The sequence below is a fragment of the Mauremys reevesii genome, linkage group 1 (assembly GCF_016161935.1).
Source record: "Mauremys reevesii isolate NIE-2019 linkage group 1, ASM1616193v1, whole genome shotgun sequence".
NCBI lineage: Eukaryota > Metazoa > Chordata > Testudines > Geoemydidae > Mauremys > Mauremys reevesii.
Genome location: NC_052623.1, coordinates 280,682,884 through 280,754,972, shown reverse-complemented (window position 1 = coordinate 280,754,972; position 72,089 = coordinate 280,682,884). Strand labels below are relative to the sequence as shown.

General features: G+C 43.5%; 1 long non-coding RNA gene across 1 annotated transcript; it reads right to left on the bottom strand.

Moving 5' to 3' along the window:
* Positions 1 to 62,805: 62,805 nt before the first annotated feature.
* LOC120387606 lies at positions 62,806 to 71,270 on the bottom strand. The gene is made up of 4 exons (XR_005590255.1): positions 70,610 to 71,270; positions 67,484 to 67,591; positions 65,580 to 65,772; positions 62,806 to 64,792 (listed from the first exon to the last, which is right to left on the bottom strand). It is a non-coding gene; the product is annotated as an uncharacterized LOC120387606 (long non-coding RNA).
* Positions 71,271 to 72,089: the final 819 nt, after the last annotated feature.

The window sequence follows — 72,089 nt, the reverse complement described above, 5'->3', positions numbered from 1 at the left end:
AACTCTTCAAAAACTCTTATGTGACAGATTTATTATTATTATTAATGGTAAATTGGGTAACTAAGTTTTTATCTTTTTTTATATTATGCTTACATTGATGTTGTACAGCTCCAGTTTAACTAGAAATTTAATATCCTGTGAAGATTCAGAGTATCTCAAGTTTTTCTATTAGAGCATATTATTTTTACTTTGAGCAACATTTTTTTTAAATAAGTGGATTTGATCATTGTGTTGTTAATTGTATCCAGGAGACAGCAGTTGTCTCCTTCTCCTGATAACAAAGGAATGGCAGAATATTGTCATTTCTGTTATTTTTCTGTTTTGTTTTTCCCTCTTCTTCCAATTCCATTTGTGTAGCAGGACCCCGTTATGTGATGTCTTCTCTGTCTTGAAAGTTTTTGGTTAAAAATGCCCATAAAGAAAAATGTTTAGAAAGGAAAACTCGTGAACAGAAATTGTTTTATAGGGCCAATATAGATTATTGGAAAAGGCTCAATGGGTTTTGGATCAGGTTCATAATCCTCTAGCACATAAATGAAATAAACTGGGAAGTGATGAAGCTTTACAGAACAGGTTTTGCTAGATCATTCTGATATTCACTGTCAGAAGTACCAGCCCATTGGAACATGAAGGAACAGCCCTGAGGTTCTATTCACACCCATGGTTTTTAGAGGATGCCACCCTTTCCAGTTATTAATTATGCAGTTTCATACAAGAAGCTGATTAAGAGCCAGACTGTGATATTTAGCAACAGGCCTAAATTGGGAGCTGTGCTATCACGGGGGCAGCTCCAGGACAGATTGTGCCTTAGGAGGGCCAATCCTTTTTCTGGTTTTTGAATACACCGAGAACATGTTTCAAACTCCACAGTGTAGATGGTATTTTAAGCCTTGTCTACACTACAAATGCTTTGCTGGTATAGTTAAACTGGCAGAACCCAAGTGTAAACACAGCTTATGCCACCAGAAGGAATATTTCTGTCAGCATAATACAACCTCCCTGAACGACATTAGTTATGGTCAACAGAAGCACTTTGTCAGCATAGCTACGTCAGCTATGGGGTATCCAACACAGTTATGTCAACAAAGCTTTGTAGCATAGAGCTGGTCTACATGATACACAAGTAACTGCAATATTTATAGTTGGCCAGCTGTGCTCATTTCTAACCCTAGGGTATGTCTACACTACGAAATTAGGTCGAATTTATAGAAGTCAACTTTTTAGAAATCAATTTTATACAGTCGATTGTGTGTCCCCCCACTTAAGACAATTAAGACCATTAACTCGATGGAGTACGTCCAGAGTACCAAGGCTAGCGCCGACTTTCGGAGCATTGCACTGTGGGTAGCTATACCACAGTTCCCGCAGTCTCCACCGCCCATTGGAATTCTGGGTTGAGCTCCCAATGCCTAATGGGGCAAAAACTTTGTCACAGGTGGTTCTGGGTACATGTCTTCAACACCCCTCCCCCCATGAAAGCAACGGGAGACAATCGTTTTGCGCCTTTTTTCGGGGTCCCATCAACTGGACCCACTCAGCCCGCTGCCTGCCTGGATGATCGTAACCCCAGGCAGGCAGTGGGCTGACCGGGTTGGCAGATGGAGCCCCAGACTGGCAGCGGGATGAGCGGCTCAGCTCGCTGCCAGTCTGAGTGGCTCAGCTCTGCCAGCTCCTGCCAGCTGGGGTGCCACTCAGCCAGCAGACCTCGGTGAGGTCGATCATGGGTGCCTGGACAGACATGGCTATCCTCCTCTTAGAGCACCGAATGGGAGTGACTGCAGGTCATTCTCTTCTTTAAGTTTCATCTTACAGAGATTCCGTCCTGCCTGGAATATCATGCGAGCTGGAGGCTTCTGTCTCAAGCTGCTCTCCCAGCCAGCAGCATAGTGCGGTCACTCCCACCCCAGCCTGCCCCTTGCTCCCATGGCTCATGAAGCCTGGACAGTAGCAAGGAGCAGTTCAACTTGTGGAATGGCAAATCCAGAACGAAGGATTGCACTCTATGGGCCATGTTAAGATTATTTCGGAGTCCTAGATAGCATTAGTCCCTATAAAAGGCTTCATGAAATTTTTCCCCCACCCCTAACCAGAGCAGCTGAAAGGATAAGGGGCTATAACTTAGAGAGAGCTTTCATATTATTTAACTCATAATTGATATAATTCAAAGTAAAATTTCACAGCACAGTCTGTTCTAAGACTAAAAATGCAGGAGGGGAGTCAGAAAAAGGAACAGTGACCTGTTTCCAAACCAGGGATGTTTTGTGTGTTAGGTGAACGTGATAACCACTACACTATGGGGCCTCTCTTTTTTTGCCACACACTTTGCCAAATGCACAGGAATGTTTTCTCTAGCTACAAAAGCTACCTAATGCAATGTCTATATCTAAGGCCTTCCTGCTCACAAAGTGGTCATGCCCCCGCCCAAGGCTGACACAGCAACCTGGCTTGAGTAGTATCGCTAGCGAGGAATGATACTTTTGCAGTTAAGCAAACACAGCAATTCTTTCCTGGCCTCTGCCACTGAATGCCTCCATGCATTACACTGTGCCCTGTCAGTGTGGGAGGACTGCATGAGCTCAGAAAACATGTCATTGCGAGTGTGTTTTTTTCGCTTTCTAATCTGCGATAACCTCAGGGATGGAGATGATAGGGGGAACGTAGACACATTCTGGGAGGACTGCATGTTGCTGAGTGCTGCTGAGTTTGCCACGCTGGCCAAACAGGAAATGAAATTCAAAAGTTCCCGGGGCTTTTCCTGTGTACCTGGCTAGTGCATCTGAGTTCAAAGTACTGTCCAGAGCGGTCACAATGGAGCACTCTGGGATAGCTCCTGGAGGCCAATACCGTCAAATTGTGTCCACATTACCCCAAATTTGACCTGGCGATGTCGATTTCAGAGCTAATCCCCTTGTTGGGGGAGGAGTACAGAAGTCAATTTTAAGAGCCCTTTAAGTTGAAAAAAAAACAGCTTCGTTGTGTGGACGGGTGCAGGGTTAAATCAATGTAATGCTCCTAAATTCGACCTAAACTCATAGTGTAGACCAGGCCCTAGTTTTCTAAATAAGTAGAAAAATAAGAAATAAGTAGCTAAACCATCTTATATTTCACATACAAAACTAACCCAGGCCTGTAACTTGTATATTATAAACAGAGTGTTTCCATTTTCCTTTACATGGTTGTTTCATTTGCTCTTTATGAACCCAGTTGAGCAAAGCACTTAAGCATGTGAGCAGTCTGATTAAAGTCAGTAGGTCTACTCCTGTGCTTACAAATGCTTTTTGGAACAAGGTTTATGGATCCACTCTAGACAGCTATGGGAAACAAATACTGTTGCTTCATGTGAAGTAAGTAGAATTATACTATATCATGAAACCACATCCCTCAGGCTTTCAGCATTCTTTTAAATTAACAATGCCTTATAATTATAAAAACCACCTGTGAGAGCTTGCTGATGCTGCATAGTTAAGGCCCAAAGTTTAATATGTCTCATAAGAAATTATCTGAAAAAGCCTCTGGGTTTTCTTTAGTCTGTCAGGAACATGCCATCACTTCCACCCCCGAACAAGCACATATTTTTTTCCTCCTTTGCTATATATAGTTTTTTTCTTGGTTTGCTCAGCTGGTAACACAAAGCTATGTACCTCCCAAAGCAAATGGACAAGCCATGTACATGAGCATGTCCAAGCATTTAAAGGAACTGCATACAAAAAAGGCCAGATCACCATGTACACCAGAGCACCTGGGAGGCTGGGGCCACAGGTGCTGATGAGGGGCAGGGGACTGTGATGAGGATATGGGGGAGAGGGCTGGGGAATGGAGCCAAAGTGGGGGAGGGAGAGGGGACCTAGGTGTAGTATGAGAAGTTGGAGAAGTGTTGTGGAGGTGGAGTTAGTGTGAGAAGACAGTGACTGGGGCAAGGGCAGGCTGGAGGAGCTAGAGGCAGACGGGACTGAAGCCAACTCACAAGTTGAAAGAGAAGTTATTATTCCTGAGTCTCAACATTCTTCTGCTGCTAAACTGTGAAACCCACTGGAAAAATGTTCGCCTCATCTCCCACTAGTGGCTAGCCCACATAGAGGACAACAACCTATTACTATTAGATAGTCTGTTAGCCCAAGTGACAAAGCTTTGTGCAGTGGATCTAAAGCTTCTAACACTGCTGCCGACCTCTGTGGGAGTCAGTATTGTTCCATATGAAGGAATTTATGGGTTTTTTCCCCCCGTTTGACTTTTCAAAAAGCTAGGAAATCTCTCTCTCTCTCTCTCTCTCACACACACACACACACACACGTATTAAAAGAAAGTTAAGGTTGCAAACTCAAGTACTCAAAGGTTAGTCCCATATAATCTTAATTCAACCCCCTTGTGAGTATGCATTATAATATAGTTTGTAATCACATAATCATACTATTTTTTCCCACAGGCCCCACCTTATTCAGTGCACAGGATAGACAATATTCAGGGATGAATCAGGATTGTCTAGTCAGTAAGGCTGTAAACCCTCATCTTGTTTATTTCGGGTGTGGGAAGATATATAGTGAATGAGGCAGAGAAAAGGTAACCTGATGGTCAAGACAGTTGAATGTTGTTCTGAAGAACTGGATTCTATCCCTCCTTCTACCACATAATTCCTATATGATGCAGGCAAAATAAATACTCAATCCAAACTTTTCACAGGTGGTCACTAATTGTGTGAATCTCATTTTCTGGGTGCACAACTAGAGACCCTGGAGTCCAATTTGCAGAAGAGTTTGTGACCCAGGGACCTCCTGATGCCAACAGGCAGAGGGCACAGGGGTACATAAGGGGTATAGCAATCCCATGGATCTAAATATACACACTAGTCCAACAAAGAATGTCATGTAAGGTCTCTAATGAAAGCCTGCATCACACTGGACATCATAACTTATTGTGAGATGTATGTACAGAAAATGTGAAGATTACACACACACACACACACACACACACACACACACACACACACAATGTTCTCCAGGTGTATGAATTAAGACAGGTAATCTTAATGTATGTAATCCACATATTCCTGGCAAGCAGAGGGGAAGAATCGCTTCTTTTATTCTGCCTGGTCATATGCATATTGAGTATTGTATTGTTCACAATGACTGCCCATTTACAGTCAGAGTGAAATGCTAACTGATAGATTATGGGGGCTAGAAGAAAAAAACAGGAAGAGCAGAGGTTAAAACTGCTGGGAAAATGACTTGGGGTCAGCTATCTCGGGGATATGGGAAATGCCTTGTGAGTTAAGTTTAGGTTCTAGAAAGCACATTATGATTTTGTTTTATATGTAGCCATTTGTTTCCAATATTCTTACTTTCTGTCACTTGAATATCTGTTCTTTGATACACATATTCTTGTTTTCACTATATATACACACCTCCAAGTGTTGTGCATTAAGCAGAGCAGTGATCATGAGCTGAAGCTTACAACTTGCAGTATACTATTCTCTGGGGAATAGCACATCTAAGAGTTCTGTGAATTTTCAGTGGACCTGGGGGCTGGGCACTCCAGAGGCACAGCTGGAGGATTCAGGGGTTGGTATATGCCTGTCGCTAACCAGTACAGAGCAAGCAAGGCCTTTGGAGGCCTGGAAGTGCATGTGTTGCCAGAGGCTGGTGGCTTCAGGGAGCTGGTCAACAGGAGGGACAGACAAAACTTATGGGTATTCCAAGGAAGCATCACAGTTCTCTGAAAAATCATACTATAAGCATCTCAAATTGGGCACCCCAAATTCGTGGGTTGTCAAGGTTCCTCCCCTACTCTGAACTTTAGGGTACAGATGTGGGGACCTGCATAAACACTTCTAAGCTTAACTACCAGCTTAGATCTGGGTTGGCTGCCACCATCCAGATTCCTCAGTGTCTGGAACACCCTCTTTCCCCCCAAAACCTTCCCCTCCCTGGGTAGCCTTGAGAGGCTTTTTCACCAAGTTCCTGGTGAACACCGATCCAACCCCTTGGATCTTAACACAAGGAGAATTTAACCATCCCCCCTCCTTTCCCCCACCAATTCTTGGTGAGTACAGATCCAACCCCCTTGGATATTAAAACAAGGAAAAATCAATCAGGTTCTTAAAAAGAAAGCTTTTAATTAAAGAAAGGAAGGTAAAAATCATCTCTGTAAAGTCAGGATGGAAAATACTTTACAGGGTAATCAGATTCATATAGCCCAGAGGAACCCCCTCTAGCCTTAGGTTCAAAGTTACAGCAAACAGAGGTAAAATCCTCTCAGCAAAAAGGAACATTTACAAGTTAAGAAAACAAAAATAAGACTAACATGCCTTGCCTGGCTGTTACTTACAAGTTTGAAATATGAGAGACTGGTTCAGAAAGATTTGGAGAGCCTGGATTGATGTCTGGTCCCTGTTAGTCCCAAGAGCAAACAACCCCCAAAACAAAGAGCACAAACAAAAGACTTCCCCCACCAAGATTTGAAAGTATCTTGTCCCCTTAATGGTCCTTTGGGTCAGGTGTCAGCCAGGTTACCTGAGCTTCTTAATCCTTTACAGGTAAAAGGATTTTGGTGTCTCTGGCCATGAGGGATTTTATAGTATTGTACACAGTAGAGCTGTTCCCTTCCCTTTATAGTTATGACATGGGTACATTTGACATTAATGTTTTGTGTCCCAGATGTGAAGGGCAGGGAACATCATCATCTCACATCAGGAGCGCTTTGAAGATGAATTAATGCCAGTGAAGCATTCAATGCTATAGTCACAAAAAAGTGCTATAGTAGCACAAAAAAGCCCATGAGGAAATTAAGAATTCTGTCTCCAGAGGAGTGTTTGGATAGTGTGTAGCAAATAAGGTTTGCTGAATGATCAGGATAATACAAAATATTGAATCAGTTAAGTGAGCACTGTCCATTCTGTGCACTGAATGAGGCAGAAATCTTATGGAAAAAAAAGATAGCGTGTGGAACGATGCATATGGATAAGGGGCGCAAATTAATATTGCGACTGAAACCTTAAATCTGGTGCTTACTAATTTATGAGTGCTTGATTTTGCAGTGTTATACTTTTCGTAGTTCCTTGTATGTAATTTATTTATAAAACGTATTGGGAGAAGAATACAAAAAGGTCTGATAGTAGTAAAGAGAGAATTTACTGACTCAAAAAGGAGGGACCATTTATTTAGGGAAGGCCACTAGAAATTGTTAAATGCCTTAGCAGAATTATGTTCTTTCATACATATATGGGATTTATTTTAAATGCACATTGCATTCCATTGATCTGCACAGCATAGCAGTTCTTTACAATATAAAAGAATGGCAGAAAAAATATTGTAAAGATAAATCATCCCTGTCTTAGATAAGTGTCCTGACACACATTTATGTTTGCCTCTGGCAGGAATTCTTGTTCTGTTTCTGGGATTATTAAAAAAAAGCAACTCCATTTTCCTCTTAATACTTTATTCTTCCAAAATATTGAAGAGACCACAGTTCCAACAGCTAAGCAAGTAATGGCTTTGTGAACCAATTCTGTAGAGATGTAAAACCACAAGGGTTTCAGAAAGCTGTATCAAAAGATGCAAACTTGGATGCTACCATAATATAAACATTCATATTATCTGGCATACATGTAGAGTAAGAATTCAGGAGAGCTTAAAGATGGCTAATGAGGGACTGAAAGTCTCTAAATTAAAGGAAAGGGGAGTGGTTCCTGAAAGAGATGCAGCAATGGTTAAAATATGAAATTTTCGGTCCTATCAAGCAACCTGGGATGAATGACAGAGAATGAAAATCTAGGACAGTAAAATTCAGGATAGCACTTTTGGCAACCTTTATTGTGTACATCAAGTACACCAATACAAAGGTGCTCAGTGTTTGTGGATTTTGAAGCTACACAAATGAATGTGTTTTCAAAAGCTGAGGTGTTGTGAGTTTCTAAACACCTTTGGACTTTTTGTTGTTGTTGTTGTTTTAACTGCAACACGGTTTGCAAGAGTTCAGATTTTTAATGCCCTTGCCCAAGCATCTGCAAAAACAAATTCTTGCAAAAGCAAGGCAAGATGTGAATCTGCATCATTCATAAATTATCCAACACACAGTCTGAGCCTTGGTCTGTCAATAAGATAAACTTCTCAGAAGAACAACACAGCATTGACTGGAATTCAGTAAATATTCCCAAAGAAAAAGCAAATAGAAATGGGAGTTTCAAGAACATGCATAATCCTCAACACTTATTAATTCTTCCATATGCGATCATTTTATTTTCAGTATCAGACCAAAGAAGAAAGTATTGGGCATTATGCAAAACTGTAAAAGTTACATGGTGAGACTGATATTCTTCTGTTCCCATGGATTTCCCTGTGGATTGATTAAAAACATAAAACCTGGTTCTTCTTTTACTTACATTGAAGTAAATCAGGAGTAATTCCATTTGAATCAATGCAATTATACCAGCATAAAACTAGAGGAAGATCAGAATTAGGCCCCCTATTTTTCCTAAAGCTTTTGTTCATGCACTCTAAGTAACAAAACCCTTTTTTCACATTCAAAGTCTGAATCAGTGGAAGACTCTAGAAGAATTTCCCCCTCTTAAAATATTTGGGGGGAGACGGTTGGGAGAGGTCCAGGTGCTCTCCACGCCAAATTTATACATTGGGAGTGAGAACAACAGGATAACAACAGATATAGCCGGAGGGGGACGGTTAGGTGTAAGGAAGAGGGGGGGGACGGATACTAGATCAACAGGTCATACTGGTAGTACTGTGTCCCTACCAAGTTGGGTGAAAAGGGTGAGAGGAGCCAAACAGCAAAAATTAGGATGTTTGTTCACCAATGCGAGACGCTTAGGTAACAAAATGGAGGAACTGGAGCTCCTGGTCCGGGAATTGAAACCGGATATCGTAGGAATAACCGAAACATGGTGGAATGGTAGCCATGACTGGAGTACAGGTATGGAAGGGTATGTGCTGTTTAGGAAAGACCGATGCAAAGGTAAAGGTGGGGGAGTAGCATTGTATGTCAATAATGAGGTGAAATGTAACGAAATAACTAGCAATGCAATGGATAATACGGAGTCTGTTTGGGCAATGGTCACATTGGGGAAGAAAACTACTAGAGCCTCCCCTGGGATAGTGATTGGGGTGTGCTATAGACCGCCGGGATCTAGCTTGGAGACAGATAGAGAGCTCTTTAATGTTTTTAAGGAGGTAAATACTAATAGGAACTGTTTGATCATGGGGGATTTTAACTTCCCGGATATAGATTGGGAAACAAATGCTATTAATAATAATAGGGCTCAGCTTTTCCTAGACGTGATAGCTGATGAATTCCTTCATCAAGTAGTTGCTGAACCGACAAGGGGGGATGCCATTTTAGATCTGATTTTGGTGAGTAACGAGGACCTTGTTGAGGAAATAGTTGTAGGGGACAACCTTGGCTTGAGTGATCATGAGCTAATTCGTTTCAAAATAAATGGGAGGATAATCAAAATTGCATCTGAGACTAAGGTATACAATTTCAAAAGGGCTAACTTTATTAAATTAAGGCGACTAGTTAGGGAAGTGGATTGGACTAACATATTTAGGGATCTAAAGACAGATGATGCCTGGGGATACTTCAGGTTGAAGTTGCAGGAGTTGTCAGAGGCATGTATCCCGAGAAAGGGAAAATGGCTCGTAGGTAGCAGTTTTAGACCGAGCTGGATGAGCAAGCGTCTTAGAGGGGTGATTAAGAAAAAACAGAAAGCTTACAAGGAGTGGAAAATGGAGATCAGCAAAGAGGATCAGCAAAGAAACCTACCTTATTGAGGTCAGAGGTGTAGGGAAGCAGTGAGAAAGGCAAAGTGGGAGAGGACGGTGAGCGGAGGGATTAAAATAGCAAGCAAAGGTTTTTTAGCCATATATAGAGGAAAAAAAAGAAGAAGTAGTGGGACCGCTTAAAACTTTAAACGGAGTGGAGATGAGGGATTATCTTGGAATGGCACAATATCTGAACAAATATATTGCCTCGGTCTTTAATGAGGCTAATGAAGGGCTAAGGAATAGTGATAGAGGGACTGATGGGAATGAAGATATAGGGGTAGACATTACAGTATCTGAGGTAGAAGCCAAACTTGAACAGCTAAACGGAAGTAAATCAGGGGGCCCAGATAATCTTCATCCTAGAATATTAAGGCCCGTTAGCAATGATTTTTAAAAAATCTAAACTCGGGGTTGTACCGTTTGACTGGAGATTAGCTAATATAGTTCCTATATTCAAGAAGGGAAAAGTGACCCGGGTAACTACAGGCCTGTTAGTTTAACATCTGTAGTATGCAAAGTCATGGAAAAATTTTAAAGGAGAGAGTGGTTACGGAGCTTGAGGCCGATGGCAACTGGGACAAATTACAGCATGGATTTACGAAAGGTAGATCGTGCCAAACCAACCTGATCTCCTTCTTTGAAAGTAACAGATTTTTAGATAAGGGAAATGTGGTGGATCTAATATATCTTGATTTCAGTAAGGCGTTTGATACGTACCATACGAGGAATTACTGGTTAAATTGGAAAAGATGGGGATCAAAATGAAAATCCAGAGGTGGATAAGGAGCTGGTTAAAGGGAGACTGCAGAGGGTTGTATTGAAGGGAAAACTCGGGTTGTGGGGGGTTACCAGTGGAGTTCCTCAAGGTTGGTTTTGGGTCCAATTTTATTCAATCTATTTATCGCTGACCTGGGAACCAAGAGTAGGAGTGGGCTGATAAAGTTTGGATGACACCAAGTTGGGAGGTTGCAAAAATGAAAAGGATCGGGATATCCTTCAGGGAGATTTGGATGACCTTGTAAACTGGAGTATTAGTAACAGGATGAAATTCAATGGTGAGAAGTGTAAGGTTATGCATTTAGGGATGACTAACAAGAACTTTAGTTATAAACTGGGGACGCACCAGTTGGAAGTAACGGAGGAGGAGAAGGACCTAGGAGTCCTGGTTGATCGTAGGATGACTATGAGTAGGCAATGTGATGTGGCCATTAAAAAGCTAATGCGGTCTTGGGATGCATTAGGCGAGGTATTTCTAGTAGGGATAAGGAGGTGCTAGTCCCGTTATATAAGGCGTTGGTAAGACCTCATTTGGAGTATTGTGTGCAGTTTTGGTCTCCCATGTTTAAGAAGGATGAATTCAAACTGGAACGGGTACAAAGAAGGGCCACTAGAATGATCCGAGGAATGGAAAGCCTGTCGTATGAAAGGAGACTTGAGGAGCTCGGTTTGTTTTCCTTAACCAAAAGAAGGATAAGAGGAGATATGATTGCACTCTTTAAATATATCAGAGGGATAAATACCAGGGAAGGAGAGGAATTATTTCAGCTCAGTGCTAATGTGGACACGAGGACAAACAGATATAAATTGTCAGTCAGGAAATTTAGGCTTGAAATTAGACGAAGGTTTCTAACCATCAGAGGAGTGCAATTCTGGAACAGCCTACCGAAGGAAACAGTGGGGGCGAAGAACCTCCATGACTTTAAGATTAAGCTAGATAAGTTTATGGAGGAGATGGTATGATAGGATAACGGGCTTAGTCAATAGGTCAATTAAGTGCCACACTGGTAATTAGTACAATGGGTCAATGATAGGATATTGTTAGCCTTTTTCCAGAGGGTATGGCTGAAGAGTCTTGCCCGCATGCTCGGGGTTCAGCTGACCGCCATATTTGGGGTCGGGAAGGAATTTTCCTCCAGGGTAGATTGGCAGTGGCCCTGGAGGTTTTTCGCCTTCCTCCGAAGCATGGGGCAGGGGTCGCTTGCTTAAGGAGTGGGTGGATCGGCTTATGTGGCCTGCATCTTGTAGGAGGTCAGACTAGATGATCATAATGGTCCCTTCTGATCTTGAATTCTGTGATTCTATGATTCTATGATTTGTAGCACAGAGCAGAAGGGAGCAAAAACCCATAGTTTCTCCTCTGGAGAGCAAGAAGAAAAAACCCTCACTCTTTGGGTGTCTCATATCTTCACCTGGTGGCAAAATCATTTTCTGTATAATAAACAATCCCTTTCTATCTGTAAGTTCTGATACTAGTTTTCCCCTAGCTGTATTTCTTCATTTTTTGGTAATGAGTTGGGATCCCCCACCCCATTTCCTGGCGGGGGGGAAGTCTGTTTTCAGTAGAGGTAGTTATCTTTCCTGAAAAGTTCAAAAAAGTCCTCCAAGGTATACTGAAGGCCACAGTCCTATAACTGGCAGGGGGTAGCATATGTATGGACAAAATATACTAATAGATCTTTTCCAGGTTTAATTTCTAGTGGTGCTCCTATGGTTAATATGGAAATGACAATCCACTTCTAAGCTACCTCTGCCTGGCTTTGACTCTTCTCTAGATTCAGCCTGAACATATTTTATTTAGTCATCTTTAATCTCTGCAGAACTGTCCTCCATTGAGCATGATGTTAAATGAGCGAAGCAACAAAGATAGTAGTATGGCATTGGATTTGGCCTCTAGGTGCTGTTACAATATATGATAGATTATAAAGATTTACACCAATGTAACTGAGCAAGTTCTGGCCCAAAACATATGCTGCTCCTACTCCTATGAAATGTGGAAGGGAGGGGGGGAAATCATATTTATGCTTAAGGTGACTTGTCATTTTAAAATTAAGTATGGGTAGCTCAGTATGTTAAAAAAATGTGATCTTTTATCCCTCTCCTTCAGCTGATACAAAGATTGTGCTAAAAATTCATTTCAAGTTAAATAAAGTTCATTTTTTGGAAAATATAGGTTTAATGGAAATGTGTTCTTACTAACCCTACCCCAGAATACAAGGTGTTACATCTTGTGAGACCATACTAGTAAGTAGAGTGGGTATTATTTGTTACTGCATAAGTTGTTCAAAAGGTTCTCATGTATTCCCACAGCATGAAGGGTTTATTAAAGACTGCAATCAGAACACTTTGCAGCTTAAGCACTTTTATCCTTTAGCCTTAAAACTTCCATTTAAGTTTTTATTTGCTACAACCCCAAAGAGCCTGCAATGTCAGTGCCTGAAGAAATGAGGTTTCGGAGGTGATTATAGTATTATTCAGAACAAGAGCTGTTATGATCTGGAAGACAGATGCTAATAGTGAGTCAAATAAAGGTACATATTTGGCACTTGCAAGCTATCAAAGTGCCTTTCTTTTAGTCTCTGGCAAAGCAACATGCAGTGTACTACAAAATCAAAAATGTATAGCTCATACATATGAATATAGGATAGATATACATTTTAGCAAAACTACAAAGCACCATGTTTTCATTTAGGTAATTAAAAAAGTGCAGCACACAAAAATCTGAGACCTACTCTAGCACATGAGGCTGGTCAATGTAGAGCTTGAAGCTAGGCGCATAGTTACTGGGACTTCACGTGCAACTCTGTTGCCATGGCTGCCAATACTTAGTAACACACCACCCCCCCATATTTGTCGTGAGAAGGATCTGTCATGCGGCAGCCCAAGATACATGAGAACAGCGATCTGCCTTTGTATGCAGACCTCTTCAACCACCCACCAGCTTGCCTGGTTTCTAGACACTTTTTATGGTCATTTATGCCACAACAGGACATGACAGTGGAACGTGCTGACCACTCATTGTGCCAAACAATGACAGTTGTTAATCACTTTCTTGTCACTGACCCAACCATCTATCCACCAGGTTTTGATCTGCCAAGGCACCTGTGGTCATCTCTGAACCATTTTCAAACAGGACAGGGCAACTATGCAGTAATCTCTTTAAATGGTTTTTTTCTAATGAGCCCCGATGCAGCTACCATCAACTTCAGACTATGTTGCATATCCTGGATGAGTGCCCACTGACTTATTTTGATGGTGGGCTACTGGCTCTCTGCCTGGCTGATGAGCATGCCATCAAATGGGTGGGGATATTGTGCCTATGCTGAGAGAGATTATAAAAGTTTAATAATATGACCATAATCTAAAAATATTTTACATAGAGTCTAGACGACTTTCTAAATGTGTTGTATAGTGGTCAACCCAAAGCTTTAACTTTTCCTAAATACTAATAACAGCACTATTTTTTAAAAAAATTGGTTCATTTTGCATTCCTTTGGCATTAATCAGTATGAAATATATCTACTCTATTTTAAGCCCAGATCCATTGACCCTGGGTATTAGGAGAAGAAGTAAGTTATGGGTAGGCCATTCTCATTTATAGTGAGTCTGAATACATGTTTTTATTCCAAGAACCTGCACAAGGTCTAAATTACCTGAGGAAAAAAATTCTGCCCTCTCGTATTGGTATACTTGGTACACGGGAGACAATACAGGGAGCCCCTTTCCATGTTCAAGCACATATACAGGAGCAGAGCAAAACAGGGATCATCTTGCACATCAACAGTAATACAGGGTCTGCAAGCCAAATTATGCCCTCGGACACCTGTGTAAATCTATCGGTTTTGGATTATGTTTTCCTTGACACCTATGCATAACATGTTTAAATCCGATGGGTTTACATGGGTGTCATTGAGGGCAGAATTTGAAAACAATGGATTTGCAAAGGTGTGATTGAGGACCTAATCGGTCTTGTAGAAACTTTATTGCTGGTGATGATGCACAAGATAGAAGAACCCAGTTTGGCTGCAAGAACCAAGAGTGAATTTGCTGGGTATGAACTTAGATAAAAAGCATTGTGTTTCTTGCAAACTGAGCAAATTTGATAAAGAAAAAACTGAGATGGGGAATATGGAACCCCTCAATACCACTTAAAAAAAAAAGACATCCACAACCCACCCACCACAGAGCAAAAATGCATTTTAACTTTAGCTGGCATTACCAGCTGCTATAAAAAACAGCGATGTTCATGATCAAATATTTTCCCCAACCTACGCTAATTTTAAGTGCCTAGCTGATGAATTGTTAGGACATGCAGTACTAACAAATAAGAAAAATAAGTAAAATATTCATGTTCTGAGCTGCTTCATTTTCAGAATATCAGCACAAAAAAGAATACATTAAAAGAACTCAAAAAAAGTCAGGAAATGCCAGAATTAAGGTTCTCCATGCAACTTTAATTCAACTCCCTTGTGTGTATGCATTATGATAGAGGTAAGTGAAGATCCTGTTTCAGTTATATATGAGTATTTCCCTGGTCAGTTAACTTGAGCTGCAAATACTGCAAAACGAGTAATATCTATTTGGCTTTTAAAAAGAATTTGTTTTAACTACATTTACATTTCCTTTGTTTGCACTTTTCACAATTTTCTAGGCAAGTTCTCTTGCACAAATGTTCTACAAAATGCAAGATTTTATGAAAATATTGCAGAATATTAAATTATTACTCAATTGTTCACATGAAAAACCCAATTCTAAAAGTCAAACTCATTCAGTCAAGGAACAGAAAAATATTATGTGATCTACATGTACAATAAAAACAGCTTGTCTTTCAAATACTCAAAGAACTCCTCTTTAACAAGCTACAGCCCCAGAATTACTTGCATAAATTTAGTGAATGTCAAATATGAGTTAATTCTCATCTGTTCAGAAAATTTGCAATCAGTTAAAGTGAAGCTCATTGAATATGTTATTTTAACTATTCACCCATCTCTACACTTAATCAACAGTCTTCCTGAAAATTATAACATATGTACTTTCTAAATTATTCCTTAAATAAGTATCCATGTATAGATGTACAGCATATCATTATGCCATTGGGGGAAAAATCCCACCCTCAGTTCCTAGGGAGTTCCACAGCTTCCTCTGCATTCCTGAGTAGCCCCTCCATCCCCAGTCTGTGGGAGTGGGATGCCCAGTAGATTGAAGCCATGCCACCAGCACCACTCCTCCTTTGACTCATTTCCCAACCATCCATCTTGCCCTCCACACTATTAAGCCTGTGACCGAGATGTTTGCTCCAGCTGTTAGTTACTGATCATTTCCAAATTTGTTTTAATTGTTGCCCACGGAGAACGTGACTCTCTGGCCACTGATTTCCACAATGCAGCCTGTAGCTACCCTTGATATGGACATGAGGCCTGCAGAAATGACAAATCCTAATATTCAGTACTCCAACTTGATCACAGCAGAAGCTTCTTGGATGAAGGTGGAGGACTACATGGTATAATTTACAATTTCCAAGCACTGTTATAAAATTAGACTAACTGCAATCTCTTCTGTTATACGGAGTTGTTGTGGGCCAAGGGTTGTTAGCAAGTTCCAAATGCAGTCTTCATTGGGTAAAATTCACTCACCACTTTTATTGAATTCTTCAATTAACTTTATCAAGGAAAATATATTTATATTCATTATAAAAGGGGTTTCTCTTAGGTAGTCAGAGTCCTTTTGTCATGGCCTTTACCAAAGCATTGCAAACACAAGATTTTTGATCTGTTAAAGTTACTCAGCAAGCATTTCAGAAAATGCCTTTAAATCCTAATTGCATTTCATTTTAAACTGGTGTTAATTTCAATTTAAACTTGTTAAAAGGTGTATTGTTTGATGGAAGATGGCCACATTTTTTTTAAACCTGAGTCATACCATTTCCAGTAAATCTGTTGTCACAGATTAAGGCCCTGATCCAGCAAAGCATCTATGCACATGCTTAACTTTAAGCACATGAGTAATCTCTCTCATGTCAACTATACGCACTGGATCAGGGCCTAAATGAACAAGGAACTAAAAGCCTGTTGATCCCAAGGCACAGTATCTTCTCTTCTGCAGAAACTCAGATGTGAGGAATTATTTTGGGGTGGGTTTAGCTCCAGCAAGGGGAAATCATATGGTGACTAGCATGTTAAAGGCAGATCCCAACCCGCTCCTCAGAATCAGAGGTAAACATAGGCAGTGGCGGTTGCTAACTGACACTCCGATATTTCACAAGGCAGCATCTGACAGTTTCAGTGGCACATCTCACAGCAGTCAATCACCACCCACGGCATAAGCAATTCAGTCAGCGAGGTGTAGATGTTAGGAGAAGGAGTGGAGAACAAAATAGACGGTGGGTGATTGAGGTTAACGGACAGCAAGCCACAAGGGGCACAGCCCATACAAACCACAATACACTAAAAATAGCAATCAGCTGACAATTATGTAGGAGAAGGCCAAGTACAGAACACAAGTGCACTGGCAGATATCAGCTGTAAGATGTACCAACAAGCACTGGCATAATACATCTCTTCCTCATGACAAGTAAATTGTTTCCAGTCAAGTAAGTGCTGGCCGTTAATTCACAATTCCTTTTTATTCCAGCTACCTACTACTGGACATTAGCATACTTGTGTGTAGTGTCTGACCTACAGATCCACCCATTTTTTTACCCTGCTTTTAATTGATTCAGTGGGAATATTCATGGAAATAAAACTAAGCAAATGAATGAGTTTCCAGGATCAATTGTCCTTAGTTAGGAAAATTTAAAACCAAGCTTGCCCTGTTATTAAAATGTTTAACATAGTCTTCACTTCCCCTAAATCCATTTGATATGATTCATTATTAAACACTTCTCACCTTTGGCTATACATCTTGGGGGCCTCCGATGTTATTCCAGCTAATGCCAGCCATGTCGTATGGAGTTAGCTCAAGGGCTTCCTGTTTCAGATAGTAGCATGCAAAGATCTCCAGGGTTTGACATAAGCCACCTATATTAGGTCAAACTACACCCTTTTTTGTGGATGCAGTTTCAGATGTGACGGTAACAAAGGAATCTGAGAATGTGTAAGCATTCAAAAATCATGAGTCAGGCTCTGGAAAATCTTTTCTTTTTTAAATTATATATTTGGGGTCTGTTTCTTTGCATTTCTGGTTTTGAGCATTCAGGGTACACTTGGGTCATGTTTTCAAGCTTTTCTGTGCCACCAGGAAAGCTAGATGGTTTTTAAAAAAAATAAAAGTTGAGATTTCCATGTAATCAATTGTCTTCAGGAACTGGGGCTTTAAGCATATCATCAAATATTGCAAGAGTTGTGATAAAATAATGAGAGTTGGCAACGTTGCCTTTTGGTCCCTGTGCCAGGGCAGGGATGAATCTGGGTAATACATATACAGTGCAATTCTGTAGCCACTCAAACTACAATGATGTTGCTATCAGGAATTGCTACAGTATTGCCAGTAGGGCAAGGGAGTATATAGCTGCAAGTTATAGGGAAGAGCAGGTCTTAGGGCCCAACCCTCTTCCCATTTAATGAAATGGAAGCCTTAGAGCTCTGTCCAATGCCAAATGAAATCAATGAATCTTTCCATTTACTTTAATGGGTTCTGAATCACACTCTTAGTGAACGCTTGAATTGTTTCTTTTAAGAAACTTGAGACACTCTCAGGGGCATGCAGATGATAACATACTGAACAAAAAGGCAAGATGTTCGTTTCACAGTTGCTCCCTTTTATAGCATTATTGCTTTTTCTCCCATGTTGTCATCAGCTACTTTTAGTGTGAAATTAAAGGTGCTGATGCTGCATGCGGTATGTAAGATTGCACATCATATGTGTGATCTGCATCCTGTTTTGTCTTACAATGCAGTACTCATGTCATTATTTCCCCTCAGATTGTGCCCAAAGTATAAAAGCAGTTGCTTCATGGAAAACCATGAGAATGATAGAAGTGTTTGCTTAGGCCTGGATCCAACAAACCCTTATTTGTGTGAGTAAAACCCATTAAAGCCAATTTCACTGAAAACAACTGTCTGCTCCCTTGCTCTCATGTGCAGATAATGGAAATGCTGGCAGACCCATAAGTATTCTTTTAGTGCACTTAATACACCAGGACCCTGAGTATGAATGCCTTGAACACTTAAAACTCCCACTGAAATGAATGGAAGTTTTAGGGGTAATAAGGTAGCAGGATCAGTTCCAAATTTCCATGTCTTTTTCTACGTATCTGTAAAATTTGTGCATTTTGCTAAGGCTTAAAATTGCATTTAATCATTTTATATCTCACTGTGACAGGGTGCTGCACTCACTGCTAGGATGGGGCGCCCTCTTGACGGGGCCAGCTCCAGGTTTTCTGTTGCCCCAAGCAGCGTGAGGGGAAAAAAAAACAAAACAATCGGCAGCACTTCGGCGGCAGGTCCTTCACTCCCTCTCTTCCTCTTCAGTGGCAGCTCAAAGAGGAAGAGAGGGACTGAGGGACCCACCGCCAAATTCCCGCAAAAGACCCGGACGGGCTGCCCAAATAGCAGACAGAGTGCCGCCCCTTTCTATTGGCACCCCCAAGGACCTGCTTCCTTCTCTGGTGCCTGGAGCCAGCCCTGGCTCTTGGTCACTCTGAGGAATAGCTTGTGAGGTCAATGCCCCTTCCCATGGTTGCACACCATCTCTCTGCCTCACTCTCTGGGTCAGCAGCCCCTCTCTCGCTCCACAAGCTGTTTCTCCCTCTTTGTGACTTGGCTCTCCAGCCAGATCACTCTAAATATTTTCCCCTTGTGGGGGACCAAAGGGTTTCAAAGTCTTGCTCCACACTAGAGGCTTCAGGAAGTCTTCCCATTCACTTCCCCACAGTGCCACTACCTCAGTGGCTGGCAAAGGAACCGGGACCTGCCCTCTATTCTGTGTTCCAGCTCAGGGACCCTTTAGCCAGTAGTTAAGGTGGGTTCGCTTTTAGACCTTACTGCCTTTATAGCACCAACCCAGCTCATGCCTCCTAAACTGATCTCCCTCACTCAACCAGGGGATTACTTGGCCACCTGATTCCCCTCAGCTCTGGCCTATTAGATTAATTAGCTATCTTCTCAGTCTGCATTAACCCTCTCAGGGAAAGTGTGGGGGTAAACACCCCATCACACTCAGGGCCCATTTCAGACAAAGGGCAAGAAAATTAGTCAAGTTTTCATGCTGCATAAGCCCACATCTGAGTTTATAGACACCTCAGAATATCAGGAAATCATCTGCAAACACTTGGAAGGTGGTAAGGTGATAGGGAATAGCCAGCATGGATTTGTAAAGAACAAATTGTGTCAAACCAATCTGATAGCTTTCTTTGATAGGATAACGAGTCTTGTGGATAAGGGAGAAGCGGTGGATGTGGTATACCTAGACCAGGGGTAGACAACCTAGGGCATGGGTGCCGAAGGCGGTACGCGAGCTGATTTTCAGTGGGACTCACACTGCCCAATCCTGGCCACCGGTCCGGAGGGCTCTGCGTTTTAATTTAGTTTTAAATGAAGCTTCTTAAACATTTTAAAAACCTTATTTACTTTACATACAACAATAGTTTAGTTATATATTATAGACTTAAAGAAAGAGACCTTCTAAAACCCTTAACATGTATTACTGGCACACAAAACCTTAAATTAGAGTGAATAAATGAAGACTTGGCACACCACTGCTGAAGGGTTGCTGACCCCTGACCTAGACTTTAGTAAGGCATTTGATACAGTCTCGCATGATATTCTTATCGATAAACTAGGCAAATACAACTTAGATGGGGCTACTATCAGGTGGGCGCATAACTGGCTGGATAACCGTACTCAGAGAGTAGTTATTAATGGTTCCCAATCCTGCTGGAAAGGTATAATGAGTGGGGTTCCGCAGGGGTCTGTTTTGGGACCGGCTCTGTTCAATATCTTCATCAACGACTTAGATATTGGCATAGAAAATACGCTTATTAAGTTTGCAGATGATACCAAACTGAGAGGGATTGCAACTGCTTTGGAGGACAAGGTCATAATTCAAAATGATCTGGACAAATTGGAGAAATGGTCTGAGGTAAACAGGATGAAGTTTAACAAAGACAAATGCAAAGTGCTCCACTTAGGAAGGAAAAATCAGTTTCACACTTACAAAATGGGAAGAGACTGTCTAGGAAGGAGTACGGCAGAAAGGGATCTAGGGGTTATAGTGGACCACAAGCTAAATATGAGTCAACAGTGTGATGCTGTTGCAAAAAAAGCAAATGTGATTCTGGGATGCATTAACAGGTGTGTTGTGAGCAAGACACGAGAAGTCATTCTTCCGCTCTACTCTGCACTGGTTAGGCCTCAACTGGAGTATTGTGTCCAGTTTTTCTGGGCACCTCATTTTAAGAAAGATGTGGAGAAATTGGAGAGGGTCCAGAGAAGAGCAACAAGAATGATTAAAGGTCTTGAGAACATGACCTATGAAGGAAGCTGAAAGCATTGGGTTTGTTTAGTTTGGAAAAGAGAAGACTGAGAGGGGACATGATAGCAGTTTTCAGGTATCTAAAAGGGTGTCATCAGGAGGAGGGAGAAAACTTGTTCATCTTAGCCTCTAAGGATAGATCAAGAAGCAATGGGCTTAAACTGCAGCAAGGGAGGTTTAGGTTGCACATTAGGAAAAAGTTCCTAACTGTCAGGGTGGTTAAACACTGGAATAAATTGCCTAGGGAGGTTGTGGAATCTCCATCTCTGGAGATATTTAAGAGTAGGTTAGATAAATGTCTATCAGGGATGGTCTAGACAGTATTTGGTCCTGCCATGAGGGCAGGGGACTGGACTCGATGACCTCTTGAGGTCCCTTCCAGTCCTAGAATCTATGAATCTATTAATCACTTTGCAGCGGGTGATGTATCATGAAAGCTTAAACTATTCTTCAGAATCAGCCTCAGAGTAATTAATTTCAGAATCTAAACTGGCAAAAATGAAAAATGTTCCAATGCACACATTCCATAATTTGCTTTTTAGTTCATTCTGAATTACCTCAGCTCAGCCCAGCAATTCATCAGTGCATAAAGCATGCGAGGACTGGAAGTGTGAATTATGCATGAAGTATTATTTAGCTCTGATGTTCTGAAATCCTGCTGCATGTTTGTGCAGGGTATGTTGAAAAGTAGCACTAACAGCCATGTGAATATTGGTGCTTTGTCTTTGGAATGTACACAGCCCTGTGCTATTTGGAAGTATGGTCAACTGTAATACAAAGCTGGTAAAAAAAAAAAACAACCACCACCTACATCAACAGTGTAAATAAATGATGGCTTTAAAATATGAATCATAGTATAAATAAATGATCCCTCCCCTGCCTCCCTGTCTTCAGATAGAAAAAAAATCAGTTAAGGGAGTGTGTTATTCACTCTGTACAGACTGCCTGACCAAACAAGTTTATTTACTTCCATGATGTGGACATATCCACCAAAGAATGCAAACCTGATGTGCAACCAAAAATAAATGTGTCAATGATATAATTTATCTGTTTTGTTCTGGCATGCTTCAGATTTGAATATAGTTCCCTAGGGATTTTAAAAAAAAGAAAGAAAAAGATGCAGAATTAGACCTTTGAAGAAGGAAGCTAAGTTAATCATAGTAATTAAAATAATAAATGAGAAGACATTTCTGATGCATTATATAATAATCACACAAAAAACATTGCTAAAATGAATGCAAGGCCACAGGCATATATTACTGATGAGTGTATATTGCCTTTTAAGAATATTTCATTTCCTGTATTTCTATTTTTTTCAAAATGATAGAGTTAAGGTTGCATGTCTCAAACAAGTTATTTCAACTGTAGAGCTGGTTGAGAAGTTAAAGAGATTGAGACATTTTTAAAAATTCAATATTTTTGCTCCACAAATTTCTAAAAGAATTTTTAATTCATTTGAAATTTGTGGTGAATTTTTGTTTTGGAAAATTTTCTTTTTTTTTTTGTCCCTCCACCCCCTTTTTCCATTATACCACTAATGGAAGAAAGGAGGAGTAAGGGATGGCAAATGTTTCTGCAAAAAGATTTTCTTCAATTAAAAAAAAAATCCAATAAACTGACCACCCCAGTGGAATTCTCACTTTGTAACGACAGCTTGAGGAAATAAGAAACTCTTGCTGTTTTATCCATTAGGTGTGAATTCAGGAACTGCTTGTCCAGTTCATGTCACATTTGGCAGAAAAAAAAATCTCCTGGGGCTCTAGAACTAACACACCAGTTTTGAGGCTGATATGACTTATGTGAATTCTGGAAGACAGAGAAAAGTTAGGATCATGGAAACTCAGTTGCAACTTTAACTATGAAGCTGCTGATCTGTAATTTAGAGCAGTAGCTTCACCTATTCTGAACTGAATTATACATATACAGCTATATCTTTAATCTAGTGTATAGTTTATTTTTTAAAATACAAGCAAGATAATTACATCAAAGCATAGTCCTGACTTTATTCTGCGATTTTCCCCCTGTGCCTCAGGGCCGCCCAGAGGGGAGAACATAAGAACATAAGAACATAAGAAAGGCCGTACCGGGTCAGACCAAAGGTCCATCTAGCCCAGTAACTGTCTACCGACAGTGGCCAATGCCAGGTGCCCCTGAGGGAGTGAACCTAACAGGCAATGATCAAGTGATCTCTCTCCTGCCATCCATCTCCATCCTCTGACGAACAGAGGCTAGGGACACCATTCTTACCCATCCTGGCTAATAGCCATTTATGGACTTAGCCACCATGAATTTATCCAGTCCCCTTTTAAACATTGTTATAGTCCTAGCCTTCACAACCTCCTCAGGTAAGGAGTTCCACAAGTTGACTGTGCGCTGCATGAAGAAGAACTTCCTTTTATTTGTTTTAAACCTGCTGCCTATTAATTTCATTTGGTGACCCCTAGTTCTTGTATTATGGGAATAAGTAAATAACTTTTCCTTATCCACTTTCTCAACATCACTCATGATTTTATATACCTCTATCATGTCCCCCCCTTAGTCTTCTCTTTTCCAAACTGAAGAGTCCTAGCCTCTTTAATCTTTCCTCATATGGGACCTTCTCTAAACCCCTAATCATTTTAGTTGCTCTTTTCTGAACCTTTTCTAGTGCTAGAATATCTTTTTTGAGGTGAGGAGACCACATCTGTACACAGTATTCGAGATGTGGGCATACCATGGATTTATATAAGGGCAATAATATATTCTCAGTCTTATTCTCTATCCCCTTTTAATGATTCCTAACATCCTGTTTGCTTTTTGACCGCCTCTGCACACTGCGTGGACATCTTCAGAGAACTATCCACGATAACTCCAGGATCTTTTTCCTGACTCGTTGTAGCTAAATTAGCCCCCATCATGTTGTATGTATAGTTGGGGTTATTTTTTCCAATGTGCATTACTTTACATTTATCCACATTAAATTTCATTTGCCATTTTGTTGCCCAATCACTTAGTTTTGTGAGATCTTTTGAAGTTCTTCACAATCTGCTTTGGTCTTAACTATCTTGAGTAGTTTAGTGTCATCTGCAAACTTTGCCACCTCACTGTTTACCCCTTTCTCCAGATCATTTATGAATAAATTGAATAGGATTGGTCCTAGGACTGACCCTTGGGGAACACCACTAGTTACCCCTCTCCATTCTGAGAATTTACCATTAATTCCTACCCTTTGTTCCCTGTCCTTTAACCAGTTCTCAGTCCATGAAAGGACCTTTCCTTTTATCCCATGACAGCTTAATTTACGTAAGAGCCTTTGGTGAGGGACCTTGTCAAAGGCTTTCTGGAAATCTAAGTACACTATGTCCACTGGATCCCCCTTGTCCACATGTTTGTTGACCCCTTCAAAGAACTCTAATAGATTAGTAAGACACGATTTCCCTTTACAGAAACCATGTTGACTATTGCTCAAGAGTTTATGTTTTTCTATGTGTCTGACAATTTTATTCTTTACTATTGTTTCAACTAATTTGCCCGGTACCGACGTTAGACTTACCGGTCTGTAATTGCCAGGATCACCCCTAGAGCCCTAGGGGCAAGTGGGGCAATTTGCCCCAGGTCCCGGGCCACGCAGGGGCCCCCATGAGAGTTTTTCAGGGCCCCTGGAGTGGAGTCCTTCACTCGCTTCGGCCGAATTACCGCCGAAGCGGGACCTGCCGCCGGAGTGTAGCCGGGTCTTCGGCGGTAAGTTGGTGGCGGGGGTTCCTTCCGTTCCAGGACCCGCCGCCGAAGTGCCCCGAAGACCCGCGGTGGGGGCTGCACTTCGGCGGTGGGTCCCGCTTCGGTGGTAAGTCAGCGGCGGGGAGTCCCCGCAGTGGGTCTTTGGGGCACTTTGGCAGCGGGTCCCGGAACGGAAGGACCCCCCGCCACTGACTTACTGCCGAAGCGGGGGCCCCCCACCGCTGAAGACCCCGGGCCCCCGGAATCCTCTGGGCAGCCCTGCTGTGCCTTACTACTGAATTGCAAACACACAGTATGGAAGCGTATAGGATTGGTGGCAGGCTTATTTAAATCTTAACTGAAGTGAAAACATATTTGTAAGAGAAAAAGAGATCCTTGATATTCATAAATAAAGAAATGCAAGTTTCCCAAGCCAAAGCATGCTGAGCTCTCTGCCAAGGGTTAGATTAGTTCATGAAGAAATATTTTACTGAAAAATAGCTAGATCACAAACCAACAGCAATTACTGCTCCTCCCACCTCCAAAACTGCACAGTGGAGGAAAAGTCATATTGGATGTCTACCAGATTGTGATTACAAACACTACAGAGAAGTTACTCACTCCCTGTTCGCTATCTGCAAAAACTTGGCTAGCAGTACTTTCATCAAGACATGGTAGCTGGACAGATTCTGTGGTGAAAGGCCTCGCTTTGTGTCTAATTGCTGGTGGGCCAGCCCTAGGAAGATTCCTCCAGAGCAAGGAGAATCCTCCTAGGGCACAGTTTTGGGATGGAGGCTTCTACACTGACCCAACTGTCCTTGGTGAAAGTGAAGGGATGTGGCTGGAGTAAAGCGGAGATGGCCACGACATACAGACCCCATCCCTCCTCCCTACCCCACATTGCAGTCATCACTGGCTATGGGGTTTTGGATCCTTGACTGGGCTTAAAGGAGTGCTTTACGTCATTTCATCCCCATGTTGCATGCAGATCAATGAACCCCAGCATCTAGCTCAATAATTAGTAATGAATGCCATGGATGGTACCTTTTATGCAACAATTGTTCCATCTCATGAATGGCATGGCTGAGAGAGTGTGCTCTGTGTAAAGTTATTGCTGAAATTCATGTTTCCCCTTACAAAGCCTGATTACTCCAGTTTTGTGCTGGGAGTTAAGTGGGTATAGATGCAGAGAGCCTATTACACACTGGTGCCTTACGATTAGCATTGGCTGCCAGTTAGTTCCCAGGTGAAAGTGAAGATGTTAAGTTGTTTGGGTCCTGGCTATCCGAGAGACCATCTCTCTCCCTGTGAGATACCATGGCAGTTGCAATAACTGAAGGTGCTTAAGTTAGTATGCCCCATCTTGGTTAAAAAGATGAAAAGCACATTGTCAGGAGCCTTCTGTGAGGAGTCGTTGACTCTGGAACTGACTTCTCCCCTTTCTCTGATGAAGCCCCAATATGCTGGCCTTGATAGCATGTGGCAAGCCTCATCATTTTTCAGGTGGGGTGGGCTGAGGGCACTAAGTTAGTTTACTGTGAACCTTTGTTTACCATGTATGGAGACGTTCTAAGCTTTGATTGGGGCTGTTAATATTATTGTGCAACAGTTCTGGTGGCATAAGGGATCTGTGATAGGTGCGGTTTTTCCTTGGGTTCTTGAACAGTCTAGATGGGCATGTCTGAAAAAAATTGAAATAAATACATTAAATTAAGGAAACCCTGCCAGTTTATGACTCAATGGTTCTAGTGTGCCTAGGTATTCACATCCTGCTTCTTGGACAACTTAGGGTCAGATTTTCAAAACAACTTAGCAACCAGCAGCTCCCATAAATCTCAAGAGGTCCAAAGCCCTGTTGAAAACTTGGCCACTTGTCCTCTTCTCTGGCACCATTACAGTTTTTGCAAACTTCCAACAATTTCCTGACCTAGAGTTTTCCAAAGTACATTTACCTATAGCTCATAAAATGGATATTATTCCTGAGGCAAAAAACATCACCACCTATAACAATATTCAGCTGGAATAAAAAATGGAGCTGTCACTCCACACATCTGTGTACAGGTTTCTAGGACCTAAATCAGATAATACAGCTGACAAACAAGAAAGCTACAATGCAGAGCCCACACAATAGCTATTCACAGCTCATTTTTCAGTTTGCTGGCAGTTCTGAAAAACAAACTAACATTTGGGTCAAACTGCAACGATTTCTTTAAAATTTCAGCTAATTTTAAAAAAAGTTTGATTTTTTTTTTGTTTTGGGACAAATGAAACATCTTAGTTATTTTGAAAGAGAGCAAAGGAAATGTAGGGCTGGATTCCCAAAAGGTGAGGAGGAGCCGCCACCCATCTTGTACTCAATAGCTTAGTACTTAGGACACTCATGAGGAGGATAGAGAGCTGGGTTAAAGATCCTGCTCCAGATCAGGGATTCAAATGTAGGTCTCCTCCCTCCCAGCTGAATGCCCTAACCACCAGGCTATAGTCACTCTCACTTGTTCTCTGGCCCAGTGACTATTCAAATCCCCCAGTATGCCACAGTGCTCAATGCCATAATCTAGATTTTATAATTCAGTTGCTTTTTTGCTAACCTATTACAGCAATAGATTTTAATAGGCATTTGCTGATGTTTATCAAGTATCAGAACAGATACAATGAAAGTAACTGCAAAACAATTACTGGATGTCTTTTGCTTTCATTTAATAAACTGCAATCTCATGCTAGCCAGTGGCAGCATCCTCATTAAAACAAAGTTTGCTACTTCTTATGTGTGGATTGTACGGAACCATTTCAGTTTTGCTGTAAATATGTTGCCTTGCATCCCAGATCAGATGCCATCTGGATTGTGATTTCCTTATTAATTAAATAGTAATGCTCTGATAACATACTTGTAGATTTAATTTACCTGCTAGGCTTTGACAATTCTTACCATGTTGCATTCTGAAGAACAAGATCCATTGTGCTGTATCAATTTATACCAGCTAAGGATCTGTTCCCTAGTACTGAGTTAGGGAGAGTAGGAGGACTAGAGGAGAAAGCTGGCTGGTTAATACCAGTATTTTCTGTGAACCATTGTCAAAACAGTTTTTCTTCTAGTACTATACTGACCTCAGGCATTATTAACAGAGTTTCATGGAACAGATGTTCTTCAATTTGCATAATGACAGACAGACAGCCTTTTCTTTATTAAAGGTCACTGAAAACCAATGCTTCTGTTCAGTCAGCCCTGCCTTCATTAAGCGATTTCAGGACAAAACTGCTTTGTCTTCACTTACAGCCTTGGCGATCACTACTTTACATACTTTAATCAGATTGTTTTGCCTCCAAAGCATTTGCCTATTTCATCCCACATATGCCCAGCTTTTCTTAGCTTTGTTAATTTCTACTAATAAAGCATTATTTTTGTTTGAAAGTTCAAATCTCTCTGAACACAGGCCTAGATACTCAGGTTCTATAGATTGGGGTAGGTCCATTGACATAAGTGGAGCTACATCAATCTATCCTGATTTACATCAGTGAAGGATCTGGCCCTTAGATGCTTCTCCCCTTCCCCCTACCTCCTCACAGTCCAGGTATAGTAGTACTCCTACCACTTAAATTCACATTGATTTCTCACATGGGCAAAATTCAGTTGACATTAAGTTTCTAATTAGAGCTAGTGGAAATATTCATTATGAATTGTATTTGCTACAAATTTAGCCTCACTTATGGTAGCAAATTGTTCACAAACATCCTTATTTTCTTCAAATGTATTAATTATCTGTATGCCAAGTCAAATACCTGGACAAATTATTTTCAGTTTGTGTGTTCTTTGCTAATACCTGGCTCCGGTATTTGCTATTCATCATTGCTGTGTGTGGTAAGTTACATGGAATTGTTTCTTTTCCCTGATTAGATGACAAACACCTAAAGCAGAAGAGCACACACTGAATAATGGCCATCAAATACTGAATAAATACACACACAGTAAGTTTTTGCAGATGAATGATCATTTGTGCTAAAATTCATGAAATGTTGCAGTGCCACATGGAAGACAAGGATGTGATACTTTGCTCACTGGATCAATTAAGCTCAAATGAGTTACAAAAGTTACATGTTTAATTTCCAGTGATGCCTTGTGATCGCTGACACCTCACTTCTTAGTGCCAGACAAGTTCCATAATTAATGTCCCAGATAAGAAATACATGTTTGCCTTCAGGGCAAAAGGTAAGCCCTGTGTTCTCAGCCACACATAACTGTAGAGTTATAGAGAAATCAGCTATAAGGCTTAGGGAGAGAGGAAAGGTAGAAAGACCTCATCTGGACCACCCAGTTGCATCAAGGGGAGAGAAAGAGAAAAACATGCTCAGATGCGTGACAGAGGAAAGGGAAACCCATCACAAAAATAGAAAGTAAAAATAAACACAGAGTTTCATGCTTTAAAAATCACTCAAATGACCAAGAAATGGAAGATGTACCCGCATGGTAAATAATATTTTTTCTACATGACATACTTTCAATTTTCAGTTAGCTTTGCAATTTTCCACTATGTGGTTTTTATCACTGAATCACACACTAGCATTTGCTGCTATATTACAAGAAACTGTATGATGATGTTAAAATAATCTATTTGCCCATATTTCAGATTAATTTAATATGACTAAGAACACTCATAATGCTAGACTTGCACATGGGCAATTGGATGCTCTGCTGCACAGAGCAAAACATGTAGTATTGCTTCCTACCTCTTCTGAATTATGCATAATATTTTGCCTAGTGTTGCAGGAAAGGAAAGGGTGCAGCAGCCCTTCTCACCAACTCCCCCTTCTTCTTGTGGGCAGTGGCCAGGTGCAACCCTGTTCCTTCCATTTCTGTACAGCAAGTTCTGGGGGACTCTAAAGTTGGCAGCAGCACAGGACCTACTTAAAGACAGGGAGGAATGGGATGAAGTCCCTGCCACCTTCACATGGGCCAGCACCACAAGGCCAAGGTGAGAGGACTAGAATGTGTTGCACCCTGCTGCGGGCTAGATCACACAATTTGAAGGAAACCCAGCACAGGGGCCCATGTAGAGCTGCCCTGTCTTGAGGAAACCCCAGCAGAGATTGTGCCTCAGGAGAATTTCCTCACAGAGATTCTCCCATGTCGGGTCTTCGGCATCATTTCGGCGGCGGGAGGCCCTTCAGTGCTGCCAAAGACACGGAGCGACTGAAGGGCCCCCCGCTGACGAATTGCCACCGAAGACCCGGACTGCCACTGGGTAAGTACAAGCGCCGCAGCTCCCCCGCTTTGCTGAATTCTTTGGGTGGCCCTGTTAAGTACATGAGAAGCAGGAAGCCTGCTAAACAACTAGTGGGGCCACTGGACAATCAAGATGCTAGAGGAGCACTCAAGAACGATATGGCCATTGCGGAGAAACTAAATGAATTCTTTGCATCAGTCTTCACGGCTGAGGATGTGAGGGAGATTCACAAACCTGAGCCATTCTTTTTAGGTGACAAATCTGAGGAACTGTCCCAGATTGAAGCATCATTAGAGGAGGTTTCGGAACAAATTGACAAACTAAACAGTAATAAATCACCACGACCAAGTGGTATTCACCCAAGAATTCTGAAGGAACTCAAATGTGAAATTGCAGAACTTCTAACTGTCATCTGTAACCTATCATTTAAATCAGCTTCTGTACCAAATAACTAATGTGACACCAATTTTTAAAAAGGGCTCCAGAGGTGATCCCAGCAATTACAGGCCAGTAAGCCTGACTTCAGTACCGGGCAAACTGGTTGAAACTGTAGTAAAGAACAAAATTGTCAGACACATAGATGAACATAACTTGTTGGGGAAGAGTCAACATGTTTTTTTGTAAAGGGAAATCATGCCTCACCTTTCTACTAGAATTTTTTGAGGGGGTCAGCGAGCATGTGGACAAGGGGGATCCAGTGGATATAGCATAATTAGATTTTCAGAAAGCCTTTGACAAGGTCCCTCACCAAAGGCTCTTAAGCAAAGTAAGCTGTCATGGTATTAGAGGGAAGGTGCTCTCATGGATTGGTACCTGATTAAAAGATAAGAAACAAAGGGTAGGAATAAATGGTCAGTTTTCAGAATGGAGAGAAGTAAACAGTGGTGTCCCCCAGGGGTCTGTACAGGGACCAGTCCTATTCAACATATTCATACATGATGTGGAAAATGGGGTAAACAGTGAGGTGGCAAAAGTTGCAGATGATACAAAATTTCTCAAGATAGTTAAGTCCCAGGCAGATTGCAAGAAGCTACAAAAGGATCTCTCAAAACTAGGTGACTGGGCAACAAAATGGCAGATGAAATTCAATGTTGATAAATGCAAATTAATGCGCATTGGAAAACATAATCCCAATTTATACATATAGAATAATGGGGTCTAAATGAGCTGTTGCCACTCATGAAAGAGCTTTTGGAGTCATTATGGATAGTTCTCTGAAAATATCCACTCAATGTGCAGCGGCAGGCAAAAAAGTGAACAGAATGTTGGGCATCATTAAGAAAGGGATAAATAATAAGACAGAAAATATCATATTGCCTCTATATAAATCCAGGGTACTCCTGAATACTGAATGCAGATGTGGTTTCCCCATCTCAAAAAAAGATATATTGCAATTGGAAAAGGTTCAGAAAAGGGCAACAAAAATTATTAGGGGTATTGAACGGCTTCCCTATGAGAAGATATTAATAAGACTGAGACTTTTCAGCTTGGAAAAGAGACGACTAAGGGATGATATGATGGAGGTCTATAAAATCCTGACTGGTTTGGAGAAAGTAAATAAGGAAGTGTTATTTACTCCTTCTCATAACACAAGAACTAGGGGTCACCAAATGAAATTAATATGCAGCAGGTTTAAAACAAAAGGAAGTATTTCTTCACACAATGCACAGTCAGTCTGTGGAACTCTCTGCCAGAGGATGTTGTGAAGGCCAAGACTATAACAGGGTTCAAAAAAAGAACCAGATGAATTCATAGAGGATAGGTCCATCAGTGGCTATTAGCCAGGATGGGCAGGGATGGTGTCCCTAGCCTCTGTTTGCCAGAAGCTGGGAATGGGCGATGGGATGGACCACTTAAGGATTACATGTTCTTTTCATTCCCTCTGGGGCACATGGCATTGGCCACTGTAGGAAAACAGAATACTGGGCTGACCCACTATGGCCATTCTTATGTTCTGATTCTGCCATCCTTACACTGTTTCTTGTAATGATTACTGAATGAGAATAACTAAAGGTAAATGAGAGGGCTTAGTCTTTAAAAGAAGAAAAGAGAAAGGAAAAAAAATAAAAAGTGTCAGTGAAAATACTTAACAAGCAAAATGATCATACCCAGGAAGCTATTGAAATATACAATATTGTATCTAAAATGACAGAGTAGATTCATGAAGCATGTGGGTGGCTACATTTAGGCCATTAAACTACAACAGAATAGGTAAAACCACAACTCATTTTTCAAGGGTCAGTGAATTAAGTGCCAGCAAAGGCTTTTTCTGTTTCAGATATAACTGGAAAGAACTCTGAAGTTTGTGGGGACATCTCATTGTTAGCCTAAAAATGTTTCAATTGGCTTTTTAAAATGTTGTATGTGCTCTATAAGATTTGGAGGTTTGTTGTTTTATTTTGACATTGTCAAACTGGGGCAGCAAAAGAAAGGTTGAAGGAGTTTTTGTTCCATGTCTGTAGAGTGCCTAGCACAATGAGGTCCTGGTTGATGACTGAGGCTCTTAGGTACCACAGTAATACAATACAAACCTACTGACCTACGAGGGCTGCAGATTTGTCACATCGTTTAAAAAAAAGGCAAAAATCATGGAGTAGACACAGAAAAAGTCACAGGTTTTAGGATTTAATTTTTAAAAGTCATGATAAATGAGAAGACTGCATCTCAGGTCATGGGTGCTTGGATTCCCCAGGGCTCTGTGGACCACAGGTTGAAAACCACTGCTCTAGAGGCCTGATCGTGGAATATTTAAGTCACTTGGTGCAGAATTGGACTCTAGCAACAGCTATACTAATCCCCTTTGGCCCACAGTAGAAAACTTCTGTGTAAAGCACATTTGCTCTGGCTTTTCACAGCACTAGGATCTAAATCCATATAAATCCATTCACTATGAATGTCCATTACCTAATCGCTGAACAGAATTTTAAACTTGTGATGCTAGGTAAAACTGTCCTACCATTTTACAGTCCTTAGACAATTTGCAATGTATATAGTACATATGATTTATGACTTTCTTCTTTAAACCAATCCAACTTCACTTGTTCAACTACAGTTGAATTTCAGTTTGTGTTGATATTATTGGTGTTTATTTAATATGCCATTATCTTGCATGATGAAATGCCAAATGCAGACCCTCAGGAGTTTACACGCTAAGGGAATAAACAAAAGCCCATTCAAGGTGGTGGGGAAACTCCAATGGACTTTGTAAGGCTTTGGGTTAGACCTTAAGTTTTCTTACAACTATATAGCCTATTAGAAAAATGATGAGCTGTTTTCAATGCTAGTATGTCCTTTTTAGCTTCTATTATTCCAATGAACCAGCTCTTGTAAGGAAGTACGAAATAGAAAGCCCATGATTACAAGTTTTTGTTACAGATACATTTCTTTACTTTGGAGTTAGTACAATAGATGGGAACAAAAGCCTGCAGTGATATTGGTAAACCCCGGGGAGCAAAAGACAGTATTGTTCTGCTTTAATTATCCCATCTGCATTTGAGAGTGATTTATTCACTGGGTGATGATTTAAAAGAATCACTTTCCACTGTAATAGTGCATGGTAATACAATTTGTTGGGAATTGCCATTTTCCTTGAAGGAAAGAGAGCTGAAAGTCATAGTACAGCTAAGTATGAACTGCATCTTTACTATTTAATTTCCCCCACACACACTGATACTAGTTCTTAACACTGTCAAATATACAAAATATTCCCTCACAGCAAGAATGATAACAGAAGGGTGGGAAGCCAGAACCAAACAACAAGAGTGTCATAGCAAAAAGTTGTGCTTTAAGTGCCAACATTAAATTATTCCTGCAGAGTGAAATTCACCCTTGTGCAGAGGGCCAGCCCAAGACCTGTGCACGAATTAAAGTTCACTCAAGCCCTATTTTAGGTAGTGAAGTGGAACTTGAGTAGTTCATAGCACTAGACTGGCCCTCTAGACGGGGGATGAATTGCTTCCATCAATTTCAAGTGCATGGAAGGATTTTTTAAAATGAAAACAAGAGGACAATTTCAAAACTGAAATACCCACTGTCTCTACAAAAAATTGATTGAAAACAAGAATTTGCATATAAACCACAGTGCTGTTATCTCAAGTCAAGATCTCTGGAGTTTTACCCTAAGTTTCTCTTTCCTTAGGGCAAGATTTTCCAAAACAGGAGCCTAAAGTTAACTCTATTAAGACCATATTTCAGAATCTGAATATATGCCTGATTTTCAAAGGTTCTGAGCACCCAGCAGCTGCACTGAAACCAGGCCCCCTTATTTAGTTGCCTACATATGTGCTTAGAAGCTTCACTTTAGGCACTCATTTTGAAGATCTTGGCCTAACTTATGTTTTAATTATTAAAATCTAAGTGCCCATTATGTTTTGTTTTTAAAGTTAGCATTAATGAGGCAGACAAACCGAAGATTAACTGATCAATCAATAAGGAGATCAGTGACCTCTCCATCACCACGTCCAAAATTAGCATTGGTCTGCGATGGAAATGGCAGATGAAGATGGAAATGAATAATGCCTCAGTGCTTACTACTGATGTCTGTAGAAGGAAGGCTAAAGGAAGGGGTTCTTGATGCTGCCTAAAACTCAGTGAGCTGCCATTGATAGTTGGGCATTGGGAAAGCAGGACCGGAAGCTGGGCAACAGCCTTGTACAGCCTTGTACAGCCTTGTACAGTTTCTGATATTGATAGTATCAAAAAATAGTACCTTGGCTGGGAAATAAAATTTCATGTCTAACTGTGACTAGCACTGAACTTGCCTTGAAAACATTTAATGGTACAGTGGGGATATTTTACCGGGAAACAACAAGGATTATAAGAGGATTCTGCTGGGAAGGAATATTGAAATAACTAATCTTACTGCTGAGTGTGGGTGTCTAAGTATAAACTAGTAACCAAAAGCACATGGTGAAGGAATACATGAAGATAATTACATAGACACGGGACTTCTTTATAGCATTTTTTTTAAATCAAACCACAACAGGAAATATATCCAAGATTTCTAAAGGGTATGTTGACATACTGTGTGATACTTTGACAAGTCTCACACACTTTCTTCATGCAAATTTCAGTGTAAATTCTGAAGGAGCAAGTTCCTTGCAATTCATGTACTCAGTGACAAAGAAACAATCATATGATTTAATGAATAGTGAATAAGAAATTGCAATCATATTTGAAATATTGTCAGAATGATTAACTGTATGTTCCAAGTATTTCATCCTAAATAGCAGATATTTCTGGCAGTTAATGCAAAACAAAAAAAAGGCTGTTTGTGAGTTTGAGTGCACAAAAGTTATCAAATTTTCAAGGAGTCAGCCGAACTCAACTTTATTCAATATTAAAAGGTCTTAGAGCAAATTTTTCCAAATTTGGTCTAAAAGTAGAGATTAGCCCAAACAAAGCCCATGTTCAGAACAGAGGAATTGTTTGAAATCTAAACATAGATCTAAAGACTGAACCCTAGATACTTAAGCAAGACTCTTTAGAGACATGTGCTATCTCATTTTTTTTATCCCAATCAGACAGATACGCATCTCGTTGGAATGCCCCAAATGCCAAGAACTAAAAATAAATACACAAAGTATCTCACACACACACACACACACACACACTTTATTAACCCTCCCCCCATTCTAAAATTACTTCCTATCTGAATAGCTGCTTAAAATATCTTGCCCAGGCTCTGGGGACCTGCTGCTGTGGCCTCAGTGATTAATACATCCAATCAAACCCAGAAATGTCAAGATGCCATGTGAAAGTGGAGTATCCTACCTGACAATGCTAAGCAGGAATCACATAACATCTTAACCCTATTTTTACTCCCGATTCTCTTAAGTTTCACCTTTTGGGCTGACATTTTCCATATTTGATCACTACCTGAAGATGAAAATTTCTTTGCTTGTTTTAAAGTTTGAATAAAGTCCTTTCCATGGATTTTAGTTTATGGGGAAAAAATTGTAGCTTGTGGATCTAGGTAAAACTCACAATCTTGCAGATAAAAATAGAATATTGAAAATTTTTAATGTTAGAGCCAAGTGAACTAAAGACTGAGGATCCTATACCAATCCCTTACGGGAGAGTGGCATACAAAGAGGCAACTGTTGTGCTCCTTCACTAACATAGCTTTGAATTATTAATCCTGCCCACACAGTTGTGTGCAATTTGAATGTGAATTTAGTGTAGAGGAAGATGCTGTTATCTCACATAGCATTTTATAAAAAAAACAAAACTAACAAGTAGAAAGGAAATGGTTTCCATTAATACCAAACTACCATTAAAGGAATGTAACAAGTCATTACATTTAACACATGTAGGACAAAGGTGGTCTAGTAGAAAGTATTCTTTTCCATCATTGCTTAGAAACATTTTGGTATATTAGAGGTGCCTAGAAATCCTCTCTCCCTCTCATCCCATGGCACAGAATGGCTTCTCTGATTCATGCTGTATACAGGAGTAGGGTTTACAGCATTTTATTTTCATAGTCAGTTCCCCACATGGTGGAGTCCAAATATATACAGTATTCTTTAACACTCATGGCTGGCAAGAGTGCAGTTGTATAAGATACTGAGGCTCAGTCAGTGTCCTCAGGATGGGTCTGATCTGGCCACTTGATGAGAGCAAAGTGCCCATAATCAGCAGCTTGCAGGAGGAGGTCTTGTATTACGCTGTGAGATAAGATGAAATCACTGTCTCTCTGTTGAGACTATGCCTCTTTTCCTGCATAGCAGGATTACAAATTATTCCCTTCTTTGAATTTTAATATAATGAAGCAAGAACTAAATGTCAGAGGAGAAAAAAAAATATGTTCCACTATTTTTGTAGCATCCTCTTTGCACATCCAACCTATTCCTTTGTAAGAGCAGGGAGTTACACTTGCTGCCTTGGCCCAGCGTCCAGCTTTGACAATTACATTATGTGCATCCAAATTCAACCTGACATTTCAGTTGGGTGCAGTATTCTTCATTTTCCTTCTTAAATTGTTGTGCAGAGTTAAGGCTGTTAAACAACAACTGGCTTTAGGCCGTTTTTCAGTTACAGGTGAAGAGAGCTCAGTGTATAGTTTGTAAACAACTTGATGTACTTCCACTGTAATATAAAGTCATCTTGCTTCACTATAGGCTTAAAGATCAGCATGAGAACTGTATTTTTACAAGCCACAGATAAATTAATTAAATATCTTTAAACATAACTTCTATTATTATTGTTAATCAAAATAGCTATTAGTCGATTGAGTAGTATACTTTAATATTTTGTTAAAGGATATAATAATTTTCCTTTCAAATAAAGTCAAAACCATCATATATGTCTGTGTCTTTGCCAATGTTAATTACTAGGCATTTATGAAACCACCACCACAGAACAAAGGCCAATGAGCAACAAGGTGATTATTAATTCACACCTGCGTCATTACTAAGTCTCGCTTCTGCAGCATACCTTGTTTGAACCCTCATTCACTCTGATTACTTGCAAGCACTCCCAAGGAATCGTTTCATTTTTAGTCACTGAAATTAAAATTCACTCCAAGTTATTGCTGAGTGCTCAGAAGAAAAAGAATCAGTTCCACAGCAACTGGGATTAATTCAGACTATAGCTGCTCAGTCTTTTGCCATATTGTACATGTAAAAGAGTTTTTGTAACCAAGGGCTTCACAAGGTGTTTTTTTCCAGGCATGATTTTGAATTAGGTAACTCTTCAGCAGTCAGAGCAACAAAGCAAGCCACTGCCAATCAGAGTGAATGGGCCTGTAAATACACTCACAATTTATTGAAGAAGAATTCTGGAACGTAATGTCTAAAAAATGGCTAGAAGGTAAAAGGATCAAGGACTGAGTAAGAACTGGAAAGATGAAAGTAGAAAGATGGAGAAAAGTGCATGCAGTGTATAAAATACATGAACATTGACTAAATGCAGACAGCCTATGTATTATTTTATGGCACAAGTCCCCTGAATTTATTGTGTTTACAGTTACTGTAAATCATCCGAGCCATCTCTAATGGTGTCCATCAATCCCATTGGATATAGTATACAGTAACGCCTCACTTAACATTAGAATCATAGAATATCAGGGTTGGAAGGGACCTCAGGAGGTCATCTAGTCCAACCCCCTGCTCAAAACAGGACCAATTCCCAACTAAATCATCCCAACCAGGGCTTTGTCAAGCCGGGCCTTAAAAACCTCTAATGAAGGAGATTCCACCACCTCTCTAGGTAACCCATTCCAGTGCTTCACCACCCTCCTAGTGAATTTTTTTTTCCCTAATATCCAACCTAAACCTCCCTCACTGCAATTTGAGACCATTGCTCCTTGTTCTGTCATCTGCTACCACTGAGAACAGCCTAACTCCATCCTCTTTGGAACCCCCTTTCAGGTAGTTAAAAGCAGCTATCAACTATGTGACTTGTTTAAGTTCACAGAGTTGGTGCCAGAGCCTAGATAAGAATGCTCTCATTCACATTTAGTCTAGTAGACAATGCTGCTTCTCTTCAGTTGTGCTTGTTTGTAGCCAGTAGCCAATTGCCCAGTCAGCAGAGGAATTGGATTAGCTTCAGGCAGCCGAACAATGGCCAAGAGGTAGCTTATAGCAGCTACAGCATCATTAGTGGCAGCCTGATTCAAAGAGTCAGATTTGGAGAGGGGGCCCCCCTCTCCAAAACAAAAATTGAGGGGCTGATAGACCTGGGTCAGAGTCACACAAAGCCAGGCTAAGTAGCTGCAAAAGGAATGGTAGGTAAAACGTAACTTTTAGGGAAAGACACCATACAACCTTTTCATCTGTAGTGTTTGGTTTCTATAAAACCACAATTTTTCAAGGCTATCACCAAAAAAAGAGAAAGGTTAGAAATTTTATTTAATGAAAAAGGAGGTTAGCCTTGATCTTTGTATAGCCTCAAAAATCTCAGGTCCAACCACCATGGACTTCATTGGCATCAAAGGCTGTTTCTACCCTTTGAACCAGATCCAGCTGATGTAAAACTGCCTAGCTCCACTGAAGTCAGTTTACTTAGTTAACCAGATAATATTTTAAATTGCAGTATACCCTGCATATAATATAATCTAAAAGTCTGCTCAACAATGAAGACTGTCCTGCTATGTATACAAAAAATAAACACACACTGCACCCTTTTTCTATCTGAAAATGCAATATATGCAAATATGAATGTCAGCAAATTTGACAAAAGATGTAGGACATTTCTGTAGAAAATATATTCACCCTTACATATGTGAATTCACAAGCTGTGTTTGAAAATGATAGTTTTGCCACCTTATCAAGTTGATTTCTCACTTTAAAAAATTCTACTGTGATATATAAAGTATAAATAGGTCATAATAATGCCTAGAGACTAACTTTGACAGTCACTGTAACCTTGAGAGATAGAAGCTTACCACTATATCCTTCGTAAATTGGAGCTTATGTTTTTACTGACCCACCTGACGGGAGCACTTGTCCTGGGGTTCTCTCATTTGGAAATTTGGCAAGGTAATCAAAATAACTTTGCTTTTATAATAATTTAGCTGAAAAGACAAACTTGTACTGTTTAGGACATTCCCTGGCTGGTAGCGCACAGTCCTTTGAATTGCTGAGAACCCTTTGTGAGGAGAAGAGCATCCTCATTTCGCATTGGCTTTTGGTAGCTTGCCCAGACCAGGTCCTTTGCAACTCAAAGAACATGAAAGATTGTAAACTGTGGCAAAATGTAAGTTACCACAAAGTGAATTCAATTTTTTTAAATGCAGTATTTGATTATGTTTCCATTACAAACAAAGAAAAGAAATAGAAACTATAATGATGTATCAGAACACTACAATGGTTAACACACAATGAAGTACAATATATTGGAGACTCTTTAGAAAGTGAGATTTAAAAAAAAATCTTATTAATAGATTTCAAAGTATCTTAACTATGAGGAGATTCTCATCTAATAAGTTACTGGCATAGCATAAATAATGAAATACTGAACTTCTACAGGAACTAAGTTGGCATTTAAAAAAATGCCACAAGTTAGATGGATGAACTCAAGATTTCTATTTAAATGGCTGCTGCTAGGTGTCTTCAGATGCTCAGAGCTATTAGGTGGAAATATTAGACTTCCTGACTTTCTATTCCTCCTCTGGATTGACTGAAAAGGCAATCCAGGACATGAAGTTACCAAGGACTGGTAGACTGTAGTCTGGCCCACACCCCTTCATAGAGGCATATGGGGAATAAGATTCCCCTTTACACTCCTGCACAAACCTACTTAGTGCTTGAGTCTTGGTGCACTGGCGTAAGGGGATGCTGCACACCAAATATTCTCACCACCCACATCGGCTAGCCAGGAAGTGGCTGGACAGGGTTGAGAAGTGAGCAGAACCTTGACTCAACCCATCCAGCAAACCAGCCAGCACTGCTGAGCTGGTGGGGCTGGAATAATTTGTAGTAATGGGCTGGCAGCAAAACTACCCTTGTGGACCAAAGGGAGGGTGGTGCTCTGTGGGATCACAACAGAACTTTGGGCAGATTGTATAAGAACAATCTAACACATGTTTTTAATATCCTGGCTCTCTAAAGTAAATTGTTAATAGCTACCCTACAAAACATTGAATGAGCTACTGACTGCTGAGGCCCTGCAGGAAACCTGAGACGACAGTCCATGCCTATAGGTTAAAGAGGTCTAGCAAGAGGTTTTGGGGAGATACAGGATACATTTAAAGAAAGAGAATGAGAAATTTAAAACTCACCCTATTTTCCTGAATAGAGAGATCAGACAAAACTGTGCTGCTATACTAGAAGACATATGAGAATTCAGACAAGAACCCGGCCTGCACTGTGGCACTTTTGCACCACCAGAGCAGCACAAAGGGGCCAGGAAGCTACCCTAAAGTGGTGTAGGGGAATTCTCATAGATACTCTATGCCGGTGGTTTTCAAACTTTTTTCCTGGGGACCCAGTTGAAGAAAATTGTTGATGCCTGCGACCCAAGGGAGCTGGGGATGAAGGGTTTGGGGTGTGGAAGGGGCTCAGGGCTAGCGGGGAGAGTTGAGGTGTGGGGCTGAAGCCTGCAGGATGGGGCCATGAATGAGGGGTTCAGGACATGGGAGGGGGCTCTGGGCTGGGGCAGAGGAGGGCCAGGGCTTGGGCTGAGGGTGCAGACTCTGGGCTGGGGGTGAGGAATTTGAGGTGCAGGAAAAGGTTCTGGGTTTGGGGGGCTCAGGGCTGGGGCAGGGGATTGGGCACGGGTTGGGGCACAGGCTTACCTTTCGCAGCTCCCGGTCAGTGGCGCAGCTGGGGTGCAGAGGCAAGCTTCCCACCTGTCCTGGCACCGCAGACTGTGCTGCACCCCGGAAGCGGCCAGCAGCAGGTCCAGCTCCTAGGCGGAGGCGCACAAGCAGCTCCATGCGGCTCTCGCCTGCAGGCACTGCCCCTCCACCCCTGGTGCTGAGCAAGACAACCCAATTCCTTACGGGGTCACGACCAGAACTTTGAAAAACACTGCTCTATGCAACGCCACACCACCACGTAAGGGGAATGTGAAGGACACGATAGAGATAGGAAGAGTTTGACCTGACCATACTGCTGAATTGAAAGGAGAATATGTGGTTGGGCCAATAATGTGAGAGCAATATCTACATCTGCATTGCAGGAAGATGCAGAATAGCAGGAAGAAGCTGGATGTTGAGATGAGAATTTAGGTAGTTAGCCCAGTTGAACCAAAATTATGAGAACTTTGATAAGGTGTCACTCCCCCCTTCCTTATATCCCAGGTAGCATTCAGTGAACTGCACCTGCCACAATCAGTCAGCAGAACTTCAGTGGCTTTATGAGGCTAACACCCTATTACACTGTGGCCTGGCCATTGTGTGAACATTATCAAGTAGAGTCTAGTTCTAGAGGCCTCTAGGAGATCATCATAAACTCTAAACATGGTTCAGGACGAAGTAGCTTTGGCATAGGCTTGTCATGATTATCAGAATTCGAATTCATAGAGTCTAAGGCCAGAGTCATCTGGTCAGACCCCCAAAACAGGCCTTAGTTTTAACACTTCTCTGAATTAATTAATTCCCATTAGAATTATAGCATCTCTCTTTTAGAAAGACCCAGTCAGATTTAAACATTTCCAGGAATGGAGAAGCCATCACAGCTCTTGGTGAGGTGTTCCAACTGTTAATTACACTCACTGTTAAAAGTTTGCATTTATTTCTAGTTTGCATTTGTCTCACTTCAAACTTCCAGTCATTGGATCTTGTTCTTTTTTGGCCACAGTTTCATACTGAGAACTCATATTTGGCCAATTTTTCACCATGACCCTGAAATCTTTTTCAGAGTAAGTGCTTTCCAGTGTCCCATCATGCAAGATGACCTACATTCTTTGTTCCTAGAGATGTATAATTTTAAAATTTGTCTATATTGAAATGCATATTGTTTGCATGTACCCAGCTTCCCAAATGATCCAAAGTGCTCTATATCAGTGACCTCTCCTTTTTATTATCACCACTCCAATTTTGGGGTCATCTGCCAACTTGATCAGTAATAAATAAAAAAGTAAGATCAGGCACCCTTGTGGTAAGTACTATCCAAACACATTGTAATCTCTTCAGATCAGGCATTTAATTTAAATAACCTAGACAGACCAAAGGTGTGAGGGGAAATAGATGTACAGAAATGTGAAGTGATTTGCCTAAGGTCACGCATCAGGTCAGTGGCAGACTTCCTGACTCCCAGGCCAATGCCCTAGCCATAAAACCACACTGCCTTTGCCAGTGGTTCAGACTTCATTGTGTAGTAGGATGCTGTAAGCACTATGCAACATGACTCCTTATGCTTGTCACATGCAGTTGCAGCTAACAAGAGGAATAGTCAGTTTTCATAACTATTTTGTGCAGGGTTTCCCCCCACCCCCACTTCTTCAGATGAACTTGTTCCTTTCATAGCTTTCAAGGCTGGAAGAGATTGTTATCATCTGGCCTGACCTCCTGTACAATACAGGCCATAAAATTTCCAAAATAATTTCTAAAACAAATCTTTTAAGAAAAAAAGATTTAATCTTGATTTAAAAATTGTCAGTGATGGAGAATCCACCACAACTCTTGCTAAACTGTTCTAATGGCTACTTACACCTTATTTTCTGTCTGAATTTGTCCCGCTTCAACTTCCAGCCATTGGATTGCATTACACCTTTCTCTGCTAGACTGAAGAGCCCATTATTAAATATTTGTTCTTCATGTAGGCACTTACAGACTAATCAAGTTATCCCTTAGCCTTCTCTTTAAGATAAAGAGATTGAGCTTCTTGAGTCAATCACTGTGACACATTTTCTAATCTTTTAATCATTCTGATGGCTCTTCTCTGAACCCTCTCCAATTTATTAACATCCTTCTTGAATTGTGGGCACCAGAACCGGAACCAGGTTCCAGCAGCAGTAGCACCAGTGCCAAATGCAAAAATAAAATAATCTGTCTACTCCTACTTGAGGTTCCCCTGCTTATGCAGGAATTGCTTTAGCCCTTTCCTGGCAAATGAGGTGGAACTGAGTCCAATTACTCATGTCAAGCCAGACCATGGGTGAGTCCTAATTTCTCTGAAGACAGGATTAGGGAGGTAAATGGATCAGCAGGCTGGAAACAGATTGTCTGTACTAGCTCAGATAAGGGGGGATCACCCTAGGAGCTATTTATAGCAGCCAAGATAATAATGGATAAGGTAAACATGGAATAGGAGATGAGGTAGAGTAAGGGTATGTCTACACTATGAAATTAGGTTGATTTAATAGAAGTCCATTTTTTAGAAATCAATCTGATACAGTCAATTGTGTGTGTCCTCACTAAGCGCATTAAGTCGGCGGTGTGCATCCACAGTACCAAGGCTAGCGTTGACTTTCGGAGTGTTGCACTGTGGTAGCTATCCCACAATTCCTGCAGTCTCCACCACCCATTGGAAATCTGGGTTGAGCTCCCAATGTCTGAAGGGGCAAAAACATTGCTGCAGGTGGTTCTGGGTACATGTCATCAGCCCCCCCCCCAGCCTCCCTCTGTGAAAGCAACGGCAAAAAATTGTCTCTCGCCTTTTTTCCTGGGTTACCTATGCAGACGACATGCCATGGCAAGCATGGATCCTGCTCAGCTCACTGTCACCGTATGTCTCCTGGGTGCTGCTGGCAGACGCTGTACTGCAGTGCTACACAGCAACATCCCCTTGCCTTGCCTTGCCTTGCCTTGCCTTGCGGATGGTAGACGGTGCAATATGACTGCTAACCGTTGTCAGCATCCCGTGGGTGCTCCTGGCTGACCTCGGTTAGGTTGGTTGGGGTGCCTGAGCAGACATGGGTGCTCCTTGCCGGCCTGGGTGAGGTCGGTCGGGGATGCCTGGACAAAAATGGGAATGACTCCAGGTCATTCTCTTCTTTAAGTTTTGACTAACAGAGATTCAGTCCTGCCTGGAATATCATGCCAATTGGAGGCTTCTGTCTCAGGCTGCTCTCCCAGTCGGCAGCACCACGCAGTCACACCTAGCCCAGTCTACCCCTTGCTCCCATGGCTCATAAAGCCTGGACAGTAGTAAGGAGCAGTTCAACTATAGGCTGAGCAAGTGCAGAATGGTGGTAGAATGTGCCTTTGGACGTTTAAAAGCTCGCTGGTGCTGTTTACTAGCTCGGTTAGACCTCAGTGAAACCAATATTCCCATCGTTATTACTGCTTGCTGTGTGCTCCACAATATTGGTGAGAGTAAGGGGGAGACGCTTATGGCGGGGTGGGAGGTTGAGGCAATTTGCCTGGCTGCTGGTTACGTGCAGCCAGACACCAGGACGGTTAAAAGAGCACAGCAGGACGTGCTGTGCATGAGAGAAGCTTTGAAAAACTGTTTCATGACTGGCCAAGCTACGGTGTGAAAGTTCTGTTTGTTTCTCCTTGATGAAAACCCGCCCCCTTGGTTCACTCTACTTCCCTGTAAGCCAACCGCCCTCCCCTCCCCCCTTTGATCTCCACTTGCAGGGGCAATCAAGTCATTGTTGTGTGACAAATTAATAAAGAATGCATTAATTTGAAACAAATGGGGGGATAACTGCCAAGGTAGCCCGGGAGGGATGGGGTAGTTGTAGGGGCACCTCCTAGAATGGCATGCAGCTCTTCACAGAAGCGGCATGTCTGGAGCTCTGACCCAGAGTGACCATTTGCCTCTCTGGTAGGCTTGCCTGAGCTCCTTAAGTTTCATGCGGCACTGCTGCGGGTCTCTGTTATAATCTCTGTCCTTCATGCCCTTGGAGATTTTTTCGAATATTCTGGCATTTTGTCTTTTGGAACGGAGTTTGGATAGCACAGATTCGTCTCCCCATACAGCAATCAGATGCAATACCTCCCGTTCAGTCCATGCTGGAGCTCTTTTGCGATTCTGGGACTTCATGGTCACCTGTGCTGATGAGCTCACCATGCAGGCCCAACAGGAAATGAAATTCAAAAGTTCACGGGGCTTTTCCTGTCTACTGCATCTGAGTTGAGAGTACTGTCCAGAGCAGTCACAATGGAGCACTCTGGGATAGCTCCCGGAAGCCAATACATCAAATTGTGTCCACACTACCCCAAATTCGACCCAGCAGGGTCGATTTCAGCGCTAATCCACTCGTTCAGGAGGAGTACAGAAATCGATTTTAAGAACTCTTTAAGTTGACAAAAATGGCTTTGTTGTGTGGATGGGTGCAGTGTTAAATTGATCTAACGCTGCTAAATTCGACCTAAACTCAGAATGTAGACCAAGGCTAAGTCATGCATTGACAGTACATGTGATATAGTGATTGTTTCCCACAAGGTGACTGAGCTAATCCCAAAATGTGTAATGCATTATATAATGAATGCATATTAAGGAAGATGTTTGCTGTGTAACTTTGGATGTGTGGTACACCTTATAGCTACCAGCTAAGTTTGTCTCTGAGCAACTCAGCGTAGCTTTGTTGTATGCCAAATAAAGGAACCTGAGTGACAAGACTGGTGTCAAACTCAACTCTTGGGGAATTGAGTGGAGGTTGTCTCAGAAGAACCACAACAGTAAGTGAAATAACAGCCTGTCCAGTCCACTGTTATTAGTTGTTCACTATGGCTCTGTGGGATTTTTAATTTAGTGTTTTATACATATTTCCAAATGGCAGCCCCAATTACAATGCTATTGATATCTAAAGCTCTGGACAACAATTTAACTAATTCCTTAACTAGAGTACAATGAGGACAAGACCACTAGTGTTTTAAGATTAGCTATATACAGTGAATAATTAAATATACAGCTTCTTCTTCTGCTTGCACAACAGATCTCAGTTTCTTTCATTTAGGGTCTGATCCAAAGTACACTGCAGTTAATAGAATTAGTCCCATTGACTTCAATGGACTTTGGATTGATATGTAGAGTGTTTTTTTCCCCAGTAACTATTTATTACATGCACATTCTGAATATTCAAAAAGTGCACTGTGTTGCTTAGTTGAGATTAGTCAGACAAGTCACAGGGATCAAAGGACAATATTTGCAGAAATACATGCCTACCATTAAGCTCGTAAATAAGTGACCTAATTCTCAGAAGTACTAAGCATCCAGCTGCTCCTACTGATGTGTTCAGATGATAACTTTCACAGATGACAAAATTAGGTAGCTTAGTCTAAAATAGAAAAAATTTGGAGGAACTTCAGAAGGGCTTAAGATGATGCATGGCCAACAAGATGGCAGATCTAATGTTGAGAAACAAAAGGTAATGTATATTAAACAAATTATTCCTTGCAATATGCATTACTGGGTCCTAATAGAACTGTATCCTCTCAGGAAAAAGTCCCAGACATAAGTGTGAACACTTCACTGAATATGTCTGTTCAAGATATAGCAGTAGTCAAAAAAAGCAAGTAATGACAGAAAATAGCACTTGGTAAATGAATGGGGTGCCCTTCTCTGAAATAAGCTGTAGCAGAAAGATGGGGATCAAAGATGATCAACAAATAGGATATGAAGCATGGAGACATCCCTGTGAGAAGAGGAGATGAATGACAGGGAGTAGGATAGAGATATGTAAAATAATGAATGCTACAGAGAATCTATACCAAAGAGAACAATTAAATGTGTTGCCTTTCACTCTACAGCAGATAAATAAAATGTTTATATAAAACAATACTTTCTCTAAGTAATGGGAATATCTACAGTTAGGTTAGAAAATGAGAGAATCATTCATATTTCAGTGCATAGGCCATTCAATAACCAATCGAGATCACAAAGAAATTTCATAATTTTGTGCACTACAGGGTTGTCCATATCCTCCAGTACATCTGGTACAGGCTATTGTTCAATATGTGACAGATAGAATATTGATTCTATACAGTATATTTCCTCTGTTCATATGTTTATTTTATATGAGAGTGAGTAGCTAGTTTGAAAATAGGCTGTAATGTTTGTAGATGGAATAGTGATGGGTGAATTAGAGAGAGAGAGAGAGAGAGTCTGAGGAGCAAGGAGATCGAACCGCAGCAAGAGTAGACCGTCCCCCGCAAGCTGCCTCCAACTCAGAAGAACGCCCTGCAGTCGGGGCCCCAGAGTTGTCCTGGCAAGGCGCAGGGAAGGCAGAGGCACACTGCACCCTGCAACCGCAGCAGCACCCTGTACTAGACACCCCTCACCCAACCTTCCCAAACAGGAAGTTTTTACCCCCTCCCACACCCAGTCACCCAGCCAAGAATCCAAGTTTCCCACTCCCAGCTTAAGTTTCCACTAAGCTAGTTTACTTGTGTGTGGTCTTTGTTCTTTCTCCTGTCAGAAGTGTTTGTGTGTGTGGGTGATTTTGGGGGGCAGTGCAGGTGCACACACACAGACTTGCACCCAGGGGGCAGACTGTCAGCAGGCAGTGTGGACACACACAGGTCATTCGTTAGGGTGGTCTGTCTGTCCAGTGGGGTGGGTGCTGGCAGGGCACCTTGTAAAGGCAGGCTCCAGGCTGCCCTCCCCTCCGCATGCCACCCCAATGTGCAGGCCCCCCCCCCCTGCCCTCCCCAGAGCCCCAGAGCCTGGGTCCTGCCCATCGCCCCCCACCCCTCCCCACTTCCCCCCCCCCCCTGCCCCATCCCACGCCCAAGCCCCAGCCCCCCAGCCCCCACAGCCCACCCCCTCGCCCACCACCCATCGGCCGCCCCACCCCCAACCCCACTGCCACCCAACCCACCCCTGCACCCCCCACCCCCACCCCCCACCCCCCTACCCCATCCCCCTTCCCAAGATCCGACCTGTCCCACCCCTGGTCCTGTATGGGACCTGTTAAACACCCATCAGTACACACCACTGCACAGTATGCCAGCAACAGAAATGCAAAGTCAACGAAAGATTTATTATTAATTACTGTTACATTTTTATTTATAATTTTTTTAGTTTTTTTTTACAGACTGGAAGAAGGGGGAAAGATGAGAACCGGGTTTGAAAGCTCAGATCTAACTTCAATTGTGCAGACAATTAACTCGATCAACAGTCACAAATTAAATTCTCGCTCAAGGAAACTAAAACTCTGCACAGACCCACAACCAGCTTTCAAAGCTCTTCCGGACTCCCGCGCTTCACATCGCTTCTCTGGGGGGTTCTTGTCTGGCTGATCGAACAGCAGCCCCATCCGGCCAAAGGCACCCTCCCATCCGGCCCATCAGTCACAGCGCACAGTCACACACACAGCAAGCACTTGGAGCAGCAGCAAAGCAGCAATAACCATATTCTGATGAATAAGCCTCCATCACAGAAAAGCCTCCTCCCCCTCTTCACTCCACCATCATGCACCACACTCCACTTGCTCAGCCGCAGTTGCTCCTTTGGCTGGGGCTTGAAGAGTTGTTTCACTGTCCAAGGCGCGCATAGGGAGTCCAGGGCCAGGGTAGTAGATCACTGCAGTAGGCTCGCACAGCCAGCATGCGGGAAGAAAGTCCGTCCTGGACCGTTATTTCCTGGGAAGAAAGTACCTGCCTGAAGCAACACACAGAAACCTGATGAACCGCACACACGACAGATTGAGCCACGCCGTCCACTCTCCCTATAGTCAGTGCCCTATTGTCCACCCCAGCTAGCTGTTCGCTTCAAGCAAAGTTGCTGGCCTGGTGTTTGGTTAATGTACCTGGCTGTGAGGGGCCATTGGCCATCCCACCGATGTGGGGCCCCCCATAGCCAGCCCCACCGCATTCCGGGACGCATCGCTGACTCTCCAGAGTCACTACGAGAGTCGACCTTTCAGAGAGACGCTCAACGATTTCACGCAAACTACTGCAATCACAGCAACCCCCGCAACCCTACGGTAGATTTCGCTACTGACCGTAGCTTTCTGGCTGGTCCGGGCTGTCTGGCGTGGAGGGGCGCGGCCACACACTGGGGGCGCAGGCACTCCGGGGCCACCGCCTGGCGCGGGCAGGGGACAGCACAGCACACAGTTCAAGAAAAGGAAAGTGCCCAGCAAGTCGCAAGGAAAGTGCGCCTTCTTCATCCAGCCACTGCTGCACTATGCGGTCCCACCAGTCCGTCCTTGTCCCTGGGGCCAGAATTCCCGGCCCCCAATCGCCATTCACCACATGCCACCATGATCTCCATGGCCACCCGCGGCATGCTGCTTTGAGAGGCCCTGCGCTGCGCTCCTGCCCTCCACTCGCCAGGAGCTCTGCTCGCCCGATTTTTCTTTCTCTGACTGAGAGAGGTGGGAAGGTGGCAGGCGAGGAGTTGAGGTGAGACGTGGCGAGCATAAGTGCGATGAGCGGCTCCATGCATGCTTGTGCGCTGTGCCTGTAACTGTGCAGAGAAGAGCGCGATCAGATTTCATTTCAGCCAGCCAGGGACAGGAGGGGGAGTGATTGGGTTTCAATGACACAGTATCCCAAAACCGCCCGCACATTTTTCCATTTTTTCCCATTTTGCATCTACCCACCAGCATTCCAATGGGCATGGGAGGCTGGGAACTGTGATGTGGGATCACAGTGCACAGTCCAAAGTCGACGCCCCGCCCATTTGTGTGGGGAAGAGTTCGAAGAATAGTGTAGTTAGTGTGTGACACACACAAATTTTCAATAAGGTCGAATCCACAAATTCGACTTAAGTAGATTCGAAATAGTCTTGTAGTGTAGACAAGGCCTTAGAGAGAGAGAGAGAGATTAGCTAGCAACCCCCTAAAGGGAAAAGAAATGATAACTGACCATAGTGGAAATTCTGGTTAAGAGTGTCTGGTCTGCATTTACAAAACAGTACAATACTTTGCTTGATCTAAACTTTTATTAGTAATGGGGGCTAGTTCAAATATTTGGGATATAGCAATGTAAGTGCTCATTGCCTACATCAAAATACAGCCTTGGATTTTAGCCTCCAGGATGTGAGCAGCACAATCATACCAGAGTAATCCACTATAGTGCTTCAGTGTCCCCTCTCTGAACAACCTGTGACTCACTTCTTGTTTTTATTTTCTCATTCCCAGTAGTCAGTGTGGAGACAGGCAAACTTTGGCCTAAATCAGTAACTGCTTCTGCTTGTATTATGGCAGTTAGCCTTGCACCGCTTCCCTAAATCACAAAATCTCTTAGAAGGCCATTTATCATTAAGGCTATGATTTAGACACAGGTATTTTTAGTAAGAGTCATGGACAGGTCATGGTCAATAAATAAAAATTCACAGCCCATGACCTGTCCACGACTCTTACTAAAAATACCTGTAATTAAATCTTGGGGGTGGGGGAGGGGTGGCAGGACTGACATGTCAGTACTGGGAACATGAGGTGGGGTGCTGCTGGGGAGAGACGTTGCTGGAGAGTGGACACTCAGGGCCAGTGGCACCAGCTGCTGGGGGCTGCCAGAGCAGTGGCTGGAGTGGCTGTCCCACAGGCTGCTCCAGCAGTGGCTAGTGTGGCTATCCCAGAGCCACCTGAGTAGCTGGCTCCAGAACCAGCTGCTTGGGCAGCCCTGGGGTCAGCCACGCTGGCCCCAGCAGAAGTCACGGAAACTCACAGAATGTGTGACTTCTGCAACCTCTGTGACAGACACCGAGCTCTACTCATCATTGTTTTTTCAGATCTCCCCCACTCTTGCACGTGATCTACTACAGATCAAGAGAACTTGGTTAGTCAGAATCATCTTCTGCAGAACTCTGATACATACACCAGAGAGAATGACAGCAGTAGCTAGACAGAAATTAGAGTTCCTTAAAAGCCCTCCACCACTTTCAAGCTGTCCATGATTCTCCACTCTTGATTACCACTCTCTGTCATTGCCCATGATTACCCAATGTCAACCTAACCTATGCTTGGCTAGTATTTCATGCATAGTATTTAACTATTGCATGCATAGGCCATTATTTTGACTCATGTAGATTTTGCATGACCACAAAATTCATACCATTTTTTATATTCATACCCACACCTATGATTAGTTCACAAAATTAAATGCATATTCTGGGAATTCATTAATATTTCCCTTAATAGCTCACTCCTGTATAGACTACAGTTTGATTTGTCTTTGACTCTGACATTACATTGTGCTATATAGAGAATTGTGGTGTATGTCCCCATGGGATTACTGTAAATTCTGTTTCAGTGGATCACACCTTTAAATTTCTAAGAGTCTTCACTTTGCTGGAATTAGATGCTATTTTGTGTTCATTGCAGAGCCATCCTGTTGTAAAGGAGGGAAAACCACACACAAAAACTCCATGAAGGACTTGTATGTTGGGATTTCTCCCCCACTAGTTTTGGTGTCTCCACTTAATCTAAAACAAACTTGTTCAGACAAAGTACATGATTTCTTATTGTATGGCAAACCAGAAGATATCCATGATACTTTTCTCAGTCATGTAATTTATCCACACACACTTTTTTCTTTTAGATTAACATAGATGGGGGCTGATATAATTAAATACATATACTGCACATTAAGGTTCATCCTTCAGAACTATTAACTAGTTCAGGTCAGAATTTTTCAAGGGTTTTGGGAGGGGGGCAGGAGTGGGAAGTATGTCAAAGAGCAGCCTTCCCCCTCCTACACAAAAGTCAAATTTGCAACAAACAACAAAAAATGTTTTGAAACCATTTTTTTTTGGAGGAGGCTTGTTTAAAGGTTTAATATTTCCTTCCACCTCCACTAATAGTGGGAAAATGGGGGGGGTGGAGGGGGGAAAGACGGACACATATATATCTCACAGGCTGCCACCACCATCTAGCATACTAAACCCAACAACCAAAATTTGACCAGGTATTGCCACCCATAGGAAACTAAAAACTTATGTGCCACAGGGAGAGAACAGGAAGGACCAAGGTGCACTAATACCCCAAGCCCCTGCAACGGTTGGGAATGGATTAAATGAAATATACCAGAGAGTCATGTCAAGTGACCTGCATCCACACATCGCTAAGGATAGTGAAAAACACCTGAGTCACTGCCAACCTAGGCTGGGAGAAAATTCCTTCTCAATCCCAAATGTGGCAATCAGTTAGACCCTGAACACATGAGCAAAAAACCAGCCAGCCAAGTACCTAAGGGAGAGAATGTTCAGTACCGCCTCAGAGCACTGGCCCACTTTGAGCAGTGTCTCATCTCCAGCCATCGTATCTCTGATGCTTCAGAGGAAGGAGCAGAGGTGCCAGAACAGAGGGAGTCAGGGGACCATGGCCACACCACTTCTTACCAGCCATAAGGACGAGGACAGGGGAGAGTGGGGGCCCTCGGGGGGGTCAGCATGTGGCGAGGGGCACCACGATTCAGACACAGGCATCCTCCCCCAGTTAGGAAGCTTCTACCATCCTGGGAAGGAGACCAGAAAAACCTTCCCAGAATACACTGGAAGGGAAATTAGGAATCCCTTCCTGACCCCTGCAGTTGACTGGCTGAAGCTTTGAAGCCTTCGTTTTTAGAAACACAATACATATGCCAGAAACGAGCCCCAGGGCTGCTGTGGGGGGAAGAAAAACAAAACAAAACAGCAATACAGACATGTTCTAAATAAAGAAGTTCTGAATAAATGAGTTGTTCCTTTTCAAATCCTGGGGAAAGAAAAGAAAGTAGCACACACCAGCTGTACTACTAGTATTTGTACAATTTAATATTTCAGATTCTCTGGTACAGTATGGCTGGAGTATGGAATCCAAATGCTCATTCATCAAAATACTCAGTGACAGGGTTTCCCTCCAAAGTAGGGCTATTTAGAAGCTTTCTGAGGAACCATTTTTCTATTGGAAAAGGCTGATTCATTGAAAGGGAAACACTCCAACCAAAAAAGTCACCTTTGAGAAAAACTTATTTGGAAACAAAAGTTGAGGAAAAGCATTTTGATGAGTTAGAAATATTCTATTTTGGGAATAGAATATTTCAATTCTGTATTTCAATTATTTTCCATTTTTTAAAGAAAATGGTATAAGTATTGTAAGTACAAATCCTCACCTCTAGGGGAGCCCCCCCCATCCTTGGACATAGCATTATAGGAGACTGTCTGTCTTGCCCCACTTTGCAGACTGCTTTCTCAGCCACAGTGACCGCTCTTAGCGATCTTCCCTGGAGTTCCTCAGTGCATTTTCTGTGGTGCCAAGTCACATAACAGTTCAGTCCCCTTCCACGACTCAGCTCTAAACAAAGGGTCCTCTGCCCTTCCTAGGCTCAACTTCAATTCCCTTACCCTTGTAGGCCCCAGCTCAGGAATCTCCCCACAAGACCCTACTGTACTCCCTATGGGTCTTTCAGTCTGCTGTCTACAGAACTTTTCCTCCTTATTCCCTCCTTTAGTGAGTTCCCAGATCTATTTCAATAGTGCTCTCCCTGCTTCACCACCACAGCTGGGGTCAGTCTTTCTAATTCATTGCACATAGCTGGGGTCACTAATGAGCCCTTATTTGTCAGCTCATCAGAAAGTCTGAGGGATAGCTGCTAAGTCACATGCAAGGCTGAACCCAGCTTGCCTCAAAGGGCCAGCCAGCCTGCCCATCAAAATCAGAATGAAGTATTTTAATTGCCTTGAAATGATTTTGGGGGATGTAGGTGGGGATTTCAGTGCATGGGGATATTTCAAAATATTTGGTTTCATTGCAGAATGGCAGAAGCTTTGCAGCCGCCAAATGACAAATCCAACTCCCACACAGTTCTACACCAAAGCTATTATTTGTTTTCTATGATTGGGTATTTTGTGGGGGTTTAAAGTAGAGCTGATTGGAGGACAACAATTATGTTTTGTGGCATCTTTTGAGGCTGTGATGTTTGTTTTCTTTCTTCATTAAAATGAAAACAAATCCTTTTGAACTGGGATGTGGGAGACCAGGTCCAAGTCCCTGCTCTGTCTCATTTAGAACAGAGTTTTTCATTTCAAATCGCTCTGAATTAGGTAGAGCAGGTACTTAACTGTGGATGTCCTTCATCCCAGACTGGTACCCTAACCACACAGTTACACATACTCTTCCGATTAAAAATTTGTCAAAATGTTTGGGCATTGACAAAATAGCATATTTTGCAGGAGTGAGAATGTTCCAACCAACTCTAATTTAAAGGCTAGTTTAATTGGCAAAATGATACTTTCCTAAGGACAATTTTCATTTTTCCTTTAATATTTTTATTCATTGGAAGGACATTTTTGTCCTGTTTTTGCTCTCTCAGAACTTGGAAAGCCACAAAGATTTAAAAAAAAACTACAATAAAGGGATTTAGAATTTATGCAAATACCAAGGAGGGAAAAATGGTAAATAGTGGGCTTTTCTGATAATATTGCTTTTAAGTCTACAGGACTACATGAGGAATCTCAGTGAACTCAGTTCATTTATAGTCATTGAAGTGGCCTGTTGGTTGCTTAATTTTTTTTGGAAATAGTTAGAGGTAGACAGACAGAGGATCTTTCTTTTCTTCTGCCCCACTATTTTTTTTGTTAAACACTTTAGCTAGTTTTATTTTGTACTGTGGACTTTATAGAAAATGTGCTTTCCATAGGAGAGGGAGAGCATTCAGTTACAACTGCTGCAACAGTAAGCTTGCAAAATGTTTATGGCAAAATACCTGGCTTCAGACTCTGCTTTCTCAACGGAGATGTTGGTTAAGCCTGATTTTCAGTAAATGCAGGGGGGAAATGCCGTGTTTGATAGCTTGACAGTTTCATATGGCCCACACCCAGTCATTAATGAGCCATTCCAAACTTTGCCTGTCCTATGCTAATAGCAAGGTTTGCTAATAACATGTAGGTTCCCATAATCATGTGGCAATTCTAGGGAAAGCGGATCAAAACTTCAAACAATCCAAGTAATGGCTCCCAACCAAAAAGAAATTTGATGAAAATATATATTTAGCTTGTGGTGTACTATGTGGTTCACAATATGCTGAGAGAGAAGGCTGTGGTTTGTTATTTTGAACTTTTTTGTATGCAAAAACAGCAACTCCTCCCAAAAACCCCAGGCGTTCCAATAAAGAGAGCTAGAGTCTACACACAAATTTGGTGGAAGATAATGTGGATATATACACTACATTTATTTCTGATTTTATTTCTATATTATATTATATTATATTATATTATATTATTTCTATAATGTTGCAAGTTGGTGGGAGGGAGGGAGGTCTATTCTACCCCCAGACCATGCCTGCCCATGGACCTGGTAGGCCATGGAGAAGGCAATACAATGTACTATCCCAAAGAATGCTGAAATAAGTCTTTGTGCACTTCCTGGAGCTCTGGGAGGGACTGTCTCATGACATCACGACTCTTTACCCCCTCCTCAGAGTCATAGCTAAATGCCATGAGCTGGCCCTAAACCTGAACAATTTAAAAAAAAAAAGTTAAAAGATTCACTCATGTCTTCAGTATAGATGGGCCAAACTGTGAAATTCAGCCCTGGATCTGAATCTGGGGGTCTGCTTAAGCTTACCACAGCAATTAACCTGCCTTCAGAATCTGGAGTTAGATAAGAGCTCAAATCCCCTCTCCAATCTGACACACTGTGATGGGGCAGCCCCACCCCATACTAGGCCCAGCAGCGTAAGACCAGTAGCTCTGGTGGCAGAAGTCCCGCCCCCCCTTGTACTGGGCATGCGCCAAGTGCTCTGGGAGTATAAAAGGAGAGAACTCAGCTCAGCCTGGGCTGGTGGCCGCAGAGGAAGGACCTACCCAGGAAGCTTCTGTGGAGAACCAGCCACCACCCTTGAACTCACTGGGACCTGAAGCTTCCCCTGGCCAGTATGAAGTCCGACTGCGGGTGGAGCCTGATAAGGCAACGGATTTAGAGGCCCATGGAGAACCCTCACACACTTCTGAAATTTAGTGGTGTTTGGTGCTGGACCAGAGTTTGGATTCAGATCTATCTCTAATCCTGAACAACTACTTGTACATATATTTAATTTCTTTTGTGTTCTTTTGCCTGGCACATTTGTCACTACTTCTTTCCTTGGCCTGTTTCAAAGCTGTTATCACAATTTGATTCTGGCTAAGGGAGCTTTTTCCAAAGAAAAGCTAGATATGATTTTCCATGGTGTGAATTATCACATTTTGAACTTTGGCTCACCTGGGTAAAACTAAGCAGACTTTCAAATAGCAACATTATATAAATAGACTAAAGTTTATATATTTATGCTTCATGTCATCTACAGCTACGCAAACCATTCAGACAGAAATCCAAAAGCCATCAAACAATCAGAGCAGCAGAGACTGCTGAACTGAACCCTGATAGTTTTACTCAGCGGATCTTTGTGTTGCAATGTCATGAAGCAAACATGGCGGTGGAGGCCAGACAATCAGAAATCAGCCAACCCTCTACTGCTCCCCTCTTCCTCACTACCATGTACTGTAGATTCCAGGAAGAGGGGGAGGAAAACATGTTTGCCATATTTTCTACTCTTTCTGATTTCAGGAATCCATAGGATTGGGCTTTATAGCCCAAGTCAAAATTCTCTCGTGTAGTAATATGGTTAAAGGTAACTTCTAAGCCTTTAGTCAGTGGGGCTCCTCATGGGCAAAGAAGTCCACCAACTTGGATGCCCTTGCAGTACGATGGCCTAAAACAGGATTTGTGCCTCATGCAGCCACAGGTTACTTCAAATTAGGGAAGCAGTATAGTTTAGTGGATAGGGCACTGAAGTGGGAATCAAGAGAGTGGGATTCTAATACCTAGCTCATCCACTGACCTCATAAGCAAACTAGGAAAATATGGTTGTGACAGGGTCAGGCCAGATGGATACAGTAGAGTGTTCCTATTGGGAACCAGGAAGTGGGCGGGCCCACCCACTGGTAACCGACACCCCCTCCCCCCAGCCTGAGGGGAGGATCCACAGGGCCTGGAAACCAAATAATTCCAGGGGACAACTAATGAGATAACAGGGAGTGAGGTCAAAGGGTCAAACAAAGGGAACCTGACAGGGACCCCTGAGCAGAGAACCCCGGACAGCGCCCACTGCTCCTCAAAGGTGTCAAGGGAGCCAGTGGACGCCACCCAGAGGAAATCTGCCCAGAAGCATGAGTGGATGGAGGATTGCAAATAGGCCCCATAGTCACAGGAGACCCCATCTGCCAACCTCCTCTCCCTGGTTTTATAGATGGCCATTTTAGCCAGGGCCAGGAGAGGTTGACCAGGAGGTTCTGTGGCTTTGTAGGGCCACAGATGGGGAGTGCATAGATAAGGTGGTGAGGGGAAAAGTGCAGCCAGAAGCATAACAAAATATTTGTGAGGAGCTGGAATAGGTGCTGCAACCTGGCACACTCCAAGTAAACATGCGCCAGGGTCTCCCTCATGCTGCAGAAAGGGCAGGTGTCCGGGACGGTGGTAACCATGCCAAATACACACCCGTGCTCACAGCCCCATGAAGGAGCCACCATATGATATCCCCAGCAGGCCACGGGACCAGGGCAGAGTATAGGCTGGCCCACCGGGGCTCCTCACCCTCTAGAGGTGTCAGGAGGGGGGTGCGAGGATGAGGAAGTGAAGGGTGTGGAGCACAAGCATGTACAGATATTTCCTTGGTGCAGTCTGGAAACAAACCGGCTGCAAATTGTGCAGCCAGCTCACAGTGAAGGGGCAGGGGGGCTGGTTTGGTCCACAGGGCAGGGGCCTGATGAAAAGGTCCGGAGGGCTTGGGGTGGGGGGTGGGCAGGGCGTTCCCTCTCACAGGACCCAGTCGAGGTAGGCCCGAGCAGCGGGCGGCAAAGCGGCCCTCACCTCCTGAAGTATGCGCTGGGGAGTACGAGGCCTGGAGAGCACCATGCACGGAGTGAGCATCAGAGGATCCGGCCAGTCTCCCCAGTCGTAGTCCAGGAGGTCTCTGACTCTGGTGACTTCTGCCAGAACCAACTTCTGGTGCACCGATGGGAACTCCGTCACCTGCACATGGAGCTGGGGGTTGTGTAGCAGGGGCTCCACGAGGAGATCTGCTCCCTCGGTGTCCGCCACGGACCTGGTTGCTGAGAACAGCTTCCAGGTCCAGAGGAGGTCCTGGTAGAAGACTGGCAGCCCGAAGAGGTCTCGCGGAAGACTTCTTGGATGCAGATAAAGGAGCTGCCGTCATATCGGAGCCCTTGGAAGCAGCACAGGAAGGCGTGCACCAGTACTTTCCACGCCAGACTACCTGCACCATAAAGGAGCTTCTGCAGGGCCTGGAGGTGGAAGACATGGACCTGAGTGTGTAGACACTTCAGGTCCCGCCCTCCCTCCTCCAGGGGAAGGTGGAGGACCCCTGCAGAGACCCAGTGCAGTCCTGCCCAAAAGAACTCCAGAATCACTGTCCGGAGGTCGGCAGGAAGCCCGGGGCCGGGATCAGGGTGTTGAGCCAGTACCAGAGCATTGACAGGACTAGCACCAGTGCCCTCCCTCAAAAGACCCAGTCGAGATAGGCCCGAGCAGCGGGCGGCAAAGCAGCCCTCACCTCCTGAAGTATGCGCTGGGGAGTACGAGGCCTGGAGATCCCCATGCACGGAGTGAGGGTCAGAGGATCCAGCCAAAGGGAAAGGCACCGGAGTAGTCCTGTCCATTTCCGGAGCCACTCTGTCACCCTGCCCGTTAAACCGTGCCAGTTTTCTGGCGGCGACGGATGTGTGGCAGAAAGGTAAACGCCGAGATAGAGCAGCGAACACACGCTCCACTGGATGGCCTGCTGCGGTTGGCTGGAGTGCTCGGGATGACACCCATCCCCACCCCCAGGCACCAGACTTCCACCCAGTTGACCCTGAGCGAGAGGGCTGCTGAGTGGGAAGCTTGGGCTCCCTCCACCCGCGCCAAGTCGCCTGGGTCCTGGACCACGAGGAACATGTCGTCAGTGTACACCGACAGGACCAGCTGCAGCTCCAGCTCTCACAGCACCAACCCTGTCAATCTCCTGTAGAGGAGGCAGAGTAAGGGCTTGATCACCAGTGTGTACAGCTGGCCTGAGAGGGGGCACCCCTGCTGTACGCCTCGTCCGAAGCTGACTGGTTCAGTCAGGGTCCAGTTGAGTCTGACCAGACACGTAGGTCTCCACGTGGGGCAAGGAGGGCACCAGGAGGCAACGGACGCCATGCTTCCTGGTCAAGGTAGGGAAGGGGCCCCGGCTGCTAAAGATGGTAGCAGAGGCTGTGGTCGGGAGAGATGATGCAGAGGCAGGCAGGGGGGGTCTCTGCCACCTGGCTTACACCCTGGGGGCTATGGGAGGGGCACCCGCAGAGCTGGTGGAGGGAGCAGTGGGGAGAGACACCACGGCTGGTGGCAGGGTCGTGGCAGCCCCTGCCCTGGAGGGCCCCATCTTTTTAGTGGGGCCCTTACCCTTCTTTCCCTGGCCTTTCCTGCTGGCTGGGGGGGCTCGCCCAGAATTGGAAGGGGCGAGGGACATGGCAGCAGTGGAGGTCTCCCCGTTACTCGCTGCTGCCAGCGCCCCAGAGGGGGCAGTAGCAGGTGGTTTGGCAGCGGTGGTTGAGGTAGAGGCTAGAGGGGTGGGCGCGGGGGCAGGTGGAGGAGGGGTGATGGGGTCAGCTTGAGGGGTCTTGCCCGCTGTGTCCCCCGCCATAATGGGTGGGGGGGAGGACAGTGAGGGAGGGTAGGGAAAGAGGGCAACCACTCCTCCCCACTAGGCTGCAGGCAGGGGAGGAGGGCGCCAGAAGGGGAGGGCTAAATGGGTGGGTGGGGGCTATCAAGGACTGGGGAGGGGAGGGTCAGTCACTGACTCGAGATAGAAATCCGGCTCCTCTAGCTGCACTAGGGAATCGGGGGATGTAACAACATGAGGGGGGTTGCAGTGAACCAGGGGTCAAACTCAAATTGGGGAGGGGCACAAGCGCATGGGAGGAGGCATTGTCGCATGAGGGGAGGGGCTAATCAGGGCTGGGAGGACCGCAGGGGGAGGGGGATAAACAGGTTGGAGGCAGGACAGAGAGACCCAGGGGCTGGCTTCAGGGCAGGGGAGGGGCAAACAAATCTGTAGAGGGAAACGGGCGAGGCAGACAAACAAACTGAGGCTGGGGAGGGGCAAAGGCCGTAGGGGCAAATGGGGTAGGCAGCAAGGGGTAAAGCTGGGGGCCTGTTGCAAAGGAGAGGGGGTCAGTCCAAGGGGAATATGTGCGCCCGCAAGCAGTAGTAACCATAGGAACTGTACAGTATCTATTTGAATGTAACAATTTTTCTTCCAAAAGCCTATAGAAATTATCAACCATTTTATTTATATTTTATTCCTTTTTAGAAACCATGAAAGTAAAAATGGGGAAGATTCTGGCAGACTAGGAAATTTTCCCCACTGGTAAATGTTTGTTTATTTATCTTTATTTCTCCTCTTTCTGTAATAAAAACTCTTGGAAATATTGAGTAGGCCAAGACGTCCAGATAACTCTTATGTTCCCTTGAAGGGCACTGATGCTTTTGAGTGCTGTCAGAGGTTCCACAGCTCCCCTGAGAGAGAGGGGACCCATTGTACATATCAAAATTAATATTCATGTCTTGGATATGGGTGTTGGAGTCAGCAGAACTGAGCTGCTGCCAGATGTGAATATTAAGAATGTGGATCCAGTCCAGAAGAATGAGACAGTCAATGAATCTGGTGGGAAGCATATTTTGTAACTGCTAAAATAATTTATTTTCACTGAAGCCTCTGACTCCTGGCTCAGTAAAGTGAACTTTGATTCAAGTGGAAAGAAAAATGAGCTTCCCGGAATGTTAAAATGGCAACACTGGAAGACAGTTATGAAAGTGAATGAAACCAAGAAGGAGAGACCCTAAACAAATATTTTACATCATCCACCTATGAGCTACCGCAGTGAACTATGCTCCATTTATCCAGCTCCTGGCAGACTTAATGCTGTTGGTCATCACTAAGTTCAGTAAAAGCATTTTACTCACTTCCTTTAGTGACTTATTGATCTTTAAACTTAGATGGTTTTTAGAGTAGTCATGATAGTATCTGATTGATTGTGGAAAAAGTCAGTGGTGTGCCTGGAGCAGCCACCCCATAAAGATTTCTGTACCATGCCAGACCACAGCAGGACCAAATGATAGGAAATGTGGGGCACCACCTCAGCTCTGCCTGGTAGAATGCTGGCTTTTCCCTAATTGTCTTCTGTCTCTCATTGCAACCCTCACAGTCTTTGGGCTTGTAAAGCACTGGAGTTCCCACTTCAACAAATGTTTGTGTTGCTAATTATTATTTATTTGCATCATGAAAGTAGCTAGTGACAAACACAGAACAGAAGGATCATCCCTGTGCTACAGAGGTCATAGTCCAAGAGTGGATGTTACAGAGACTATGACAGGAGTGGGATGGAGGAGAGGAAAGACAAGGAAATCAGCAGCAAGAATATAGGCCAGCTATGTGCCCAGCTAAATGGTCTTGAGTCTTATTTTAATATGAGACATTAATTACAGATTACTTAGGTTATAAGATCTTTGAGTCAGGGCCCATCTTTTTGTTATATGTGCCTTGCATAGTTGAATCCTCATTCCTGACTGGGGTCTCTAGGTACTACAACACCACAAATGAATTGTAACAGATTAATTAGATAACTATCAGAAGCCTCTACTGCCAAGACTCTAACCCTTTGCAACTAGCTATATATTGCAGAAAACCTGAGGCTTGACAAGGGATCTGAAGGAGGCTTTGTGAACTAGGGTCTGTTCTCTTTTCTCCAAATCACAAGTTAACACTCCAAGTTAACTATTGAATGAAATCATTAAGGCAAAGCATCCAGTCATCCCTCCAATGCCACTTTATTACAGACTGACAGGAAACCATCTTTAACCTCACCATGAGTGGTTTGTCAGGTAATCCTGATATTATAATTGTTGGTGAAGTGGGAAGTTGCCCCTTCAGTGTTCTAACTGAAGTCCCCACAAGGTTCTTGATAATGGGGGTGGGGAGAGAGGTTTAGTTTCCCCTTGCTGCCATGAACATTCTTCTTCTATCAGAAATCATAAGAGACTGAGAATGCTACTAGTATGTTTGAAAAATTCTGCAGAATAAGTGGCCAGGTTTCCTACTGAACAGTCTGTCACTCAGTCCTGGACTGTGGCACTCCATGTCACATCTCAAAACATGGCTGAGGGATGTGTTACAACCTGGCTTAGTCCTCTTCTGGATGGTCACAAGTCTGTTGTAAATGGACCCAAATGCTAGGTCCCCTTTATGTAAGCCTTCTGCCAAGTGACATCAACAAAGGCCAGGTTCAAACATCTAGGTGTTCCTTTAACAATTAACAAACACCATTGGAAAACTAAATACCTTCCCTGTGAGCCCTTAATAGGCACTACTTCCCCATTCACAAGCACTGAGTCTGTGTCTGAAAAAAAGGAAAACTTTATTGGGGGGGAGTGAGGGAGTGGCAGGGAGAATACAGACTCAAGTTGCAAAAAACAGCCATAATAAACCATCAATATCTGTATATGACTAAGCGAGACACCCTCTCACCCATCCCCAGAAAAGTCTTGGGCAATAGTCTTTCAACTCAGTTCTCTGCCTGCAGTATGAGGGTTCAATAAGGCAATGTTCAACAGCCACTCCCACTCCTCTCCCTCTGTATCCCCAGGCACTGTTGTCCAGGGTTGGCAGAGTTCCAAGTTCAAGCAGGTCTGTCGCCAGCCCTTAAAGAAAGTGCTTCCTGGTATGCTTTGCGTGCTGCACCACCTAACCCAGTAATTTCAGCTTTAATAATGCTTGATATATGGATCTTCAGCAGATTTCCTTAGCTATGCTGCTGACTTCTGTGCCACCTCAGGTCACAGAGGCTACCCTTCTGAAAGTCCTCAGAGATAAATTAATAGTATATACGAGCCCAATCAGAGTCCTTATCATCCAGAATGCACCCTCACCAAAAGATAGAAAACACCCTCTCCCTTTGACTTTGTCCAGACTCCACTAGCCAAGTGTGCTAGACTGAGGTTCTGGTTAGGGTGACCCCTCACTCTAAGCACAGCTGGTGTAGTTCTAGTGCCCTTTCATTACCTGACAAGAATAATTAGCTTTATTACCTCAAAACTTAACAGAATTTGAACCAAAATGTTCCAAGCTGACACATAATTGAAATGCATATGTGGCCTGCTTCATTCAGTCATTTCCTCTTGCTCACCAACAGCTTCCAGCCAAGACCTCCCTCCTCCATGGATCCTCTATCCACCTGGAATTGTGCAGTAGCTCTGGACTGCTCTTTCCCAAGCTCACCAGCAGATGGTTGTAGCGAGCTCCCTACTCTTTAGAGCTTCAGGCCACAGGCCTTACATGTGCTTCTAAGCCAACTGGGTCTAGGCTGGGTCTTGTTCCTACTTCTGGGTCTCTAAGGCATCCTCCCAGGCTCAGACATCATCTGAAACCTTCCTTGGGACATGGAACTCCACAGTCTAGCTTTCTCAGACCTCCTGACCCCCCAGTTGCTTACACATGCTCCCCAGGGCTCCACCTAGCTCTAGGCATGCTAGCATCTAGTTTAACCCCTTTAGGGATAATGTAACAGGAAAGCAAGAATACAGACTTAGCAAAGGAATTCTTAACCACAGACACTTGACTCTTAAGAAGAGAGAGTTACAAATCTTTTCAAAGCAAGAAAAATCCTGAGACACACCCTCCCCTAATCTGATCTCATCCCTTCTGTGAGTCAGAGGTCTTGTCAACATTTCAGTCTTGCCCTTTCTCCCTCCAGCCTGGTCTTCTTGCATGTGGTGATGGATGGCTCCCCTCCACTGCGAAGCACTTCTTCTTAAATACAAACTTCATCCCTTTTGCAATGTACCCAGGCTGAGAAGCTGAAGATCTACTCACTCTGTCAGAAGGTGCATAAAGAATAGCAGGAGCTCAGCAGCTACTCAAATGAGTGGACTGGCCTGCATATTGGCTCCAATGGAGTCATGACTGATAGTTGCAAGTAATCAGCAGCCACCGAAATGGACAATAAATGTTATTTTGTGGCATCAACAGACATCATGTCCAGGAAGAATGGCAGGCCATTAGAGGGCACAGAGATACATGAGGCAGACACCTTTGGGAGAGGACACTGAAGTAACTATACATTTATCCTCATTCACTTTCTCATGTTCCATTGTAAAAGGCAAATCTGATAGTGTGGCATGTCAGCTTAGGCCAGTGGAAAGGATAGCATCAATTTTTTGCAATAAATATCCATGCCTTCCATTATAGAGGCCATCACTTACTTGAAATTTCACACCAACCAATCTACAGTCTACTGTCATGGGAAGACTGGCCACTTCATATCTCATGCCAGCAACACCTGAGTTTAATCTGGAGTCCATTGTGGCAATTTTAGTGCTAAGGATTCTGAGTTTGGTGTCCATGTGGCTGTGAAGAAGCTGGGATTCTGTAGCCATTTTCTGTACCTCTGAAGTCAATACAACGAGAGCTTAGGCCTTAGCTGACATTGGTGGTATCTGACCAATCACCTTCACCGAGGGATGCAACAGACAAAATTAGGCCTGGTTAACTGTGGCTTTCATGCTGGTAAGTCATATCTGTATCTGATAAACATGGAAACAAAGACTGTTGAGGAGACACGACACTTGTGAGGAAATTCAGCAGTGTGGATGTTAGTGTGTGTGTGTGGCAGGGGAGTATAATTCAAAAAAAGGATTAACTTTGATTAATCAAGTTGTTCCCAAGTTAGAAACATTCATTGTCCCACAACAGGATCTATGGTGGAGAGAACACTGTGGACTATGCTGTGCCTTCGGTTAACTTGGATGAACCCTCACTCCCATGACCAAACTGCCTGAACCTTAGCTCCATATTGAGGGAGAATGGCAGGGCATCAGATCTTGGTAGGGATCTTAGCTCCAGGTCTGGTGTGGAGCACAGCACCTGCTCTCCAAATACCTGCCCTGGAAGAAAATGGGTGGGAAGAAAGTAGAGAAAAGCAGAGAATGGGTAGAATCTTGGCTTTCACTTGCTGGTGCAAACGTGAAAGTAAACTCAGACAAGGGCTACACTAACTTACTTTCCACTACAAGAAAGAGAAGTCATAGGGACGTAGGTTAGGAATTGGGCCTCATATAGGTCCCTCTGAAGCACAAGATCTCCTGGATATTCTCCTGCATCTTAGGGCAGATCTACACTACTTCCTAAGTTGATCTAATTTATGTCATTCAGGGGTGTGAAAAAGCCACCCGCATGAGAAACACAAGTTACAGCAACTTAAGCGCTGTCTACACCACGCTATGTTGGCAGGAGACACTGTCCCACCGCTGTCCCACATAGTTTCTGCCTCTCGTGGAGGTGGCGTAATTATACCAATGGGAGAGAGCTTACCTGTTGGCATGGAGCATCTTCACCAGACACGCTACAGCAGCTCAGCTGCATCGATGTAGCGCTTCTAGTGTAGACCTGCCCTTACGCAACACACCTTGCTGCGGGCAGGACCTATTGCCCTGTGCAATAACAGCAAAGGGAGCAATAGCTAAGGCCTTCCTTCCCCTTTAACATTCCTTGTGATGCCCCGGCTCTGAATGAATATAAAAGCCAAGGTTAGAAAGGGAAATTTTAATACACATCTTCCCCAATCATAAATATATACATTGGATCATGCAAATAATATGTAATTACATGCTCTGTAACAAGGAAATACAGAGTAGACATAAGAATACAGACTGTAATAGCCGAGAAGGAAAGTTTCTGAGCCTCACCACTGGTCTTTCATTTTTTTGTGTGCATAACAAAGAAGGATAGTCTTGGATTCCATTCCTAGCTCTGCATTTCAGCAATAGGGTTTTCCCAGGAATTAATTAATTTTATAATGTAATCTAGTGTTTTCTTCTGGAATTAGCAGTCACAGAAAACACCAAGAATAAATTCTACCTCTCAGTTACACAGTTCTAGCATTTATACTGTTCTCAGCATTGTGGGATCTCAAGCAAAGGGAACAGATTATAGAACTGTGATTCACCTGAGACTGAGGGCAGTGTAAATACTCTGGTTTTACACAAATGTAAATTGCAAAGTTTAAGTAGACTGATCTTTAGTCTGTCAGACCAAGGCATAACAAGATCTGATGGTGGCTAGAAGCTGAAACTTGACAAACTGAGACTAGAGACAAGGCACACATTTTTAACAGAGGGTAATTAACCACTGGAACAATTTATCTAGGGATCTGGGGGATCATCCATCACATGACCTCTGTAAATTTAGCTGGGATGTCTGTCTAAAATATATGTTCTAGCTCAGCTAGAAGTTAAGGACTTGGTGCAGGAATTACTGGGTGGAATTCTATGTGCTATATTATACAGAGAGGTCAGACTATGTGATCATAATGGTTCCTTCTGGCCTTATCATTTAAAAAAAAATCAATGATTCTTCAGTAAGTAGCTTGGTGAATTTTTACCTTTGGCCATTGCAAACCATCAAATATTTTAGAGCTAATGGAGTGTAATTGAAGAGGAAGAAATCAGGGTGGTACGTCAAGGCAATGAGTCAATCTTGCTACTTATCTGGAAACCCTAGTGTTGTTGAAGTAGCATTTGTATGAAAAGATGCATGTTTTGAGATATGAATCAATCTCTTGTGAGTACAGAATGGTGATTCATCTGAGATGGCACTGGAATAGTACAGATGTGTATACAATAAAATACTTGGTAGCTTTATGACATCTGCCTACAGAGGAACTCCTGTCATTCCTGCTGATTCAAAACACTGAAACAGAACTGCTGGAAGAATCACCCCAGCAGTGACAGACTGGGGTAGCATGTTATGATGCTTCTTAGCACACCCAGGGCTGTGAGTCACTTTGTTACCACGTGCTTCCAGTGTGAGGGAGTCTTGCATGTACCAGAGAAATGCTAGCTCCCTAACGCAATCAGCCTCTCAGACACTCAAGCACTCTCCTCTGGACTACACCAGCCCTATCTGCCTTACAGATTGTTCACCACCCCAAGTCCATTCAAAAGTGTCCCCCTGTTGTATCTAGCCCCCAACCACTGGATATCCACAGAGATCCCAGATCCTCTGTTCCCAAAGGAACAGTGTACCAGCTTTACTTTAGATCACCTTTCCTGTATTACAAAGAGCACTTGAGTTCAATTATAAAACAAAAGGAAATTTATTTAAGAAAGAATAGAGATTCAAATAGAAATCAGAGAGAGAGAGATAGGAACAAATGGTTACATATAAAGCAACATCATAAAGTGCATTCTAAATCCTAAACTTAACTAATAAGTTACCTTTCTGTCTAAAGAAGCTTTTCTCACCCAAAGATCTCTCCTGAGTTTTCAGCCAAGCCTGGGTGAGATTTCTTTTTCCATAAAGCAAACTCGCTGTTCATTTACTTCCTGTGTGAAGGATGCCAAAGTGTCTCTTTGCACCTCTCAATATACCAGAACAGACCTTTGATGTTCACCTCAAGAGCATTGGAAAATGGTGTGGCCCCCCCCCGCTGGTGCCCCATATCCCTAAAGCCCCAACGCTGCCAAAAAGCTACACAAACTCAATAAAAAAGTAAAAAAAGAAAGCAAAACTTGAAAATGCAAAGCACAAGCATACATATATCAATTGTGTTTATGTTATAATGTTTGTGCTTGTGTATTTGAATCTGGAAATGAATACTGGTGCTGTTCTCTCCCCTGCAAGTGTGTGTGTTGTGGTCCACAAGATGCAGATGGGTGGGTTGGAGGCAAAGAGATCAAGAGGCAGAGGAGCCAGGAGAGACACAGAGGCCAGAGAGGGGGAGGGCTGAGGAGAGACTGGGGAGAGGTGGAGAGACCCCTCCGGCCCCCCCACCCCCAACCTGGAGATTCTGCTCTGGTTCTGTTCCAACTGTGTTCTGTGTGTGTGCTCTGCTTCTATGTTTCCCTCTGTTTTACTGTCTGGCTCTCTGTCTGACTCTACTGTCTCTTCTGAGTGTTGGTGCAGTCTGACTGCCTCTGACAGACTCTTGCAGGGCAGACAGCAGACGGGAAGGAAGCAGATGATGCATGGCATGCTGGATGGCCCATGAGCAGAGAAGGAAAGGAAAGTGCATCTGCCCAGAGACACTGAGAGCTCAGGAGAGGAAGAGCCCTGAGAGAGTCAGTATGCTTATGTAGGAGATGTCCACAGCATCACAGCATCGCCCCTCCACACCGTGCACTTCCACAGCATCCAGGCACTCACACTCTCTCCTCCCTCAGGGCTCTCACTTCTTTCCATCTCTCTGAGGCTCTCTTCTCTCTGTTCTTCTCTTGGCTTCAGGCACACCACTCTGGAAACCTGATGGGGGGAAATGAAGTAAAGCTGCCCAAACCGAGCTTGAGCACTTGCTTTTGAAAATCAAATGCAGCTGAGCTGGGGGTGGGGGGGGGGTGGCTGTGGGGGGGTGGGGGGGCAATGTGGCACTGACTGGGGAGGGAGGCAGGAGCTCTGATCTGAGGGGCAGATGGCACAGCATTGGGTTTGGGGGTGAGGTAAGAGGAGAGGGGGCAGGGGAGGGAGGAAGGAAGGAGGGGTTGGGGGGGGCAGAGATGGAGAGGGGCAGGGGGGGCACAGGGCAGCATTGGCAGGGGAGGAGGAGGGAGTAGGGGCAGGGACAGGTAGGGGAGGGGGGGGGGGGGTGGGGGCGGCCGGGTGGGGGGGGGGGGGGGGGGGGGGGTGGGGGGAAGGGGAAGGAGGAGGGAGGAGTAGGAAGGGAGGGGGTAGGTTAGGGGGGGGCGGGTGGGGGGGGGGCGGGGGGGGCGGGGGTGGGGGGGTGGGGGGGGGTGGGGGGGGGGGGGGGTGGGGGGAGGGGGGGGGGGGGGTGGGGGAGGGGCAATCAGCGGGGGGGAGGGTGGGGGGCTGGGGCTCTGGGCTGGCAGGAGCCCCCATCCAGAGCCCCCTTAAATCCCAGCCCCGGCTGGGCTGCCTGCCAGCCAGGCAGGGAGAACTAGCCCAGAGCCAGCCCACCCAGCCGGCCGGGAGGGCATCTGGGCTGGCTGGCTGGCCTGGCTGCAGCGAACAGAACCCTCCAGCCAATCAGGCTCTGGCAGGGGGGGGGCTGCACTGCCTGGGGGAGACCGGGAGAGCCGCCCCTTTAAGACCCTCAATGAGGGGGAGGGCGCTGAGCCCTGCCTGCCTGGCTGCAGCCAGAGCGCCAGGCAGGAGCGCTGCTCAGGGCGGGGGGCCTGGGCTGCTCTGGGCTGGAGGGAGCCAGAGGAGCCCTTGGAGCAGCCGGCCCAGAATGGGAATCAGAGGGGGCTCTGGGCTGCTGGGAGGCCAGAGGGAGCCCAGCCGCAGCCGCCGCAGTCAGAGGGCTCTGGGCTTGGGCTGCGCAGGCAGCAGGCAGCCCAGCTCTGATTCTCGGCGCGGCTGGCTGGGAAAGGGCTCTGGGGGCAGCCTGGCGGGGGCGGGGCAGCGGGGGGGGAGCCCAAGCAGGAAAAAAAAAATTGGGCAGAGCCCCCCTGCTTGGGATTTATTCATGGGGCTAAAGCCCCAGAGCCCCATATAAGTCGGTGCCTATGCAAGAGAGGGTTCCCCCACTGCCCCACTGTTTACCTCTTCCTATTAGTTTCCTTCTCAAGTCTCCACCAGCTCTTCATTAGCATTTGACTCAGAATGTTAACAGACTTCTATTGTATGACAATACATAAGGTTAAGATTTTGTCACAGTTATTTTTAGTAAAAGTCAGAGACAGGTAAAGGCAATAAACAAAAATTCATGGAAGCCCCTGACCTGTCCCTCACTTTTACTAAAAATAACTGTGATAAAATGGGGCTGATGGGGAGACGCGAGGCCAAACACTGGCCACTGCTGTGGATGACAGTTCTGCCCGGCCCCCCGCCACCTGTGGCGACTCAGCGTTCTGGTGGCCCCCCACTGCCCATAGTGGCTCAGAGCTCTGGGACTGCCAACTGGAAGCTGCAGGGTCCCCGCGCCAGCTGTGGCATCTGAGAGCTACGGGGACCCCTGCTGCCCAAAAGCTGTGGGGGCCCCTATCACCCACAGCTTCTCAGAGCTCTGGGTCCCCACACCACTGCAGCAGCTGGGAGCTCCAGGGCCCCCACTGGCTGACAACTCCAGACCCATCGCCCAGGGGCTGATGCAGAAAATGTCAAGGAGATCCCTGGAAATCATGAAATCCATGACTTCCATGACCTCCGTGACATAATCTTGCCTTAACAATACATAATGGTCGCCCCTGGAGATAAGTCTAGAGGGGTTTGTCTGAAGACATGCTAGAGGGGTTTGTCTGAAGACATGCTACCTTTGAGTGACATGTTTTTAACTACAGATCTAGACAACATATATTTTAATGTACTAACTCCTCACATATTCTCTGTACATACATCTTGTAATGGTTATGATGCCCTATGAGACAAGTTTTCATTAGCGATCTTACATGACATTCTGTTTGTGATCCCCAGGGATCTCGGTATCCCTATGTACTCCAGTGCCCTCTGCCAGTTGGCATCCAGAGGTTCTTGGGTCACACATGGACTGTCAAGGCCATATTTCTGAGGAAGATAGCTCAGCACTAGTAAACAGCATTAACATCTTTGAGACTTGTCATGTTCTCTTTTCGTGTCTGTTCAATATTACCCAAATGTCTGGACCTCTCCCAGAGATTAGTCCCAGTTTTCTTTTATTTTCTGAATAAAAGCAATTTTTAAGATTAGATCTATATTTTCCTAAAATCTTACTATTTACTTTGTGGTATCCTTTCTTTCTTAAATGTCCAAGTACCTACTTTTACTGACCTTAATAGAAAGGGAAGCCCAAGACCCTAAAATCTTGGGAAAGGATTCCTACAACCTGAAAAATAAATACAAATTATTTTGGTTTTTGAGAAACAATGTGTCTTTTAAGTCAAACATGAGTCTTCCAAGCAGACTGAGACTTCCCTCTGTATAATAATTCTGTTGTTCTGTTGAAATGCAAAATCATGTAGATTTCTGTGTTCTCTGGAGCTTGTCTTTTTGCATTGCCATGTCATCCGGTGAACTAGCTGGGTGAAAGGAAGGAGTGCGTGAAGCTCAGTGGTTTTCTCATCCAAATTCTGAGTGAAATGATACTAATGCAGAAAGAAGCAGGCTCTAGAGCAGGTAGAAAGATGAGAGCCCACAGTAAATAACTTTTGCTGTAGCTCAACTGGGGACAAAAAACCACATATACACTCCCCATATATTTGTGATAATTAGAAGGATGAAAACATCATTCTTACAAAAAAAATTGTTACAAAGATATGCTTTGGTTATTGAATGTGATCACCCCTGAGTTCATCGAAATATTATGATATTCAAAGGGCAGGGGAGGAGCATAAAATCCACAACTACAAAGCCAGTGTTAAAGATCTACATTCTATAGGAGCTATTAGTCACTCATAAATGTACTATCAGACAGCTCTCTAAATGTGTAATAATTTTCACTATGGAGAACTGGTACAGTCAAGTGTGTAGACCATATAACTACACAATTGTTAAAACATTATCTATCGTCTAGATTGCTGTGTACAGTGAATATATATTTAGTTATCAACACAAAGTCTGTATTTTTTCAGCATTCCTTGTTTTCTTTATCTTCAGTACATGCAGCTAATATTTATGTTCTCTTTTGCCTTTCAATCAGCTTACTGATCTTACAAAATTATAACTTACTATTTGAAGTTTGTTGATCTAACACAATTGTGAATCTCTCAGGATCTCTTGATTTGGATATTAAAATCTTTTTTCCTCCAGCAACAGTGTTAGAAGCTACAGTATGCGCTATAAAATCTTTTCATTAATTCATCTATTGACAGAAATATACAGTTCTTTTGGGGGGCTTTTTACTGTAGGATCAAGATTTTTACTTTATGAGCCTTCCATTGCCTTTTTCAATTG